Source organism: Vicugna pacos, chromosome 20, assembly GCF_048564905.1.
Source record: "Vicugna pacos chromosome 20, VicPac4, whole genome shotgun sequence".
NCBI lineage: Eukaryota > Metazoa > Chordata > Mammalia > Artiodactyla > Camelidae > Vicugna > Vicugna pacos.
The window spans coordinates 23,309,727-23,381,815 of record NC_133006.1 but is presented as its reverse complement, the minus strand read 5'-3'; the positions used below and the strand labels follow the sequence as shown (position 1 = coordinate 23,381,815).

Below are 72,089 nucleotides of genomic sequence, written 5' to 3'. Positions count from 1 at the left end.
AAGTAATAATAATGTTTTGTGGGGTGAAAAGGCAGAGGTAGAGTTTAAGTGTTCTAAATCTTTTAAATTATCTATGAAATGTTAAAAGTAGTAATTTATATTAAATAACATTAGTATGCATGCTTTCATCTTCATGAAAGCTACTAAAAGCATAGCAAAAGAATGTATAACTGACATGGAAAGGAAGGAGACAAGGAAATTATAAAAAACAAATTAATCTAAGAAATTGGAATAGAGAGAAAGGAATAGGATATAGGATCGGTGAGACAATTAGAAACATATAATAAGATATTTTAACCCCAATATATAAATAATTAATTACATTAAATTTAAATTGATAAATACTCCAACTAAAAAAGATTTCAGACTGGAGTAAAAAATTCATATCTATCTATATCTATATACGTATGTCTATCTTGCAAGAGACACATTAAACATAATAATGTAGAAAGAGTTTAAGTGGGGGGTGATATCAGCATCATGGTGATGTAAGACATTCCTCCTCTCCCCTCCTCTTTCAACAAAGAATTAGATATCCATTCATGAACAAAAGCACCTTTGTGGGAGCTGTGAAATCTAGCACCTTAGGCCAAGGGACCTGGGAGGAGTCTCGCCCATATGTGCATCTGTTAATAGAAAGACAGACCTCAGTTCAGACTGTGGAATCAGTGAAGCCTTGAAACTGCCCCAGCCCCTCTTGCTGCATTTGGAAAAAACCTGTAGAGTGCTGTCCTGGGAAGATACTCATAGAAAAGAGAGAAATTGCAGAAGTCCAGCCTTCCTTAGGGGAGATTTTAGCATGCTGTAGGGAACCCCCCCCCCCCCCACCGCCGCCCCAAGCTTAATTTGGTCACAATGGAGATGGTAAGAAGAATTTTACCAGTGTTGTCCCCAACCTGCCACCCCCGCAAATCCCCCAAAGCAACACTGCAAGGAACCATACTATCAGGCAGTGGCAGAACTCTCCTACAAGAGAAAGAGTGGTGAGGGAATGGGTGGCTACCCTTGTGGTGTGGAATGCAGCTGGGGAAACCCATTTCTCTCTAGCAGCACTGTGAGTACTGAGGTGGGAGAAGGAGGAAGATTGATAAAAGGGCAGATAAGTATATCAAAGAGCATTAAAGGGATGTGGTTTCTACTGACTGTGCTTAGCAAGAAGTCCATTCGCAAGCCTCTAGGAGGACCACATCTGGGGATCTTTCTACCCCAGTGCACTGAGTGCTAAACTCACACCTGTCTCTACCCTGTGGCTGGCTCCTTATACTTACTCCTGAGTACAGTGGCAAGAGCAAATTTCAGTAGTCAGGGAGTGTACTCAGAAAATAGGCCAGGGTCTGCAGACAAGGGAGAAATGAACTTGAGATATAATACTACCTTCTGGAAAACAAAAGAGTGATTTCCAGTGGTCATCCAAGTAGTTGTAAGAATTAAAAAAGATATTAAAGCTTAAGAATTTTGCCACATGAAGAAATGAGAAGAGTGAAAACAGGTGTACCTGTATAAGGCAAAGAAAACCCCAGTTAATAACACCACCAAGGAATAGAATACTCTATCTGAAAGTAAATAGCAAATATTTAGGTAGATGCCTGCCACTTCAAATGTGAAAGCAACATTGCAGAACTACAAGGAATATGAAAAATCAAGGAAACATCATCCCCAAAGGATAATAATTCTCCAATAACCAAATGCAAAGGCATGGAATTTTGCAATCTAGCTGATAAAGAATTCAAAATAGCTGTGTTGAAGAAATACAATAAGCTACAAGAAAACACAGAAAGATAATTCAATGAAATAATGAAAAAAAGTTTCAAAATGAGATATTTAACAAAGAGAAATCATGAAAAGAACCAATCAGAAAATCTGAAGCTAAAGAACTCAATGAATGAAATAAAAAAGCAATAGAGAGCATCTGAGGTCCAGCAGAACAAATGGAAGACATTACAAGCGGAAATGGGGAGGAATGGGCATTGTTGGTGGCTTTTTATCATAAGGCAAATTGGTGTCCAAGTTTTTTTGTTTTGCTTGAGGTCTCCATTTAAAATATTTAAAAAATAAAAAATGTTTAAAAATAAGACTATCTAAAGGTATATATATAGGCCTTTTCTTTGGGGAGTTTGTTTTTTCCCATAAAAAATTCTCTAAATTTTTTCCTGGTAAGCAAAGATATGCCTGGTTGCGGTTGTACCAAGAACTATGTAGAACCTCTTTAGCCATTAAACCATTAGGGTTCTTTTAAGGTGGGGTGTTTGCCTGGCTGTGAATGGTGGAGCAGGGTGTTCAAGGTTCTGATAAAGATTTTTAATTGGTCATCCTGATTTAAGTCCCACCCTGCACATCTGCCTTCTTCTTGAGCCTCTCTAGAATTCTCCATTTGAACTGATATTCTTGCCTTTCTCTGCTGTTTGGACTCAGGCTTCTTCTGCCTGCTAAGTTAGTTAGTCACCTGTTTTCAAAATTTTCTCAACACTTAAAAATTGCTCTCCTTTCCTTTCCTCCTGTTCTTTATCATCTGTGTGTATGCTTTTTCTGTCTCTTTATTTTCATTCCAGTGAGATTTTAGCAGGGAGTTGAGATAAATGCCTTGTAAACCGGAACTCACCCACTTCTGCCCACGCTGAACACATTTTGGGGCTCATATTTAAACATGATAGACATGGAACTGGTAACAATTAGTGAGGTAAAAAAACTTCCACACCATTAATACTAAATCAATCACAAATAAGAAACAAACAAGAAAGAAACTTACTGCTGGGGTCTGATATCTTTTCTGAAATATAAATGTAAACATGTAAGTATCATTTGCTTAAGGGAAGGAGACCCTAGTTTTCTTTAATATTACTTTATTGTATGCCATGTAGGACTGAAAATATTAGTAACTAGAAAGATCAAAAGCTTTTAAAGAATTAATAAACTGAAGTCAATTAGAGTTAAGGAACAGTTTGGGAACTTGCTGAAGATTCTGAGTCTTTCATAGAATACAAACTTCAATATACAACTGTGGTTTCCTTCATAGAAGGAGCCCAATGTCACGTTTTCCTCTAATACTTCTTTTGGGGGAATTAATTTTAAAGTTAGACAATTTTGGGGCCCTAAGTCATCTTTATTTTGTTCTTAGTCTTCATAGTAGAAATGTCATAGGTCTGGGAAATCTGTGCAGCCATTCTGTATTCCCTTTCATCTCTTTCACTTCAAGGACTGTTGAGATTTCCATAAATTTGCTGAGAAATAAGAAAGTAACTTCTAGTTTTGATCAGAAAGGTTTGCCACAAAAGTGCGAAAGTTTTTTTTATCTGCTTATGTTTTTAATTAAGAACAAGGCTTCTATTTACACTTTTTAATGTGGAACATCAGAAAAATGAACCTATAGTATTGTATCAGAAAAGTCAACTTCAGTGGAATTAACCAGTTTGTGCAACCCCTATTGTGATTTAAGAACAGTGCTAATCTGATGGTTTTAAGATTTCTTAAGTTTGTTAGATTGAAGACAATAACATCCATAAATATTTTTCTGTACCTTTGACTGAAACTTTTCATTATAGGTATAAGGCATTAGAACATGCAAATCCTGCTGTATTCACATTTTCATCGTATTCTTACCTGTCCTCTCTTTGTTAGGCAGCCCAAATCAGAACTTCTCAACCACATATGGATTGTAGAAAAACAGATTTTTAAACCATTGTACTTAAATACTCCTTCCCATTGTTAGTAAGTTAGTGCATGCTGACTACTGGACAAGGGAAAGAGGGAATGAATTATAGGAACATCAAGATTTTGGTAATATCCGTAGTTATTAGTACTACCTCTGTCCCTATGATGGATAAAGAAAACTAGAGATGTGAAGTAGATAAAGAATTGCTAATAGTTCATGCATGTTTCTTCCCCTCTCTCTAAAACACATACTGGAATAAATAAATACGGTTTGCCTTTGGTAAGGAGTTTTTTTTTTTTTCTCCTCACCTTTGCTTTTTTCAAGCCCATAATTCTCTTTAAGAGTGAACTGAGATTTGAATCCAGGCTCTGAGACATTCAGACACTACAGTTTATTGTATTTCCACTTCTGTCTTCTTCTCTCTGTTCTGTCTTATTTTGTCTCTCGTGTTCTCACTGCTTCCTCACACCATCCCCACCTTCACCCTACCCAGACTGAATATTTGTTGTTGAAAAGGCAGTATAAGTAATCCTGAGAGGTAGTCTTAGTATGGTCATTGTTTCCTAGGCATGATACCTGTTTAGTGCTAAGGGATTCCATGTGTTGGATTTTACTTAGTGGCCTCTTTTCTACTGCTCTTCAACAATGTTTAGCAAATGTTTATTGTTTTTAAGTATAAAAGATAGTGACATATAGTGATGTGAGTCCATTGTGACTCTCTGTCCTCATCTTTGAGGATGCTGGTTCTATAGAGATCTTTAGGGAGAAAGGGTAGGAACAGCATTTTCCTATGATACAGCCTGAGTTATTAGTTCTAGAGGTGAGGACTTTTCTCTCCTTGAGGCCTGGGGAAAATATCAGGAGTTTATGATTCTTTGAGGGAGCTTAACATGTGAAAACTTGTGAAGCCCATTGGAAAAGGCTGTTCTTTTATACTCTTTTGTGCTCTTAGGAGAGTATCCTTGATCCTGCCCATCTTGCTGGGCCAAATTGCTCCCAATTCTTGTAGTTAGGAAAGATCTGGTTAGGGAGAGACATGGAAGCAAGGATCCTTCCCTCCTGTGTCAAATATAAGAGCAAGGATTTTTCACTTTGTACACAGACATATGAGCAGACCCTGTCATGACTTCAATGGCATAATGATTGTCAATAATGAGAAATCCTGAGTCTGATAGTTAATCTGATGGCTTAGGGCAAATTATCCTGAATAAGCAAAGAGATATTTCACTCAAAACCAGAGGTAGGAAAACCAAATTAAATATCTAAAGCGTGTCTCCCAGCGAAGTAGAACTGATAAAAACTCAGATAAGAATATCAAGAAAAAAAATAGAGGAATCAAAATAAACCTAACAAAAAAAGATATCTGGATTTAACATGGGTTTGATGATGACTTTTTGGTTCAACATGCCAAAGGCACAACCTATGAAAAAATAATTGATAAGTTGGACTTCATTAAAATAAAAAACTCTGTTCCGTGAAAGACACTATCAAGAGTGTGAGAGACAATCCACCGACTCAGAGGAAACATTTGCAAAAACATATCTGATAAAGATGTGTTATCCAAAATATACAAAGAACTCTTGAAACTCAACAATAAACAACCCAATTAAAAAATGGGTAAAAGAACTGAAATGATGCCTCACCAAAGAAGATAACAAATGGCAAACAAGTATATGAATAGATGCTCCCACACCACATGTCATCAGGGAGATTCAAATAAAATTAACAATGAGCTACCACAACATACCTATTAGAGTGGTCCCAAATGCTGACATCATCCAGTACTGGCAAGGATGTTGAGCAAAAGGAACTCTCATTCATTGCTGATAGGAATGTAAACAGCCACTTTGGAAGACAGAACAGAGGTTTCTTACAAAGCTAAACATACCTTTACCATATGATCCAGCAGTCATGCTCCTTGGTATTTACCCAAAAGGGCTAAAAAACCTTGTGTCCACACAAGAATATGCACATGGATGTTTATCACAGCTTTATTCATAATTGCCAAAACTTTGAAGCAACCAAGATGTCCTTCAGTAGGTGAATGGATAAATAAACTGTGGTACATTCAGATAATGGAGTATTATTCAGCACTAAAAAGATATGTGCTATGACCTCAAACCTCTAATGGGTAAAAAGAAGAACAAACTGAGCCCAAAGTTAGCAGAAGAAAGGAAATAAAGATTAGAGCAGAAATAAGTGAAATATAGAACAAAAGATGATAGAAAAGATTAACAAAACTAAGAGCTGATTCTTTGAAAACATAAGCAAAATTGATAAACCTTTACCTAATCTAACTAAAATCTAACTAAAAAAGAGAGAGGATCCAAATCAACAAACTTATAAATGAAAGAGGAAACATTACATCTGATACCATAGAAACACAAAGGATCATAAGAAGCTACTATGAACAACTGTATACCAAGAAACTAGACAATCTAGAAAAAATGGGAAAATTTTTAGAAATATGTAATTTACTAAGACTGAATCAAGAAGAAATAGAAAATCTGAACAGACCAACTACTAGTAAGGTGGTTGAATCAGAAATCAGAGCTCTCCCAATGAAGAAAAATCCCAGGACAAGAAGGCTTCACTGGTGAATTTTACCAAACATTTAAAGACTTGAAGTCAAGGATGAATCATATATCTTTAATGTGATCATTAGAAGAATGGTAAAGTAATGTATAAATAACAATCTAATAGAGGAGAAAACAGAATAATTAAAATTGTCCATCCAAAGACGGTTGAAAAAGATATGTATGGCAGGAATAGAAAGCAAGTAGTAGGATATGTTTAAGTCCAAATATATCTGTGATGACACTGAATTTAAATATATGAACTATTTCATTACAAATATAAAGATTATTAAATTAAAGACACCTTTATCATAAGGGACACATCTAAAACAAAGATACAGAAAAGTTGAAAGTGAAAGAACCAAAAGGAAACATAATGCAAACATTATTCAAAAGTGAGCTAGAGTAACTACATTAATTTCATACAAAGTATACTTTCAGGCAAAAAGCATTACTAGATATAAAGAGGATCCTTTCATAATGATAATCAGTTCACAAAGATTATATAACAGTTCTAAGTTAATATGCATCAAGTTAAGTTGTCTAAAAATATGTAAAGCATAAATTGACTGACAATCAATGTACATACAGAATAGATGATTAAATCCCAGTAACAGAAGAAGCAGAAAAAAAATGAGTTTGATACAGATAACATGAATAATATAATTAAAAGTCTTGACTTATTTGATAAGCAAAAAGTATTACACCCAGCAAGAGGAGAATACATATTTTTACCAAATACACAAAATATAATGGGCTAGGAAGCAACTCACCATAAAATTCAAAGATTAAAATGAGTGTGTTTTGCCCACTATGGAATTAGATTGGAATTTAATAAAAAAAAAAGAAAGACAATTAGAAGATCTCTATACATCTGGAAATTAAGAGTTACATCTTAAAAATAAACCGTAGGTTAAATAAGAAACTAGAATAGAAATATATATGTTTTTAATAAAGGATAATGAAAATCTGTATTTCATACTTGTGGGATCTAGTTTAAGCCTTAATTAGAAGTAAATTTAGAACTTTAAATGCAAATATTAGAAAGGAAAATTGGTTGAAAATCAATAATATTGTTATTTAACTCAAGAAATTAGAAAAATAGCAAATTAAGCCAAAGAAAATAGCAGGAAAGTAGTAGCAAAGATAAGAGCAGAAATTAATTAAATAGAAAATAAATATACAATAAGGAAGATGAAAAGGAAGATACAAAACATAAGAAGAAATGCAAAATCTGAATAAACCTATAAGATTTAGAGCAATTGAATCTTAAATTCTTATCAAAATACTCCACACCCAGGTGGCCTCCTAGTGAATTTTAAAGCCAGAAGACAATGAAACAGCATCTTTAAAGTGCTGAGAAAAAAGTCAACCTAGAATTCTATACTCAGAAGCAATATCTTTCAACACTTAAAGTTAAATAGATTTTTTTTCTGACAGATAAAAGCTGAGAGAATTTATCTCCAGCAGATTTTCATATAGGAAATATTAAAGGAAGTTCTAAAGCCAGAAAAAAAATTACACCAGATGTAAATTGGATCCACACAGAAGAAAGAGAAGCTCCAGAAATAGTAAATATATGGGCATATATAAAATTATCTTGTTTTCTTATTAAAATTTTTTGGAAAGATAATTGACTAACACAAAACAGTAATGTATTGTGGGATTTAAAATGCATGTAGAAGTAAAATATATAATGAAAATGTCGCAAAGGACAGGAATGGGAAATGAAAATATATTTTAAGTTTCTTACATTATATATGAAGTGGTGTAAAATTGAAGTGTAGTTGATTTACAAAATTTTGTTAGTTTCATGTGTACGGCAAAGTGATTCAGTTATATATATATATTTTTTCAGGTTATTTTCCATTATAGGTTATACAGGATATTGAATATAGTCCCCTGTGCTATAAAGTGAATTCTTATTGCTTGTATATTTTGTATACAGTAGTTTGTATCTGTTAATCTCATAATCCTAATTTATCTCTCCCCTTCCCTTTCCTCTTTGGTAATCATAAATTTGTTTTCTATGTTTGTGAGTCTGCTTCTGTTTTTTATATAGATTCATTTGCATTATTTTTTAGATTCCACATATAAGTGATATCATGATATTTGTCTTTCTCAGTCTGATTTATATCACTTAGTATGATCATCTATAGCAAACACCAGGAGAAACAGAGATAACTAGTAAGCCAATATTCGAGGCAAATTGGAAACTTAAAAAGTATCCAATTAATCTGAAAGGAAGGAGGGAAAGAGAAGAAAAACCCTGCAGAGCAATTGGAGTAAATAGAAAGCAAATAGTAAAATGATAGGTGTAAACTCAACAATATCAGTAATTCATAGAAGATAAGAACAATACTATCAATCAACCTAGTTGACACTTGTAGAAAATCCACCTAACATAACAGAAAAATGTGTATTCTTTTCAAGTGCATTTCAAGTACCCTAGAATGCTCCCCATGAAACTGCTGCAACAATAAAATTGCTACTTCCTCTAGAGCATGGCATGGCAGTCTTTAATCCCTTTGCCTTTCTTTTACGTTTTCTACTTCACTCAGCATTTCAAGTATATTTGGAATATTCACTAAGATTGACTATATCCTTGGCCACAAGACAAGTAGCAGTAAATTAAAAAAGATTGAAATTATATGAATGTTCTGTAATAACAGAATTAAATTAGTAATCAATAACAGAAATCTATCTGAAAAAACCCCCAAATATTAGGAACCCATAAATTAAGGAAGAAATCCATAGGAACTTTAGATTTTTGCACTGAGGGCATTGGGAAGCCTTTGGAGGGTCTTGAACAGAGAAGTAACATGATCTAATTTATATTTTTAAAAATACATTTTTATTGAAGTATAGTCAGTTTACAATGTATCAATTTCTGATGTACATTTTAAAAGTATGAATCTCCATGTATGACTGAAGCATTGTGCTGTACACCAGAAAGTGACACAACATTGTAAACTGACTATACCTCAATTAAAAAAAAAAGTATATACCATATGACCCAGGAATCCCACTCCTGGGCTTGTACCCAGAAGGAAATCTACTTCAGGATGACACCTGCACCCCAATGTTCATAGCAGCACTATTTACAATAGCCAAAACATGGAAACAACCTAAATGTCCATCAACAGGTGACTGGATAAAGAAGATGTGGTATATTTATACAATGGAATACTACTCAGCCATAAAAACCGACAACATAATGCCATTTGCAGCAACATGGATGCTCCTAGAGAATGTCATTCTAAGTGAAGTAAGCCAGAAAGAGAAAGAAAAATACCATATGAGATCGCTCATATGTGGAATCTAAAAAACAAAAACAAACAAACAAACAAAAGCAAAGCATAAATACAGGACAGAAATGGACTCATGGACAGAGAATACAGACTTGTGGTTACCGGGGGGGGGGTGGGGTAGAGGGTGGGAAGGGATAGACTGGGATTTCAAAATTGTAGAACAGATAAACAAGATTACACTGTATAGCACAGGGAAATATACACAAAATGTTATGATAAATCACAGAGAAAAAAATGTGACAATGAGTGTGTATATGTCCATGTATGACTGAAAAATTGTACTGAACACTGGAATTTGACACAACACTGTAAAATGATTATGAATCAATAAAAATGTAAAAAAAAAAAAAGAAGAAGAAAGGGTAAGAAACAAAAAAAACAAAAAACAAAAAACAAAAACATGTATTTCAAAACTGATAACTCTATGTATCTATACTGATTAATATATATACTGATTAATTTATGTAAAAATATGTGTGTGTGTTATGTAACAACAGTAATGGCTATAAAGAACACATGCATTATACAAAAAATTACTCCTGGAATGGCAAAATTAAGCTTCTAAAAGAAGTTACCCATAGGCAGATTAGGATTTATGAAAGAACTGTTTGTGGTAGTCTCCCTTTTACATTGAAATTCTCATATTATTTGCAGTTTACCACAGAACATTGTAATTCCAGTCTATAACAATAAAGACAGTTAATTGTATCATTGATTTTGCCCTCATAGCAGTTGAACATTCATGAGATTTTCTTTTTATTATTTTGTTCTACTGTTTTTCATGTTGATATCTACTGACTCCAAGCTGACATTACATGTAACAAAGTGAAAAGGGGTTGAGGAAGATAAAAAAGATGGAGGAAAATAATTTATCAATAGGAAAATAATGCTAGCTATGTGCACATTTCAAAAACAAAGAAAAATGAGAAAGTAAAAAGCAATCACAGACATGTGTGAACTATTGGTTTTTAAGTAGATTTAAAATTAAATATATGTCAGTGCTAAGGCATATGCTTACTGAAGTCAATATAAGGCAAAGTTGAATTTTCCTCCTAGGAATATAGGTAAAAAAAAAAAAAAAGTATAAATCTGACCACAGTAAAGCAAATACGCTGGGAGTGGGGAGTGTGCTCAAGAAACTCAATTTGGAGGCTGTCACAGCAGTACAAGTGAGATATGGTGAAGGCTTGGATTACTTGTTGAAAGAAGTGAGAACTAGTCAGATTTGGGATACAATTTTAAGGGACAGTTTGAATGAATAGAGAAAGAACAAGTAGATTGGGAAAATATTTTTTCAACACAAATGGAAGATAAGACATTAACTGACAATAAATACCTATAAATTGAATAAGAAAAGAACAAACCACCAATTTGAAAAATGAGTAATTTGCAAAGGAGGAAGTACAAAAGATCACTAAGCCTGTGAAAAATGCTTAGTATCACTAGCGGTCTGGAAAATGCATTAAAGCAACAATTGGATACCACTTTTCTCATTAGATAGACAAAATTGAAAGATAGCTACTGTTTGCAGCACCAGCGAGAGAGTTTGGGGAAAACAGAACTCTTACACATTCCTGAATTATTACAAATTGTGGGGAAAATGGTCAGGTAATATCTATTAGCATAAAAAATACGTGTTTTCTTTGACCTGGCAACTCCACGTTTGGAAATCTAGCCTAGAGAAGTAAAATCCTCATCATGTCCAAAATGTTTATTACAGCACCATTTGTCAATTGCAGCACCATTTGGCCAATGGCAAAAAGCTAGAAACAAGTCAAATGTCCAGATTTAAGGAAATGAATAAGCAGTAATTCATCCACAGTGTTGGATGCTACACTATGACAATAATTGTTTAGAGTGATATATATTTACCTGGAGTGATGTACATGACAATTTTAGGTGAAGATTAATCAAGTTGCAGAAGAATGCATATAGTTTGACTTTATTTGCATATTTTATATGAGCATGAATTAAGATATGGAGAGATTCATAGGAAGTTAACACTGATAACATTATGAGTTTTTAATTTTTAAAGATAAATTTAATAAAAATTTAAATAAAATATTTTTGAGACTTGGATTACAATGTGTATAATCTGGAGTGTGGTTTGATTTCTCAGTCATGGCAGATGCTCAGGCTTCTGGATGATGATGGATAAGGGTATCTTTATTCCTTAAACACTAGAAAAATATGCTTCTATTTCTTTAAAATCTAATTGGAACCTCCCAGGTAGAGGAGGACAGTGGTTGTTTTTCCTGCTCTTAATTGCTTTAAAAGGGGAGAGTAACAGAATTTAATCAAATATAAAACAAAATATTCAGATCAATTTTTCAGTTTATCCTTTTATCTCTTCAATCCTGTTTTAAAATTCTATACTTTTCCCATTTCACTAGCTCCCTATATTTACTTCCTAGATATGTCAGTTATTATCTGGGGTGAGAGATATTTGGAAATAATGGGAAATTATATTTTTAATGCAGTTCCAACCCAGGAAATCTTTAATTGAGATAAGAATCACACTAATTTTACATAAATCATTTATTTCCAAGTATCTTTGCATTTCTTATTCAGCTTTGTTATTTCAAAAGTCACTTTCCTGCTTTTCTTTACTTATGCTTTCCTCCTAAACATAAAATGTCTAGTGGTAAGCCTTCCACTTATTTTTTTCTTCCCATCTTTACTGAGGTATAATTGACAGATAAAAATTATATATATTTAAGGTGTGATACTTGATTTCACTCCCAGTTTTACTGAGATATAATTGATGTATAACATTGTGTATGTTAAGATTTACTATATATGTGTGTGTATGTGTGTGTGTATATATATATATACACACACATAATGAATTGATTGCTATCACCTCACATAGTTTCAAATTTTCTTATTTCCTTTGATGAGAACTTTTAAGATCTACTGTTAGCAGCCAGCTTGAAGTTTGGATGTATGTTTCTGCTTGTTCTTGTGAACTGGGTACTTGACATTTGTGTTAGCTTATTTGTAAAATAAAATTTACCACTACTGATTTTCTGTTAAGCCCTACATTTCTACCTTTATATCTAAACTGTCTTGAGAGTACATATGTTCATTTTACTAATATTTGCATCATTTTGCTAAGCATGGTGGCATTTTGATAGCTCATCCTTTTCCCCTTCGTTTTTCTGAGGTCCTTTAAGATTTCCATTCCTGTATACTTAAGGGAGGATTAACAATTGTTTTTAACTGGCCTGCTTTTTGGTGGCCTTTAGAGAATAGTTTACAAAGTTTTCATAGTTAGAGTTTCCTATTTATTATATGACTTACTTGCTTCAAAGAAACCTAGTGGAGATGAAGATATTTTGACTGCAAGTTAGAAGTTATGGAGAAGATACAGGGAAGTTTTTATGGATCCATCCTTTCTGAATTCCTTGGTTTGGAGAGATATACTCTTAGATATGGAGCCAGTTCAATGGATTGCTAAAGTCTGTCTACTGTTTTTCCAGTAGTTTCCCTGGCAGGGTCCGTGTTTCTTAGCAGAAGTCCTAGAGAAGATGCATTAGTCAGAGCCTTCTAAGTCCTACCAGCTAGCTGCCAGATGGATGAGAGAGAACTATAGAAAAATGACATAAGGATCATGAAAACCTAAATATTTTAAACTATATGAAAAGCCTTCTGGTCATATTTTTCCCTGATAATAAGCATAATATATGCAAGTGATGTCAACTAAAACTGGTAAAAATCTCTAAATGTGTATATTCCAGAGACATATATTTAACTTACAATATAAAAATTTCATGTTCCATATTTGTCCTTCCACCTTCTCTCCTTCTGTTTTCAATTCAGGCTTGCTAATAAATCCATGTGGTTTATCAAAGATCTTAGAATTCTGTGATTTCTAAAAGTAATTTAGGTTTCTACAGCAGTTGCAGGGCTCTGAGCACACGATAGGGATCCACGCAGTGCTTTAAATTGTACTAGAAGCTATGGAGCTGCTGTCTTCAGCTTGTGGTTAATCACATCAATCATTTGTGAAACATTTTATACTTCGGGCAAGGACTAAAGTATAGTTTCTCTGTCTCTCTCTTTTCAGTCAAACCTCTTTAAAGAATCCTAGCATATTAGATTAGTTTGAAAAGGTTCCTTGGAAGACATCCAGTTAATCCAGAAGGATTTTACATTTAGAATTACAGACTCATATTTGGAAGAAGCCATAAAAAAAATCTATTCCAGCTACTCAGCTGGTTCCTTAGAATCTCCTCTGCAGCATTCCCACTGAATGATCATGCACGCTTCAACTCTTGCTCAAACTTTTTAAGGCATCCCACTTCCTTTTATAGCTGATATAAACATCTGTTACTTTGAACCTCTATTCACTGGTCTTATTTCCTTGGGGCTATACAAAATATTCTAATCCATGATGAACCTTCATATATTTGAAAATAATTCTCATTGTCTCCTTTGTGTCCCTCCCACCACCCCCAGGTGAAACTGCGGAATTTTCTGCTCACTTGAAATTGAGTCCCCTTACCATCATAGTCTTTCTCTTCTGAAGGCACTCTAGTTTATCCATATCCCGTAACAGAACTGAATGTAATATTCAAAGTATGAGCTAACTAGCACAGAATATAGCAGTATGAAAATAAAGTTCTTAAAAACTATGCTTTTAAATTAGACTAAAATTGACTTTATTATAAGCCATACATTGCAGCTACTTATTTGTGTCTCTATATTTTGCCTGCTTAAATTTCTTCTCCTAGCTGCCTCTTTTTGGAAAGGGCTTTTTTACAAGTGCATCAGCCGTCTCCAAAACAGCAACTACAATGGTTTCTTTCAGTTCTTATTCTCCTTGAAGTCTCAGCTATCCTTTAATCATTCTTTTTCTTAAGGTGCTTGAACCAAATGATTTACTGAACCAAAGGAAAACACACAGCAAGAAGAAAGGGGAAAGAGGTGGGGATAGGTTAACATACTTGGGATAGATTACAAGAGGTGTGAAAGGACCACCAGATCTGAATCCTGACATATAAATTGACCTGATAGCCTCTCTCTCTGCTACATCAGACTTTCTAATTAAAGATGTGGTTAAAAGTTACATTGAACAAAAGGGCTCAGGGAAGGTAGATACCTGGAGCCAACACATTTTTGTTCTGTTTAGGAACAGGACCTGGTCAGTTGCTGTCATTTTCACATGACCTGTTGAATAACCTTGCCTTTTCTCTGTACATGTAGTGCAGAACACATATGGGACCAAAATGTGTGTCACACCCATGATGCGTGTCACAAATGGGTGGCTGACTTAGCGATAATCATCCTTTCTTTTTGAAATTCTCATCTTCCTTAATTATCATAACATTATACAGATTCTCCTTATATCTTCCCACAGCTTTATTTTCTTCTTTAATCTGTTTCATGTAGCAGGCTCAGTTCTTAGGCCTCTGCTTTTGCTAGCTCTGTGCTTTCTCTTCTGGGGAGGTCATTTACTCTTACAGCTTCAGTTGTGACCTCTATTGGACTGACTCCAGACCCCTCAAATGACAAGTGTTATTGTTTGTCCCTTTAAACTCATTAGTTTGTTATTCTCTTTCTGTCCCACAGATTAGCTCCCAGTTTGTTATTGTCACCACGTTTCAATAGTTATGGAGTCAATTATTTTATTTTTCCTTTTCCTTTCTCATATGTAGTCGATCATTAGGAAATAATGATTCTTTTTTGAAAAAAAAATATTATCTGTCTCTTTTATTTATTCTCTTTCCATCACTTACTATCCCAAGTACCTCTTAACTAGATTTACGACTTATGATATTTCTCTTCTTCAGTTTATTTGGCACAACCACAAGATTAACTTAAAAAAAAAAGCAACCTTATTTACTTCATTCTCCTCAAACACCCAAGAAGTCTTCCAGTTGCCTGATGAGTAAAATATAAATTCCTGGTTTGTTTTTAACATCCCTTTAGCATCTCCTTCTCACGCTCCTTTTCAAAATTATATCACCAAATGCTTCTCACGAGTCTACTGCAACAATATTACCTACTTCTGCTAGAAAATGACATGGCAGTCTTTAATCCCTTTGTTTTTTCCCTACTCTTCCACTTCACTCAGAACATTGACATCTTATCTATCTTTTGAGACACATCGTATACCACCAGTCCCTTCCCCATGAACGTATCCTCTTTACCTTCTCATCCCAAGAGGTTGCTAACTTGTATTTTATTGTTCATCTAGACTACATCTTGATGCTTAGATTTTACTTAAAAAATTGTCATATATATACATATTATATCACTATATGTGTTGTAAGCTATTGATTATAGGGACTCATACTTCTCTGTGTACCCCTTATTGCTAGGACAGTGCCTTGCAAATATTAGGCCCATCAGGAGGAGTTATTGGTCGGTTGATTGGTTGGACTATTATAAAGATAAAATACTTCTCAAAGGAAATTATTAGAATTTTTTAATCAAAATGTTTTATTTCAGAAAGTATGCAGTCTTTCTTGACTAAATAATATAAGTATCAACTTATAAAACAATTGAAAGCTGAGGTTTGTGGTGGCTGAGAGGTCTAAAAATGGTGAAACTTCCAAAGAGTAGAAATCTCTGCAGATGCATAGATTAAAGGGATTCTACAATTATGGTCCAGTTAGGTGGTGACTAGGATATAACTTATATTTGGAAGATGGAAATCACAATAATCAGTTGTCTTATGCGCCTTCCTTTTATTTATCCTTACTCTTCCTTTTTGTTATACTTTACAAGGAAGGGAGGTTTTACTTGCCCTTGCACCTTAGTGAAACTTCTGCTTTTTTACCCTTTTTTGATTCACTCTTTCCTTTAACTTTGTTCTTTCCTCCATCATCTTTCTTGTTTTCAACATCATTTTCTTCTGTATCTTTATTCTTTCCTGCATCTCTCTTTTTATTGTCCTGCTCTTCTTTATCCTCAGAACTCTCCCTCTTTTCTTGGGTTTCCTGTCCTTTTGGTATTCCAGTCTCACTCTTCTTTACTTTGGATCCCTGTCCTTTTGGTATTCTAGTCTCACTCTTCTTTACTTTGGATCCCTGTCCTTTTGGTATTCCAGTCTCACTCTTCTCTACTTGGGCTTCCTGCCCTTGTGGTATTTCAGCCTCACTCTTCTCTACTTGGGCTTCCTGCCCTTGTGGTATTTCAGCCTCACTCTTCTCTGCTTGGGGTTCCTGCCCTTGTGGTATTTCAGCCTCACTCTTCTCTGCTTGGGCTTCCTGCCCTTGTGGTATTTCAGTCTCACTCTTCTCTGCTTGGGGTTCCTGCCCTTGTGGTATTTCAGCCTCACTTTTCTCTTCTTGGGCTTCCAGTTCTTTTGTCATTCTCATGTCACTCACTTTTACTTGGGATTCTTGTCTTTTCATTATTGTGGCATCACTGTCCTTTACCTTGACCTCCATTCCTATTTCACCTTTCTCCAACTCAATGTCTTTTGCTTTCCTTTTTGACTCTCTTTTGTGCATTGATGTCAAGCTTTTATCAGAATTTGTGAATAAAATTTCCTTCTTTAGTGCTCCCTTGTTTTCTTGGCTACTCTGAAACTTTGTAGTGCCTCTACTTTTTAGAATCTGGTCTTTGGAATCTGATTTTTTTGCAAGTTCTCCATCCATGTAACCTGGAAATATAACTGAGCACACAACAAAAGTGCACGATTCAGATATCAAGTATTTTCTCTTTATTCCTACTTTTTTCCTGATATTGGTTTCTCTCTTTCTTTTTGTCTTAAAACTGACAAATGGGAGATAACTTGAAATGTTCCTGAAAATACAAAGTGGTGGAACTATACACATAAAATTATATAAGTACTGATAACATTCCAGACTCTTTTCAATAAATTGGAAGATTAATAAAATAAAAGGTAAAATATGCTATAAATGAACTGATATTTGTTCAGTATATTATGGCTAGTGAATAATGCTTAATAGCTAAAGGAGGGTATACTCTGAAAGGAAACAGAATTTAATTTTAGAAAAATTATGGAAAGAAGCAGTAATTGTTTTTTAAAATAGAAAAAGAAAACTCAAAATGTGCTTTCCATATTGAATAAAAGCATATCTCATTATGCAAAAGTAGTACTAGTACTAGCTGGCAGTTACTAAATGCTTACCATACACCAGGCATTTAACTGTTCTGAGCACATTATATGTATTACCTCATATAATTCTCACAACAACCATAGGTAGGTACTATTATTATCCCCATTTTACAGATGAAAAAATTGAGACACAAAATGTTTAAATGAATGTTCATGAAGTTAGTGAAGTTAGTAGGTGGTGGGGCTGGGACTTGAACCTGAGTAGTCAGATTCCACATTTCAGTTTTAACCAATACCCTAGACTGCTTCTTGTGATACCTGTTAACACACTTTGCAAAAATTTCAGGTCCCTTTTGTCATGTATAGGTAAATTAACTCTGCTATGTCTCAATTTCTATGTGATCGAATAAACTTGAATTTGTTTGCTGCTGCTTCTTTTTTTTTTTTTTTTTTAGTGATTTAGTTCCCTGAATTAAGAAAAAACAGTATTTGTGTTGCCAAGGAGAATTGTGTGGATTCTTGCTACGAAGCAGTCATATCTTTCTTTGAGAAAACCTAACATTTAATGTAGTATAAAGAATACTGAATTTAAGAGCTAAATCAGAACACCTGGGTTTAGTATCCCTGTTAACTGGGTTTATTTGGGTAAATCAGTTAACCCCCAGAGACTTATTTTCTTCATATTTAGTATGCTCTGCCCACTTTGTAGGGTTATTTAAGGATTCTAGACAATGTTTAAGGAGCCTGGCCTTTAGAGACAGACTGGTTTAAATCCAGGTCCATACCTAGCTAGCTAGCTGGCTGATCTTGGGCAAACTTCACTTTCTTACCTGTAAAATGGGAGCAATAGTAGTAGCTACTTCATAGAGGTATAAGGAAGATTAAATAATATCTAAGTAAAGCACTCAGTACAGTGCATGGAATATAGTATGTAGTCAGTAAATATTGACTATTATTACTATCAAATGAGATAGTACAGATAAAAACTGTCTCTGATCTAACAAAGCATTTTTAGTTCCAACCAAATAATTTAGAAAAATGTTTAATTGTATCAGAGAAAGATACATTGCTTAAAATTTAACTTTTTTTTTTTTTTTAACAGAGAAAGATTTCTGGTACATTTTGAGTTTGATGTTTGAAAAATTGACATTTACTAATTGTTAAAGTGAAACACATTTGTATTAGGTAAGAAGGTAACTATAAATCAAAAGGGATGTTGTAGTTCAGTGTTTTCTGTTTGGTATTTTAAACTTTTGACACCAAAATAAAAATAACATTAGGAACCTTGCAGTAGTACTTTCTGAGCCCTTTTGTATATTTTCCTCCATAGTGCAGTTCGACAAGAAATGAGTACTTATATTTTATTTTAGATAAACTCATTTCCAATTTTTTAATTGGAAAAATCAATAGTAACATATCTCAAGCACTTCTATATTGAGAAAGACAGTCCAGAATATTTTGATGTTTGATAGCACTATCAGTGGACACTTATTTTGTTTGGGGGTGTGGTATGGTAAAGAGCATGTTTTTTCACAGAAGCTTCTAATCTAAAATACCACTAATCAGTCTAGTCACTTCTAATAGTATCTTCATACCATTGATTGGTTTAATCTTTGTTGTATATTTTATATTTTAAACTTAATTAACACAAATTTGATTTTCTAGGATTTATTTTTTAGAAAACTAGTTATCCCATAAAGTGAGATCCACTCTTATTTCAACTTTGCATTGTAGAAGTAAGCCACAAGTATTATTCCACCAAATTCTAAGCTCCTCTCTCCATTCTTCCATATTTCTAGATAATACATAAATCTTTTCTTTCCTTGAGCCTTATAATTTCCATAATATAAAAATTTTAAGCCCTGGTTGAAAGTTTGTTTATTACAGGCAGTAGCCTATACAACAAAATTATAATAGAGTCAAAAGTTTTAATAAAGACCTTGGTGATCATTGTAATGTATTAAATTAAAAATTTAAGGCTGATTAAAATTTTTAAATTGGATTAATTTTTACTAAAGTTGAAAGATATCATGAAATGACTATCACATTAATAATTCTAATCATGTGATACTTAAAATCATGTAGAATATAGACCATGTGCTTTATTAGGATATTAATCTTGTTAGATTCTTAATCTAGTGACTTGTCAGAGCACAATCAGATGTAGACTCTAAAAGATCTGTTAAGCATTAGAGGTGAATCCTTCTAGTTCTCAGGTTTTGAGTTAATTTAACAGATCATATACTTATTAGCTGAATGTGGAGGTAAGAAAATAAGAAACTCAACTCGAGAGGATGATGAAGTTTGATGGGCAGATCTGTCTTAAATCTTTCTTTGAACAATAAATTAAAACTAGATCTCCTTTTACTGAAAATACCAACACGAAACAATATGTTTGAAATATTGTCAATAAGAACATATCTTTCACAAGAAGAAAATTTAAAAGATTGAACTGTTTTTTTCTGGTAATTAAAAATATATTTATTAAAAACGATCCCTTTCCATCTCCCCCTTCCTTTTGGTTAGGAAACACACACAGTCTTATCACCTTCCCCATGTGAGGAGGGCATTTGAGGGACGCAGACACATCATGAATGCTCTGAATGCATATTGTTTCTTATTTTGTGAATCAAAAGAAAATAATTTTCGCTTTCAACTTTGTGTTTTCTCCCCACTCACAAACCCACACTCCTAAGTGTGAACTGAGAACAAACAGTGAGGCTTAAATACGATTATAAAGACATATTTCATGTTTGTCAGTGAATGTTTGAGATACTTGAAATGTATCTCACTACATATAAGTATTGCTTCTTATGATTAAATATTTACAGAGTTTTAAACATTATTATTCTATTTTTATATGATTTCCATGAAGAACTGAGCCATTAATTAAATAATCCTGATATAGAGAAGTCTGAACTTTAAAGTTAAAAGCCAAACTGATTTAAATGAGACATCTTCTATTTTAAAAGGATGATTTATGTGTATTTAATTTTACGGCTTTTCTAGTAGATGTATATTTGTATTTACAAACATTTGATTTATAGATAAGATTTCAGGTCTAAAAAAAAAATCATTTGTGATTCAGTATAGGAGGCAGTGTGTTGATTTGGAAAGAGTAGGTACTTCAGAGGCAGGAAGTCCTTGGTTTAAATCCTGACAGTTCTGTTTACTAATTCTTTAAACTTGGGCATGTCTGAACCAGTTTCCTGATCTGTAAAGAAGGGGATAATAATAGCTACCAGGCAGGGCTATAGTAAAGAATAAGAGATACTGTTTTTGAAAATGCCCAGCACAGTGCACAGTATATAGTAGGTGCTCAATACCTACTATCCCTCAAAGGTAAAGTTATTTACAAGGCAACAGGAAGCAGGTAAGATTTTGTTCTTAAATAGTTCTTTTTCCTATTAATATGATTTAGCAGGCCTTCACTTATAACTAAAAAAAGAGTTCTTAATTACCAGCAAAGAACTAACAGAATTCAGAAACCAATCTTTCTTTTATTACATTTTGCTGAGTCAGTAAGGAGATTCTTTTTCAGAGCCTAGGAGATGGCCAGAGACTATGGCACCCTTTTGCAATCTCTCCAAAAATAGTTATTTAAAATATTGGAAGATTCTGGAGAATAGGGACATTTAAAATGACCTTACAAGCACAAGACTATTTTGTGAGTAGAAACAACCAGTTGAGAAAATAACCATAAACCATGTAAAATATCAGAGTTGAGAATAGATAATGAACTTACCCATAGGAGATAGGGCTAAAAATAAAACACAAAAGAAAGATCAGTGGGAATTTTCTAACTCAAGGAGAACCCAATTCCCAATGATACCCTTTGTTGGTGAATGCAGGAGTAGGATCTCTAGCGAATATAAAACCCTGTTTCATCCTCCGGGAAGCTGCTGGCCAAACCCCCACATCCTACTCCACAGGGGAGGTTATCTCTCGGAAACCATTAGTGTATGGGATTGAATCCTTGGGTAAGTGATATTTATTCCACCAAAATTCAAACTATTGCATTTCCCACTTTTCATTGTTCTCTCACAAGTCAGTTTGTTACCCACTTTGCTTCATTTAAGTTTGAAAAATGTGTATTGTTGGTCAGTTATCAAAATCACCATCTAGTCCTATTCTTTGTCAGTCTTAGGGGATTTTCCTTTGTAGTGAAAATTATCTATTGCCAGATTATAGCACAAGGAAAATAGGCTCTTTTTTGATGGACTAGCTGGGAATATATGCTGCCGATAATGTTTGATAGAAAATAACCAGAACCAAATATAAGACCATTATATTTTGTTTCAAACAGAAATTAGAGAAAAGGAAATAAAAATATGAGAAAATCAGTTATTTAAGACATAGTGACTATTCTAAGGCAGAAGAACTTGGAATACAAAAATTTGGGGGAAAACTCAAAGGACCGAGATACAGAAATGGGTAAAGCAATGAAATGAAATGATCCAAACTTACTGATTTTTCCAGAACTGTCCACTGAAAGAGACAAAAAAAAACCAACAGTAGATATTGGGTTTTCCCTTCTTCCCCAACCCTCAAGCCTCTGTACTGGTTGGAATCTGTGTCAAGAACAATTAAGTTCCATTTATTTAAATATGGAGAACCTCCATTTCCCTTCCCTCTTATCTTGGTCTGTTGTGATTAGTTACTTTATTAAAAATTTTTTAAACTGAACTATAATTGACATATAACATAACATAAATTTAAGGTATAACAAATGTTAATTTTTTTATTTTCTTTTTTTATTGAAGTATAATTGATTTACAACACTGTGTTAGTTTTGGGTGTATAGCAAAGTGATTCAGTTATACATATACATGTATATATATTCTTTTTCAGATTCTTTTCCATTATAAGAAGGAATTCCTATAATGTAATTATTATCACAAGATAGTTAATATAGTTCCCTGTGCTATACAGTAGGTCCTTGTTGTTTATCTGTTTTATATATAGTAGTGTGTATATGTTAATCCCAAACTCCTCTAATTTATTCTCCACCCCACCTCTTTCCCCTTTGGTAACCATTTTTTTCTACATCTGTGATTCTATTTCTGGTTTGTAAATATGTTCATTTGGGTCATTTTTTTTTTAGATTCCACATACAGGAGATATCATATGATATTTGTCTTTTCTCTGAGTTACTTCACTTAACACAACATAATTTGATACATTTATGTATTATAATATGTCTGTCATTGTAGTGATAATTAGCACCTCTATCACATAATGATTCTTTTGTTTTAGTGGTTAGAATCCTTATATTTTAGTCTCTCAGCAAGTCTGACAATTATAATATTGTTATCTATATTTACTATATTGTCCATTAAATCTCAAAGGCTTATTGACTACTTGTTGCAAGCTTGTAATCTTAAACATGTCCTATACCTGCACTCCTCTAATTCTCTAGTAACCACCATTTTACTTCTGTTGTTACTAATTTGGCTTTTTCAGATTCCACATATGTATGATACCATGCAGTACTTCCTTTCTGTGTCTGACTTAACCACTTAGCGTAACATGTTCATGGTCCATCTGTGTTGTTGTGAATGGTGAGATGTCCTCCTTTCTTATGGCTGTGAATCATATTTCATTGTATACATAAGTCATCCCTCAGTATCTACGGGAATACTTTATCCTTCCCACCCAAATCCATGGAGCTCAACTTTCTTATATAAAATGGCATAGTATTTGCATATAAACTACAAACATCCTCCTGTATACTTTAAATCATCTCTAGATTGCTTAGAGTACTTAATACAATGTAAGTGCTATGTAAATATTTGCTAGCATGCAACAAATTCAAATTTTGCTTTTTGAAAGTTTCTGGAATTTTTTCCTGAATATTTTCTATCCATGGTTGGTTGAATTCATTGATGCTGAACCCATCGATACAGAGGGATGACTGTATGCCACATCTTCTTTATCCATTCATCTGCTCATGGGCACTTAGGTTGTTTCTGTATCTTGACTATTGTGAATAATGCTACAATAAACATGGGATTACATATATCTCTTTGATACCTTGTCTCATTGTCTTTGGGGTATATACCTGGAAGAGGAATTGCCAGATCATATGGTAGACCTATTTCTAATTTTTTGAGGAATCTCCTTATTGTTTTCCATAGTGGTTGGACCAATTTACACTCCCATCAACAGTCCACAAGGGTTCCCTCTTCTCCACATCCTTGCCAACACTTATTATCTCACATTCTTTATATATATATATATTTAGATATAGTCAGTTTACATCATTTTGTCAATTTCTGGTGTATAGCATAATGCTTCAGTCATACATGAACATATATATATTCATTTTCATGTTCTGTATGAAATATAATTCCTTGTGCTATACAGTATGAACTTGTTGTTTATCTATTTTATATATGTATATGTTACTATCTGCAAATCTTGAACTCCCAATTTATCCCTTCCCACCCTCTTCCCCACTAATAATCATGTTTGTTTTCTATGTCTGTGAGTCTTTTTTTTTTTTTAGATTCCATATATAAATGATATCATATAGTAGTTTTCTTTCTCTTTCTGGCTTATTTCACTTAGAATGACAATCTCCAGGTGTATCCATATTGCTGTAAATGGCATTATTTTATTCTTTTTTATGGCTGAGTAGTATTCCATTGTATGAATATACCACAACTTCTTTATCCAGTCATCTGTCAATGGACATTTAGGTTTTTTCCATGTCTTGGCTATTGTATATAGTGCTGCTATGAACACTGGGGTGCATGTATCTTTTTGAATTAAGGTTCCCTCTGGATATATGCCCAGGAATGAGATTGCTGGATCATATGGTAAGTCTATTTTCAGTCTTTTGAGGAATCTCCATACTGTTTTCCATAATGACTGCACCAAACTACATTCCTACCAGCAGTGTAGGAGGGTTCCCTTTTCTTCACACCCTCTTCAGCACCTATAGCTTCAGATTAAAATATAAATTTCTTAGTGTGTTATTTCCATAGCCTTTCCAGTGATCTGACCCCAAATATATTTTGCCAGCATTGTTTTCCTGTTTCTCTTCTGTAACTTAATTCTCTAACCAAATGAACAACTTTGTATTTTTTTGGTCCTTGACATGTGGTTTCCTGTTTCTGTGGGCCTTTAATTTACGGGAAAACCCCCCAAAACTCCAAATCCCAAGACTGTTTATAATTAAAGTAATACTTAAAAATGTGGAAGAAAAGAGGTGGAAAATAGTCTGATTTTCAGGGTTCAGACTGGTCAGATGTCAAAAGTATCAGTGCATTAAAGGACCCCAGATGTTACAGATGACCAGAGGAAAGAGAGAAAGACAATTGGAACTTACCAGCTGCTACTGGACCAATTACTAAAAAAGAAAATAAAACAAATTATTATTTAAAAAATTATGTATTCAATTCCCACCCTTGAAAATCCAGTTGGAACATCAGAAAAGGGACTTTTGGGAAACATTGCATCTTGTATGAATGTGCTATCTCTTATTAATTCAATATGAACTCCATTTAAATAACCTAAACATCCAGGCCATTTTGGAAGGCCTGTTTGATAGGTTATATGAGTGAGACTCACTTTTCTAATGAAATAATTTTTAAGATTGTTAACTAGGGCAAAGGTCACAACCTTTCAGGAGACTGGTTACCAGTTCAAGATTACTAATTTAAATTCCCTTTTCCTAATTCCTTTTTTTAAAAAAATTTTTATTTTAATGTCTTCTTTATTTTTATTTTTAATTTAATTTTATTTATTTATTTAAAATATTTTACTTATTTATTATTTTATTTTGGTGGGAGTGGGGGAGGTAATTAGGTTTATTCATTTTTAGAGAGGGTACTAGGGATTGAACCCAGGACCTCATGCATGCTAAGCATGCGCTCTACCACCTGAGCTATACCCTCCCCCTATTTTTTTTTTAATTGAAATATAGTCAGTTACAATGTTGTGTCAATTTTCAATACTTCAGTCATATAGGATCTTTTCAGTTTTTCTGTCTTTCAGCATTCTCTCTCCCTTTCAAAGCTCTACCACCATCTCAGCACTCATCATATTCCTTTTGTAGTACACAAAGTTTATTTATAATTATCACTTTTAAAGCTTTTGTAATGATAATTTTTCAATGTTTTTTTCTTTTTGATAATTTCTGGAGTTTAATCAGAATTTTAAATCTAGTTTAAGAAATAGCATGTAAAACTTATAACCATGTAAGACAAGCATTCTTTCTTGCACATCTTCAGAGGTATAGGATAGGGCAGAGCCAGGATCAGTTATAATGACAAGTGAGAAATTCCAAGAGCTTCAATTTCCTGATCTTTTATAGTCCTCAATCTTTCATATCTTCAGAGTGGGAAAAATGGAGTTTAGTCTTTCTTCCTTTTCTTCTCAATTTTTTTTGAAGATTTAAAACTCTTCAAGAGCTAGCTATGTTTATTTAAATTTTGCTCCTTTTATTTTTCTTTCTATTTCAGTCTCTAATCTCAGAATGTGTCTGTTTTATTCTTTACCTTCCCTTATGTAATTCTTCTAGGTCCATCACTTTACTGTTCTTTGTCTTACTTAAAAAATATCTGAGCTAAAGTCTTTATTACTTTAGGACATTTGTTCTATTAAAAATAAGGCCATATTATGTCTGTTCTTTTTATTCCTTGCATCAATAGATTTTTCACTTATCATCAATAATTTTGAGAAATGCAGAAAAATTTAACAGTAAAAGAGATGGGGAAACATGCCACTTAGATTTTGCATTAACAGGCATGATTATAGAGAATCAAAGCATGGGACTGGAACCCTGTGGAAGGCCAAAGGACACTAGGATTGACAACCAGACAGTATGTTGATGGGTTTGGAAAAGAACTGTACCTAACCTAACACAAAATTCAAGCTTCTTAAAATTAAGTTACTAATCATATTCTCTATGGTGGAAGAGGAAAAGAATTCCTAAAACCACTCTTCTCCTAAGAAGGAAGCTGCAATGAAACATCATTAATTAACCTCTCTGTTGTTTTTGTCCTGTAATCTAGGGCTGAAGGGCAAAAGTGGAGGCATTAATATACCCACAACTTCATATAAATTGCAGGTAATAGGAGTGCTGGGAGATGGCATGCAGTAATGATTACTGTTCTGGTATAGAAGTTATTGATAGTCAGATACTAGTTTCCAGTTAGTATAATGTATTGATTTCACACAATTATTATAGATAAGCATTATTTATGACTTAAAAACCAACAGTGACTGTAAAGACTATTATTATAATAAGTTAAAGATTTATTCTTTGCTCATAGGTCATTTAGAAAAGAGTTGAAATATGGTTGTTAGATAAAAATGGCTGGCTTTGTATGTGGAGGGAATACAATAAGCTGCTGAGAAATAGGCAGCTGGTGAAATTATACATAATATCTCATCCAAGTCAGTCATACCTCCACCTAGTGTCCTGAACAGAATATGTCTTAATGCTATTGCTTCTAAATATAGTAAAAAGGGACATTTTATCATCTGATTAAAATACGAAGCCTTTTCACAACACTTAGCACTTAGCTAATGTCAACCTGGAAGAAGCTCTTTATGACTGCCAAATAAAGAACTATACTACTACAGGTACTTTGGAATCTTGTGTCAAAACCATAAAAATAGATCTCTCTATGGGTGTTTATTTTGAAAGAATAACTAACATGGTTTCCCTGACTTACAGAGTTAGTAAGGTTATCATCCTATATAAATGGACATGAAAAATTTAAGTTTACTTTAGGAGACATAGGCAAGGATGGGAAAAGTATGTATATATACACATATTTCTTAGGAAATTAGGAAAAAAGAATTTCACATTCATGTGTAATTTTTGAAAAACCGTTTCTCTTGAAAGTCCTCCACTGAAAAGTATGACAAAGTAGACCCTTGAAACATAGTAGGAGAAAGGAATTAGATGTTGCTACATTTGAATTTAGCTCTCACAATTTTTCTGCCTTCTCTGTTTTGGCTGAAAGACCTGATTTCTCTGCTCTCCTTCTCTCTTCATCATCAGATTTCCCTCATGGCTTGATCTGTGTTGATAAAATGTTTAAACTGTCCCCAGCACTTATTTCCCCCTGTCTTTTTTTTCCCCTTCAGTAGGGATTTATGCTCTCCTCTAATTTATAAATAAATAAATCAGTTGTTTCAGTAATGTGGATTAAGGAAATGAGAACATCAGATTTGCAGTAAATAATTAAAGATAATACCAAATAAAGATAATACACATTAAATTTTAAGAGAAATTAAGTCATTTACCCACAGCCACATGTCTGGTAAGTGTTTTAGCTGAGATTTGAACTTAGGTCTGTATGATTCTTTTCTTAATCACTGCAATATATTACCTTTCCATTTTCTTTTACCACTTAAAATCATGCAAATGGTTTTATTCCATATTTAGAATCATTCTTGAGAATATATATATATATATATATATGTGGAATTATGAGTTTAAAGGGTACTATCATCTGTAGATCTTGCAACATACTGCACATTTGCTTTCTAAAATGGTTATATTAATTTAAATGGAATCAGTGATGTATCAATGTATAATTTTTATCAAAGCATTAGTGATATTTTTATTATATTTAAATTTTTCTCTTCATTGGGTAAAAAGTACTACCTCAGGGTCTTAATTTTCTATCCTTTTTTAAAATTTTACCAGTCATTGGGCACACTATCGACTCTAAATTCACCAGTAATTTAAGGGTACTAGATAATGGGACAGCAAAGGGGGTTGTAAAATGTGAATTCATTTCAGGGAAACTTTTCTAAAAGACATTGGAATTAAAAACAGATGAATAATAACTTACCAATAGATATTGGAGTAACTGGCAGAGCAACATGAAACAAAAATATATTAGCAGAATTTTTGGATCAAGAATATAATTTCCTTCTTTGCTCTTTCCAGGGCAACAGAGAGATATTTGTAAGACATCAAACCTCCCCCAGAAAGATGCCCATAATGGAATAAGAGGAATTAGCATTTCTCTTGTGGTAAAGGAATAGTCCTAGTCTGATACGACTGGTTTCAGTGTATTATGATGGAGTAAAAAGGCAGAGTGGGCTAGTACATATATGCTTACATCATTCTTTTTCTTCTCTAGTATGGAGGATTTAAATTGTGCAGGAACTTTCAAAAAATTTGAATGCTAATTGCAGTTATTCTCTTTCCTTTTCCCACACCTAACATAGTGATTTTTCTCCTCTGTTCCTTATTGGTAACTCCATATTGACTGTATCCCACCCTATGTGTCTTTCCTTTTTGCAGTATGAAAAGTTTTTTGCAGTATGAAAAGTTACTGAAAGCTATTTGAATTTTTTTAGAAAACAAAATGTTTCTTTTATATTTGGCCTCTTAGTCAAATACTCTTTTCACTGAGAAATTGATAACACAGCAGGTTGCCAAGTAAGAAGGAGAAGGAGATTATTTATAAATAGAAGCATTAAATGCAGCTATTCAGAATTGGAAGAAAGTTCTCATTTTGGGATCCCAATTTGTACCAGATTTATAAAAAGAAAAGGAACTTACTGATAGGTACTGCTACATGTGCTAAAATCCAAACAGAAATTATTAGTATGAGTTGACACTGATAACAGAATTGACACTGATAATAGAATTCTTACTGATACTGTTTCCATACAGGAATTTCTGGAATGGAAAGGATGAGCAAGCGCCAAGCCTTTTACACGAGTTACTTTAGTGTCCCTTTTACAGCTACACAGTAGTTTTGACAGGTGGAGAAGGGGTGAGTTATCTTCCTTTTATCAGCCAGTTTTGCTTGGAAATTGAAATACCACAGAGCCGGAAAAGCCTTATTTCCTTTCAATTTTGCTTCCATTTTCATTCTATTCCCTTCTCTCATTGCTCACTCTTTCATGAGTTTTCCCACTTTTCTCTGTCATTTCTCTCTTATAGTTAGTTGAAAATATATTTTCTTGAAAAGTCAGTAGTGCTAATCCCAAGATTTTCATCACATTCTCAATTATTCCTGTTTATCAGTTTCATTTTCCAGGTATTATTCAGTAATCCAGGTGGAAAGAAGTTGGTCTATGTGTATGCAAAGATAAATGACCATGAGCAGTTCTAGCTGTCAGAAATGAAGACAGAGTTCACTTTTTCTGACTCCCTCCTCAGGCAATAATATATGATCTTTATTATATCCATATCATAAGTCTTTTTAAGTATACAAAGATGGTTTGTTTTTAGTGGGACATTTTAACTTACTAGGAAAAAAATCAATCATGTTTATTTTTTTCATCTATCTTTGTAATCTATGCTTTGTATAAAGTCATAAATATTCTAGCAGGATTCTGAAGAGAGATATAAATGTCAATCTTTCCCTTGAAATGTAAACAACCATGTTTAGGAAAAAGCCCACAATGGGTACATAACAAATATCAAAAGGAAAGGGAATTTCTTAGAATTGCAGGTGTCATCAATCTAGATATAGAGACCATGGCTCTCTCACTGATACTGTTCAGTGAACGAAGACAGAAATATACTTTACTTCTTAATACTACTAAAACATATTGGTCAGATGCAATAACTCAATTTCTAGAAGAAGTGAGAGAAATAAATTACTTTTTCTTCCAATTTTCCTCAACTTCTGTGGATGAGAAACATGTCAAGAATGTTCAGATTTATATATAAACTCTGGAAGGATTGTATCTTCTATTTTGGTCCTTACTGTATTCCCAGAGCCTGGCACACGGTAGGCCTTCAATAATTATATATTTCTGAGTGAATAAGATCTCAGTGAATTTAACTTTGCCGGTTCAATTTTATTTCTGTCACCTACTTTTAAAATTTCCTACCAAAAGTATTTATAAACTCTAATAATAAAAATATTAGTAGCTAGCTTTTTTCCATAGGTGACAATTTGCAAAAAATGTTCATAAGCATTATTTCTTGTTTCAGGTCATCTTTAACCAGCTGAATATTTGATTTGCTATCTGTGGTTTTTTACTTTCAAAATATTCATCAGTAACTTTAAAGGAATTTATCCAATGTAAAAACAAGAGAAATTGGAAAAGTTGAATGTCAGGGCCTTACATGTTCAGAAAAGGGTGTAATCGATACAGGAACCAACCCTAGAATTAATGAATAGGTGTAGAACTTACCTGGTTCTTCTTGCCTTACTGTGAAAAGGAAATCAAATAATTAAATGAATGGGAGGTTTCTGGGTAAAGAACAGAGTTACTTCTCAAATATTTTATGCTGGAATTTTAGAAACAGGACTTTAAGAGACCACCAAACCCTCTTTTTAGAGTCAGTTAAATATAGTGGGAGGATAAGTATCTTCAGATTATTTTGCTCAGGTCCCTTTTAATTTGAGAGCCTTTTTGGAAAGAAAGGCAAGAGTGGAATCATTCAGAAAGGCTATTTTCTTCCTTCTGATTTCTCTCTGCTAATTCAAACTTTCAAAAATCATCAACTGGTAAGATTTTTATATAATTTACCCTTTATTGCCTCTTCTTCTTTTTATTCCTCTCTTTTCCATCACTTCTTTAGAATTATTCTATGGATTTATCATGGTTACCATGATTCTTCTGTGCTAATATTTTTTAGATTAATTTTAGAAAATTTTTATTTTCCCCATAAGCATAAATATTTTAGGGCCTGTGACCGTATTTCTCATTTGAATGAGATGGAGGCACTGCTTAACTGTATACAAACCTGAATTTGAATCCCAGGTTCTGCTGCTCATAATTATGGAATCATAGGCAAGTTACCTAATCTATTTCCTTCTTTTTTTATAATAGGAATAGCAATACTTATCTGATATAATGTATATGTATATATAAAGCTCTAAGTACAGTGCCTGGCATATTATAAGTACTTAATACATATTATTTATTATTGTAGTACCACATTAAGTACCAATTAGTTCCAATTATAGCCTCCAAATGGAAATTGATAGTTGAAAATGGAGCAAGATACTGAAAATAGAAATAGGGAAACAGGAAGATAGAAGGTGAGAAGTGCTGAAAAAATTAAGTAAAGCATAGTCAGAAATATAAATCTTAAACCTTGGCACATTCATGCTAAAAACGGGCACAAAAGGGCTTCTAGATACTCTAAAAAACCAATGATAACAACTGAATTGAGAGAAACATGGGACTTACTTTTAGGTTTCTCAGGTCTTGCTTTAATAAAAAAGGCAAATGAACAAATTAGTGTAGTTGTCTGATGAAACAAAAACACATTATCACTGATGTCATTATTAAGATGAGTATCACAGACTGAATAGTAGTGAAAAGAAGAGAGATTAAGAAAGGACCACCTTGCCTTGAGAATGTTATGGAAGGAATGGCCACAGCTAGAGATGGAGCTCACTCTTTCCTTTCCCATCTAGGTCTCTGATTGTGTGAAATCAGGAAATGTGTCACATCCCCACCTGTTTCAGTTGAGCTGCTTTCTTGGTCTTTGCCATTTTTCTCTCCCAATCTCCACCCACATTCTTAATCTCTGTAGTCCTCACCACTGTTCCCCACTGGATTTGCCCAGGTTGTCGCTCCCTTCTCTGAGAGCAAGTTCTATGTTCTCTTCACTATTAAGGGCAGCTTCTTCAAATAGCCTCATGGGCAGTCGATAACATAAAGGAAACCAGAAGAGGTTTATTCTGATAGAAGATTTCAGTGAAAATGTGTAGTTATTTCTTTAGAGATTCCAAGAACTTGAAGGGATAGGTTGCACTGCAAAAAGGGCTGAATCTTTTGCAGGTGGACACACTGGTAATCTACAGATATATTTGTCATGATTACCTGCTTCCTGATGACTTTATAGTATATTTGTTTTATATGCTTTCTTTTCATTTTCAGTTATTTTAAAAATGCTAAAAATCACAGTATCTCAGGAATCAATAGTCACACTACCTGTAATGTAACATTTGTCACATTTGTTCCCAATTTTTCTTCTTAGAAAAAATAGTACTGACATGGCTAAAATTCCTTCGAATCACCAATCCCAGGTTTATTTTCTTCCCTCTGCTCTTTGAAGGCAATCACTATTATGAATTCATAAATTTTATTATTTATTTCTACGTAATTCTAAAATAAACATGGGGTGCAGATAGTAATTTTAAGATAGTGATTTTGTTTCTTTTGGATATATACTCTGAAGTGGGATTGTTGGATCATATATTAGTTCTGTTTTTAATTTTTTGAAGAACCTCAATTCTGTTTTCTATAATGGCTGTATTAATTTACATTCCCACCAACAGTGCACAAGGATTCTCTTTTCTCCACAGCCTCACCAACACTTGCTGTCTTTTTGATAATAATCATTCTAACAGGTGTGAGATTATGTCTTATTGTAGTTTTGATTTACATTTCCCTAATGGTTAGTGAGTTGAGAGACTTCACGTACCTATTGGCCATTTGTATATCTTATTTGGAAAAATGTGTATTCAGTTCTGCTGCTCATTTTTAAATACGATTTTTTTTTTGCTATTGAGATGAGTTCCATATATATAGTTTGGATATTAACTCCTTAGCAGATAGACAGTTTACAAGTATTTTTTCCTATTCCATAGGCTCCCTTTTCATTTTGCTGATGTTTTCTTTTGCTGCAAAAGTTTTTAGTTTGACTCTCTAGTTGAGTGAATTGGTAGTCAAATTCAATTTTTCGACTGTGCTGGTTGGATGGAAGGTTCTATGTACATCTCTTTCATCAAACTTTTAAAAATTGTGTCAGCCAAAGCTTCTCTAGCCTTAATCATTTTTGCTTTTCTACCTATTTTCTGAGGGGTATTATAAAAATATCCTCATATTTTTTACATTTTTTTTGAGTAATAGTTATTTTACAGTGTTGTGTCAAATTCTAGTGTAGAGCACACTTTTTCAGTCATACATGAATATGGATATATTCATTGTCACATTTTTTTTCGCTATGAGCTACCACAAGATCTTGTATATATTTCCCTGTGCTATACAGTATAATCTTGTTTATCTATTCTGCATTTTAAAATCCCAGTCTGTCCCTTCCCACCCCTCACTCCCTTGGCAACCACAGGTTTGTATTCTGTGAATCTGTTTCTGTTTCGTATTTATGTTTTGTTTGTTTGTTTGTTTGTTTTTTAGATTCCTCATATAAGCGATCTCATATGGTATTTTTCTTCCTCTTTCTGGCTTACTTCACTTTGAATGACATTCTCCAGGAACATCCATGTTGCTGCAAATGGCGTTATGTTGTCGGTTTTTGTGGCTGAATAGTATTCCATCATATAAACATACCACATCTTCTTTATTCAGTCATCTGTTGATGGACATCTAGGCTGCTTCCATGTCTTGGCTATTGTAAATAGTGCTGCTATGAACATTGGGCTGCAGGTGTCATCCTGAAGTAAGGTTCCTTCTGGATATATGCCCAGGAGTGGGTCATATGGTAAGTCTATTTGTAGTCTTTTGAGGAATCTCCGTACTGTTTCCACAGTGGCTTTACTTGCTTCCCTCTCCCACTCTTAATGATTTAGATGTCTTCTTTTAGAATTTTGTGTTTATTCTTTTTATAATTCATGGCAGTTATCTCCTTTCCAGTTATAAGTTTCTCATTTTTGTAGCATACTGCTTCTTTTCCATTTAGAGTAGGCCTGTGAATATTTCTTTTAGCATGGGTTTATTGTTGCTAAACTCTTTTGGTTTTTGCTTGTCTGTGAAGTTCTTTATCTCTCCTTCGATCCTAAAGGATAGCCTTGCTGGATAGAGTATCCTAGGCTGCTTTTTTTTTTTTTCATTTAGGATTTTGAATATATCTTGCCACTCCCTTCTGGCCTGTAGTGTTTGTGTAGAGAAATCAGCTGAGCGCCTTATGGGGGTTCTCTTGTAACTCACTCTGTTTTTCTCTTGCTGCCTTTAGGATCCTTTCTTTATCCTTGACTCTGGCCATCTTGATTATGATATGTCTTGGTGTGGGTCTGTTTGAGTTCTTCCTGTTTGGGACCCTCTGAGCCTCCTGTACTTGGTTATCTGATTCTTTCTTTAGGTTTGGGAAGTTTTCACTCATGATTTCTTCAAATACCTTTTCAATCCCCTTTGTTCTTTCTTCCCCTTCTGGAACCCCTATTCTGCATAGATTGGCACACTTTGTATTATCCCATAGGTTCCTTATATTGTTTCCATTGTTTTTTATTTGTTTTTCTCTCAGCTGTTCTGATTGGGTGCTTTCTGTTGTCCTGTCTTCTAGGTCACTTATTTGTTCCTCTGCATTATCTAGCCTGATTTGTACAGCCTTTAAGTCAGCTCTCATCTCAGCAATTGAGTTTACTAATTCTAGTTGGTTCTTTATAGCTTCTATTTCATTTTTGACATATTTTATATCTCTAAACACTATTTCTTTTAGTTCCTTCAGTACTTTGATCACTCCTTTTTTGAAATCTTGATCTAGTAGGCCATCAATGTCTATTGCCTTGATTGTGCTTTCAGGGGATTTCTCTTGATCTTTTAATTGGGAGTGGTTCCTCTGCTTCTTCATATTGCTCATATCTCTCTGGCACTGTGGCTTAAGGAGTATCAGTTATCTAGTTCTCCTGGAGATGGTGTGCTCTTAATGAATTTATCGAGAGGTTATTGTGTCTTTGCCCTGTTTTGCGAACTCAGCTTGTTGTTTCCAGAGGCCCTCTGTTGGCACCCTTGTCTGTGCTGCTCCCCGTGGCTGTTGGCTAGCAGATTGCGCCCCCTCCTAACACTGGGTCAGGAGCTGAGCTCTTACTCGGTGGGCAGGCAGGTCACTCCCCCTCCTGATGCCGCAGTCAGATGCTGCACCTGGGGGGAGGTAGGTGGGTGGATTGCGCCCCCTCCCAGCACCATAGTCAGGTGCTGCATTCCTGTCAGAAAGGAGGGTGGCCCCCCACCCTCTCCTGGTGCCGGTCGCTCCGCTGCTCTGTGCAGCTGCCTGCTCTGCCTCGGGTTGACGCTCTGGGCTCGGGGAAGACCATGGAATGGCCCTGCCCCTGCTCCTTGCCAAATCTCAGCTCCTTGTTTGTCTTGGTGGTGCAAATTCTCTGAAGTGCCAGGGTAGAACGATCCTATCTGCCTTGGGCCGTAGACAAGTCTCAGCCCTGCCTAGGAGGTTGCAGAGCCCCCGGGTGCAGCTTCAGGTCTTGGCCCCTCCCCCTCCCAGGCGCTGCGCACAGGAGGAGATGGTGGCTGTGGCTGTGCCCTGCCTCTCTTCTCGCGAGATGCGCCAGTAATGGCGGTGCAGGTCTGAGGAGACAAAGGCTACAGCGCCCCTCCCCCCAGGGCACACCAGCTGTGTTGCTTTGCTTTTTTCGCAATTTATGGGGGAGTGAGGTTGTTCTGCTCCATATCCCCTCCCAGCCATGGCATGCAGCACCCTGCAGTCCCCTGGGGCTGCCTCAGTGCAGCCGCCCAGTCCTCCGCCTGGCTCAGGTGGCCTGTCCCGGCCCCAGCTGCCAGCTCGCATCTCAGGCTGGATGTGGCAGGGACCCTTTGTGCCTGTTTAACTTAGTTCTGTTGGCCAAGGGGTGCTCGGGGCAGATCTGAGCCTTGGACGCTCCCCTTCCATCCCACTGGCCTCTCCGTTGGGGGGGGTACCCAGCAAATGAGCGCCAGTCCTCCTTTGCTGCTCCCTCCCTGCGGGATCGGTCCTGCACTGTTTTGCTTTTTCTTCTTTTTTTTTTTTCCTTTTCTCCTACCAGATTTTTGGCATCTTTGTCTTTCAAAGAGGGCAATGTTCTGTCGGAGTTCAGCAGGTGCTCTAGTTGGCTGAGTAGGTCTGTAGATGTGAGTTTTGGTGTATTTGTGGGAGAGGGTGAGCTACAAGCGTCCTTCTACTCTGCCATCTTGCTTCTCTCTCAAAAATATCCTCATTTAATTATAAATATATTGATTTCTTCTTTGGTATTTTTCAGTTTTGTTTTATATATTTTGAAAGTTATGCTAATAAGCACCTTTGAGGTCGTGACTGTTACACAGTCTGTTAAATGAGGTATACTGTGGGGAGGGAGCTACAGGGCTCTGGAATGGTCCAGACTGGAGTCAGTACTTCCACATTAGAGACTGTACAATGGAGCTCTCAGAACTGAGCAAGCGCTTGGAGATTCCTTCAAAGAACTAAAACGTGTGTTCTATAATACTTTTGGGTGCCTGCCCTAGATGACATTGAAAGGCAGTCAATCTTATGTCCTCAGAAAAAATGACCTACAACTAACAGAGTAGGGAAATTACATGCCTAATTAAGTAAAATCCATCTTCTCAGCCTCAGCTCAGGGGGAAATGGAACCTCAAGAGAGTGGACAGAAAGAAGAAGCAGGCTGGGCTACAATATGTACCCCACAACAGGCCCTTTGTACTTGCCCCTTGTGTCTGGAGCGCTCTTTCTTCCTTCTCCATACCATCTTTCTCTAGTCTAATTGTTTACCCTGCTTATATTTCTTCATGGCATTTATCTACCTGACATCTATTATATGTTTATTTGCTACTATTTTCCTGGTTTAATCTAAAATGTAAGTTCCTGGAGTGCAGGGCCTTTGTCTTTTTCACTGCTATATTCTCAGTGCCTAGGATAATTCCTGGCCTGGATTCTTCATACATATCACAGTTTTGGGGTGGGTAGTCTCTTATTCTTTGGGAGTTATCTTTTTGGATGTTTTATCCTGTGAATACTCTGTGTTGTGGATTCCTTCTTGTGGGGAATTTTGTGGTTGCTGTTTTGCCTGTTACCTGGGTACACCATCACCCAACAAGATATCAACTGTTTTGGCTTGGGATTCCCACACTGCTTGGATAGCACACTTCCAGTTGAGTTTTGCACCCTGGGTAGATTTAGGTCCAGACCTGTGCCGGTGGCTCTGTTTTCATGGCTGGGGCAGATGGGTGAAATTATTTTGGTTCTTCTCCTTGGACAGGAAGTGTATTTTCTGCCTCCATCTTCATTCAAGGAGGCCCAATTCCAGTTCTTACCTGTTGAGTCTTGGGGCTTTGGCTGCCATCTCATAGCAGGTGTTGAAACTCTAGCTCTGTTTCGGAGGTGAAGCTGCTATCTATATTCCTCTGTCCATTCACCTTTCCTGCTGAGGTCCTAACTTTGCCTTTTCCTCACAATGTATTCCTATTTGGTTTCTACTCACTGGAAATCATTCTAACACTCTCCTCCCATTTTTATGCTTAAGTTTGGCTGTGTATTTTTAATTAAAAAAATTAGCAACCAAGGCCAAGCCAGCCCAAAAGAAGGTGGCATATTCCTGAGTTCCTTTGGTATAACTTTTTTCTTCCTCCCAGTCCTTTAGATCTTGAATTTTGACATCTCTTTCCTGCCCATCCCTAATGCCTCCACTGAAAAGTACATTATTCATTCAATTCAGAGTATGGATTATAATTTCTAGCTGCGCGACCACTAATCCCTTCTGCTGACCACAGGTGAGCCTTTGTCTCTGTTCCCAATTAAAGGGTCTGTGCCCAAACATGGATAGCTGAGGTTTCCAACCTCATCCTTGGGTCTGCACCATTGACTCTGTAAAGTAAGGATTATCATCTGTGCAGTAAGAATCTTTACTAGTCAGCCTCCTTGCTCAAGATTCTAAAAGAATGTATAGATGGGAACTTCAGAAGGATGCTAGCTCATTCTGTGTTAGCAGTTCCAATATTTCCTCCTTACTTACCAATCCTTGTGTCCTAACATTATTGAAATTGTTATAATAAAAATTGTTATTATATAAAAAATATTAAAAATAAAAAATATACATTCAGAATGTTTTTGCAACTATGGGCGGTGTATAAGCATGATTACAATCTGTCAGAATGATGTATATATCTATCATGTTTTAAAAACTTGAGAGATTTTACCTAAAATCTGGATTAAGTGAGATGCTTTGGCAGCTATAGATCTTTTTTTTTTTTTTTTGGTGGAAAAATTGGCTGGAGCTGAGCAGCAGTTATCTTCTTTAGACAGTATGTGACCTTCCCATTCTCCACAATTCCTAGGGGATGTACCTCACCTCAGTCATTTACATTACCTGCCTGGGTTCTGTCAGCATCTGAATTTTTAGCCTCGATAGGAACTTTGACTTTTAATATTAATGTCATTTAATTTCAACCGGAGGAACCCCAGAGAATATTGGGATTGCATAAAAATAGCTTGTAGTATAGGTGTGAGATCCAAATTTGAATTATGGAATATTAGAACATAGTGTGAAATGTGGGTTCATGAATTCTATATTAATTATTTCCATTATCAGTGCTTGATCTGGTTTAAATATTGAGTTACTGTATGTGTCTATTACCCGGAAAATTGAGTTAAGAACTGAAATAATGGGAGTTCCTATAGTTATGAATCAAAAATGTTGTTTTGCAGTCCTAATCTGGAGGCCTTTGGATAGTGTGGAAGCAAACAAATATGAGAAACATCAGTCTCAATCTTTTGTGCTGTTAGAACAGAAACATCTAAGCTCAGAAGTCTCACATATGACAGGTTAAGAAGTAAAAAAACTTACTCGAGGTTCTCTGTGAAATCACTAAAAAATAAGCAAAAAGAAATTCATGTAACTTTTCTTAAATAGGAAAAAACCATTATATTACCTAATATATTCTGCCTTTGTCTGTGAGGGGAAGACTTGGGTGAGAATATGAAGAAAGCACCCCAAATAGCCCTAGAGCATAGTTGTAATGCAAAACTTAGATGTAAGATTAAGCAGTGATGGTGTAATGATGAAGTCAAAGTTGGTTTTCCTTAAAAGCCTTCTTCATTACTGGACTTGAACAACTTTGGATATAGCACCAGGTAGAGACCACGGGATCTTTCTGTTTCCTTTGAATAACAGTGTATTCTTTTAGGAAACACTCCAAACTCTATCTCCATTTAAACATCATTTTTGACTTCCTTTCTCTCAAAAATTCTGCCTACCTCTGTTATTTCATATTATTCTTCAGTTTTTTTTTGTTGACAAATGCTAATTTATTCTTTCTTCTAATCAGTATTTTCTTAAATTGTCTATAAAGTAGGGGAAAGTGGGTAATAAGGAAGCAAGAGAGCAGTGAGAAAGTCAAATCACTTTAACAGAACAAAGTCCCTCAGGCTTTGAAGACCAGAGAGAACCAAAGTAGAGAAACAGGTGTAATACTTACTTATGGGTGCCATGGGCAGACCTAAAAAACAAATTAGTTGTTAGTGGATATTTGTTTGAAAAGAACAAGTTTCCTTCTAAGGAGGAATATTTGTGTAGGGGAGAGGCTTATGTGTCATACAGCTCTTTGTTTAAATGATTGTTCTATGACTGTGTATTCTTGGGCAAGGATGTGACCTCAGTTTCTTAGTCCTTAGTCGCAGGTTGCTACACAACAGTTAGTAATGAGTAGGGCAGGGACAGTTCCCAATAACAACAGAAAACAGTAGAAAAACAGACTAAACTTACCTCCGGGTGCTGAAGATGGACCAGCTAAAAGACAGAAAAATATCTTCACAACTCTTTTCTTTCCAACTGTAGTTTCCCCTGCTACTTAAGAGTTCCTTCTTGGTAGGTCATTTTAACAACAGGGAAAAAAGTTACCTTTGGTCTTTATGTACGTTTAATGTAAGTCAGCAGGATTTGAACTTTCTAAAGAATCATTAATGACAATAGAATTTTGATCATGGGAAGGTAAGAGGTTATGGAAGCTTGTACCCCATACCCAGAAATCCTAGTATAGCTGGGGAAAGGAGAGGTTTCCACAGTGAAGGAAACATGGAATGACTTACTGAGGGCTTGTGGAACTGATCCAGCTGGAAAACAGAACAGAAAAAACCATCTTTTCCCCCTTTCTTCCCCATTCAATTTGTTTTTCATTTTGTGAAGCCCTCTGTAACATGTCATTTTTAACTGCTGGGAAACTCTCCTCTCTGCTCTTTATTTTTTATGTAGATCAGTGGAGTTTGTCTTTTTCTGCAAAATTATTAAAAAGCTGAGAAAATTATTGGTAATGAGAATGCAAGATGTCAAAGAAATAGGAACTTCTAGTCCCTAAAACCCTATAGGATCAGGAAAATTTTCCTCAGATATCTTGAAGTTCAAATGTGGAAAACAGATTGAGTAGGGCAGGAGGTCCAAATGAAAACTGTCTTAGAAAATTCTTATCCCCTCCTTTCTCTCCCATCATTTTTCTCTTTGCTGTAGACAGTCTTGTGTTGGTTTCTATAACTAAGGAAAATTTATTCTCCCCTCTTCATATTTATGTAAATTAGTAGTGTTAGAACTTTCCAGTACATCGTTAGTAACCCAGAGGGATTTTGATAATGAGGTAGCAAGAGGTCAAGATGCACCTCAAGCCCTTTGTATCCCAATATGGCCAGATACAGAATTTTGGATCCCACTAGAAACCAGTAGAACCCTGTGGAAGAGAACAGAATGAACACACAGACTTACTGATTGCATGAGGAGTTGATCCCGCTGAAAAGCAATAAGAGAGATTTTGTATTTCCCCCTTCTTGTTTACTCTTCTATTCATTTTTTCCTATTGATAAATTTCCTAGTGATATAATTGCATGAAAAGTGTTTAAAATCAGTTTATTTGAATTTTCCAGCAAACATAATCAGCTGATGGAATTCTGGTTAATGGAGAAGCAAAAGGGGGAAAAAATAGGAGTTTAAAATTTCTGTACTGGAACTCAAATTTCAATAGACATTGCTGGACTTTGATAAGTGCACAGCAGAGACAAATAAACAACTTACCATTTGCTTGTATAGATGACCCAGCTGTAAAACAGAAATATTATCTATGTCTTTTTCTCCCATTCATTTTTCTCTTTTGTATGGAAAGTCCCTAGCTGACAATCCTTAGAACCACTGAGAATTTTTTTTCTCTGCTCTTTAATTTTTATGTAACTCAGTGAACATTCTAGAAACTTATTGATAACCTAGTGAAATTCTGAGTATTAGAAAAATAAGGAGTCAGAGAAATAGGAGCTTTAAGCTACTGCAGTCTCAATATGGATGGATAAATTTTGATTCAAGTAGATCTGTGTAGATACCGCTGGAGACAATTGAGTTCCATCACAAAGGGAGATATTCAAACTTACAAGAGGATCCTGAAGCTGGAAAACAAAGAGAGAAATCAGTGTCAAAATGCCGGTGAAAGATGGATTAGTTTTCCTGCTGCTGTTCTGAGAGAGATTATTAGAAATATCTGTGGAGAGAGAACCCTTGTAGGTGTTGTAATGCAGTGCACTGTGGTGAGGAATACAGTTGCCTTCATGCCTTGGGGGATTCTGCAGCCACCTTAGTCTGGGAGGCTGCAGGAGGGGGAGATGATTGATCTCTTCCCTTTTTGCATTGGCTGGTCAACCGCTTAAAACCACAAGGGGTTGGTAATTTATGCTGTGCTGCCTTCACATTTTTTCTTCCTATTTCTGCTATCTGGCACAAGGTCTCATTCACTCATACAAATATGCTCCCTCCCTTGCTGATAAGTCACAATAAACTTGAGATAGTTTCCTCTATTTAAAAATATAATGTAATACATATATCTGTATGTACATGTATGTATATAATATATATTTTGAGTTATTAAATGGGGTTTGTATTCTCCTTAATTCATTCATTCTTGGGGTGGGGTGCAGCTAGATAGTAGAATAAGCAAAAGACAGGGACACAAATTTCTATTATCTAGAACCTATAGGAAGCTGAAGATGACCATCATATAAGAAGAGGCATGGAACTTACTGGACATTTCTGAAGTTTCAGCTGATGGAAAAATGGAAAGTGTGTGTAGAACCAAGAGAACTCAGTTCTCCTATGATGGGCTTAAAAAGAGTAATGGCAGAGATGATGCAGGGAGCGCTGAAACCTGCTTGTTAGCTCAGAGCATTGTCTGGGCTTAAGCACCCATCCCTGTGCTTTGCATCCTCAGGCCTGCTGCAGGAGAGAGGCCATCCGTTCTATTCCTTTTGGGTATGGTAAATGTTTGAAACACTTACGGAGGTTCATGTGGTCTTGAACTTGTACTTCTATGTACTTCTGCCATTATTGTTTTCACTATTCTTTCTCCTACCTGATCTTTTAATTGGTTTGAAAAGTTTTCTTCCCACTCCTCCTCTTACTAATTCCACTTGGACCACTCATTTTTGTTAATTAAAAAAATTAATCAATGCCTTTTGCAATTTCTCCAAATCACCTGTAATTTAAGGGAAAGCTAGGAAGGAATAAATGTAGCAGTATAATTCATTTATACATTACTATATATTTGAAAGCATTTACACATAGGGGAGAGGGAATTACATAGGGAAGAAAAGAAGGGAAAGGGAGAGAAATCTGTGACTATTAGGGGACTTTGGGCCAGATAGGACCCTTCCTTTAGCCACAGTGTGAAATGATTTGTGATTTTTCCCTTACAAGAATTGTGAGAACTTTCAAGTCTGTAAGTCTTGATGATAATCGTAAGTACTGAGAAGGGCAGCCTTGATTTAGGGGAATAGTTAATAAATTATGGCTCATACTCATCTACAACATGAAGCTTATTTAGAACGAGCATCTAGGGCTGGCAACATCCAGTTTTAGTGGTCATAGTATGACTGTGTGGGAGACTGCCTGCCATCTCTACATTTTGAATTCCTTTTTCCAAGATATCTTGTAGGACTGTAAACTCCACAGAGCACCAGAGATCAACCACATCTTTCTCTCTTATTCATAACTTTATCCCCAGTGCTTGGCTCAGTTTCTGATACGTAGTAGGAGCTCAGCTAGTTGAAGGAGTGTCTCTGTACACCTGACTTGCCTTCTGATAATTTCCTCCAATTTGACTTAAACTTTGGGATGCTTTTACTTAATTTTCAGACACAGAATTTTCTGTGACATGGGGTTGGTTTCAACACTCTAGATTTTGACCTTGGCTTTTCCCTTGTTGATCACAATACAAACTTGTCTTCCACTTTCTTCTACCTGATGAGTCTGTCAGATCCTGTAGTTGTAGCCCAACTACTGTCATACCCTGTTTCTTGAAGCTCTGTTGGGTATGTGTGGGGGTAGGGGTGTGTGGAGAGGTGTTTGGGGTGAGGAGGCAGGATGGGACATGAGGAAAAGGAAAGGCCTCAGGAGAAAAGACAGAGAACTCAAGGTAGACTAGATCCTGAGCAGCACTCCCTGGTAGACTTACCCCAGGAAACCAGGGAGGAATCTGGTAAGACCTCAGTCTATTTAAGTTTGCTTTTCTTTTTCTTCTTTTACATTTATTTTGAAATTTTGCCTTCCTTTTCTCATTTTCTCTACATTGTCTCCATTATCTTTGAGTAGGCCCTTTATCGGCTATAAAGCACATCAGAACTGGAAAGCTACCCTTATTATTCTTTCTTTGTTACATTAGAAAATTCTATATTGTTACAGAAGCCATTATGACCATTACTGGAGGAATTTTCTTACTCTTCTTCTATAAAAAATAATTTTCCTGTAAACTAGGAAGCATGAAAACATGTCTAAAACCACTATTTTTATGGCAATAGATACATTTAGGACAGAGAACAGGCCCTCTAGACATTGTTGATGTTCAGAGAACACCAGAGGAAAGAAATAGATAAGGGACTTACCACTAGGTCCAGTATATTGTACTAAAAATAGGAAAAAACAAATTATTGTGATTAATAAACATGAAAAATACATGTACCACTGATGTTTTCTGAAAGAGAACAGTGAAAATGGTTTCCTAGGAATTACTAAATCCCAGTTTTAGGATTAAATATTTTTTACTGCACTGCTGCTGGACTATAGCCTTTCTGTAAGAATCAGATCTTCCTTGAGGAGACTTTTAACCTTGTTTTAGTTTGAAAGATAACCACTTCATTGTTGCCTTTCTCTTATAGGTGTTTAAGGTAAAATTTTAATTGTATTCCTTTCCCTTCATTTTCCCTCATCTTTTTTCCTTCACACCATTTTTGTTTCACTCTCTCAGCCATCTTTCTCTTGTCTTCTTGCTCATTTCTTATGTCCTCCCCCAGAACGTTCTTCTAATGATTATTGACAAACCACTATTATTACTATTAGAAAAATGTTATTCTACCTATTATGAACTTGAGTGATATATGAGTTTATATATATATGTGTGTGTGTGTGTGTGTGTGTGTATAATACAGATAGGCAACTTACCAATAGGTCCTGGAGTTTGCACTAAAAAAGAATCCAAATTGGCATATTAGTATGGGTGTTTGGTTGAAGAATACATTTTTTATTAATTTTATTCTAGGGGTGGACTTTAGAAGATAGAGGAGGGGAGAAAAAGTGATTATCAGTAATAAGGACATCAGGGAGCTATGTTAACTACAGAGGAAAGGGAGTATTAAAATATACTGCAGTATTTCAGCCTGAGGTGAGGGTTTCTCTAGGATCCTTGTCAACCTGGCAGACATAAGAAAAAAGTGAAACTATACTTTTCTTACCTGTCAGTAGCAGTAGAAGATACTACTGTTTCAAGGGACCATCCTGTACAAAAATATTTCTGACCAACTAATATGTTCTAGGGGTAAGCATTAAGGTAGAGAGGGAAGGATCTAAGCTGCTAACAGCTTCCAGCTTATTGGGGACTGACAGTTAAATACTGCTTTGATTAGCTTTAGTGGCTGTGGGCAAAGGATCAACATAGTCTTCAGTTTTTAATGAAAATTTGGCCCTGAGTTGATTTTCTAGCTCTGATCCTTTGGTGACCTGATAAAGATTGTTAATCTGTTACGTTACTTGGCAACATTGTTTGTTTGTTTGTTTTTGAACATAAGAATGATCCGTGAACAGTAAGCTGCATATGAACTGGGAGAACTATAAATATCTATTAGAAAGCCATAGCTTTGGGGTTCCTTGAGTGCGGTGACCATGTATCTGGGCATGTTCCTTACGAGATCCCCATAGGTTATGTGTATGGAGTTCTTAGAGATGTTGGCTCCTGGAGTTTCTAAGTCAGGGTAGCTCTCGTACTCAGCCTATGGGAGACCAAAGGGAATGGTTCCTGGGTGGGTCTGTAGAGACCTGTGAGGACTGCTCCCACAGAAGAGGGATGGCTGATGCTGCCCTGCTGGCAGGCTGTGCTTCCTGCCTTAGGTCCTACTGGTGCCAGGTGAGGGGTATGATAATCTTGTGAGTCTGCATGGTTAATTGAATCTAAAAGACCACCCTTTCTCCCAGTGGGCATCACAGTATCTCTCTTCTCCACAGCCCCTCCCTTCATGGCACTCTTGATAGGAAATATCCCCATTCTGACCCATAAGAACCAAACTTATAACTCTCATTTTGTTTTCTGTGTAAAAAAGCTAGGAAGTGGCTTACCAGTTCTGGGTATCCTGGGTTATGAGCTGTAGACAAGCTAGAAAGTTAGGTATTTTGAAAAAATAATTTAATACTTGCTTTGATCCTGGAGTAGGACTCCTAGGACAGCTGCCCTCTTGGTAAAAGCCACTAAACCCTTGGACAGATGATCATTTCAAATTTTATTTTGTTTCTTTAGTTTTCCTATATTTTCTCTGCTCTTTTTCACTTTTAATTTGTAACCCCTTGTACCCTTCTTTTCCTTCTCTTTATCAGTTTTATTTATATTCATTTACACTTCTTTCTTTATATATGTATATATTTTCAGATTTTTTTCCATTACAGCTCATTATAAGAAATTGAATATAGTTCCCTGTGCTATACAGTAGGTCCTTGTTACTTGTCTATTTTATATACAGTAATTACACTTCTTTCTTTTCTAGTCTGTCAATTCACTTAATCTTTCTTCTTTCAATTTTCTTCCTTTTTATTTCCTCTCGATTTTTCTCTTTTTAACTTATATCTTCATTCTCTATCTTTTACTGTTTTATTGTACTTTTGCTCACTTGCTCTCCCCATAGGCCTTTTTGACCCCTGAGTTCTAAAATCAGAAGTTCATTTTATTCATTGCTAATAACCCATTATAACACCCAGTATGGTAGTGGAAAGAGGTCAACTAAAAGTCAGCAAAACTTCAGTCCTAACTTCGTTATTAACTAATTACTTCTCCTCTTATCTTTTTGAGGGCCTCAGTTTCCTCATCTTTAAAGATGGGTATAATACCTGCTTTACCTACCACTATTGGAATGTTGTACAGATCCAACAAAATAATGTATGTGAAAGTTAGAGAAAAACTATGAAGCATTATAGGAATCATTCAAAGAATATGGCTAGGTACAAATACAGGACTCATATTCATCCTGTTGATGACTATAGAGGAACCTCAAATCATATTTCTTTAGTTTTATAATTTAAAAAATTCTTAATTTTTGCTAGTACTATAATCCAGTGTGTAAAGTTATGTTTCTGCTCTTAGTTTATAAACATGTAAATTATGGACGATTGTGTCTTTGAACCTAATCATTATTTATAATGTTTCTACGGAAAAATGCAATAGGGCAAGTTGCTAAAAGTTGGTGAAAATAGAACCTGACTGTCCTGTAGAGAACTTTTCAGAGCAATCAGAAATGAAAAAAAACTTAGAATTTACATATTTTACAAAATGAAGACGACCTAATAATGAGAAATCATTTGCACAGAAAAGAAGAAGTTCAGGTGCTGTGTTCTACATTTTTGATTATATATTGGTTCTAAAGAACTAGATTATATACTGAAGTGGGAACAGCTCAGAAAAGACCATCCCAGGGGAGTATTTTTTTCGCTGTGTATTTCAACTTCATAGTTAATATCTTTTTATTGCAGAACCTCAGTGAATCCAACCTCTAGGAATTCTGGGTGGGATAATGTGGCAACGGAAACACTTGATCCTGGAGTCTGTGGGCATGAATTGTTAAAATAGACTAATGTTTTGAGCATTGTAAAAGACCAAAAGGCATTATAATTTGAGGCTTAGGTGACTTACCGATGGTTTTTTGAGAGAGCTCTAAAAAATAAATAAAAAAGAAAAGAAGTGAAAGAAATCAGTAGGTGCTTTCAGATTCTAGAGACCATAGTTCTCATTTATTTGTTTTCCCTAGTAAGAATCTCTCCCACTAACCTTGGGGTCAGCTGTAGTTGGGTAGTGGGGATGCTGACTTTCTTGCGGGGATGTTAAGACAATATAATACATATCAGGGCCTCCCATCTAAAGAATACATTGAGAGGTAAGTAGCAAAGGTACTAGTAGATATTACCCTGTTAAAACCCATGTAGAAGATTAGAAAAATCCTTTTCCATTTAAACTTAATTTTCTTTCTTTCTTCTATTTCATTTCTCTCCATCTCATTCTGGTCTTAAAAGTCCTTTGTGGGCTGTTGACAGGCCACTGGAAACCTGCAAGTATTTGTCCTCTACTTTATAGTTTTTATTTAGCAGTGGAATGTACATTCACAGGATCATTAATGATTTGCTAGGTAGAAGAAAACTGAAAGGTCAAGAAAATGTGGACCCCAAAGCCCTGTAATCCCAACATGGCATCCAAGGAAGGATCCTTAATATACTGCATGAAATTAAAATGCTTTACAGTGGAGAATTAGACAGCAAACTTACTGATAGGTCCCGTAGCTCCAGCTGAGAAATGGGGGTAGGGGGAGTGGGGAGAGAGAGAGGTCATTATGCTTCACCACTGTGAAGGAAATACCCATTCTGCAGCACTTACTCTAGAGGGAGTGTCATAAATGAAAACCCTAGGAAGAGCAAGGATTGCTTGTATGGCAATTCTTGGACAGGTTTCCTGTTGCATAATATAGGAGATCTACAGGAATGGAGGCCTCCCCTTGTTTTCAGTGACGATTGAAACTCTTTAGAGAGGATTGAGAAAGACTCATTTCATACTAATTTGTAATGCCTCTATTTTTTCTTACATTTTTCTTCTCTTTTTTCTTTTTTCTCATTCCATTAGGAACTTATTGTTACTTGAACAGTGAATCTTCCCTTGCTGATTGCTTTATGACTGCTTATAAGAGGCTTCCCTCTCTTTTTTCTATTTTCTTACATTAGCCTATGGGGTTTATAGTCTCTCTGCTTCATGCAGAGCTTCTTTGGAAACTCTGTAATAGAAATGTTAGGGGAGTTGAGAAACATGGTATCAGGAAAAATGGGCAGATTAGTTCTTAAGACCTGTAGGTCAGAAATCAAAGGAACTTGAGTAGATAAACAAATTCAATACTTACGAATAGGTGCTGTGAATTGCACTGAAATACAAAGAGGAGGAAAATCAGTGTAGTTTGATATTAACAGAATTCTCATTCTACCAATATTCTATTTAAAGAATTCGTGAAGCAACTCAGCTAGAGGCCGAACTATTATTGTAGGTCTGTAGATAATTTTAACATGGAAGACTCCTAACCCTCTCACAAAATCAAGTCATTCAGCATTCATCTTAGATGAAGAGTCTATGGCAGAGGGGAACATATAGAACAAAGGCTGAAGGTTGTTGGCTCTTCTCCTTCACTTCCATTCCTCTGTCTCTTCTTTCCTCTTTCCACCCCTCAGCTGTCTCAAAGGATTGAAACTCTTTAAGGGTAGGTAGATGTCAGTTTCTTTATCTTTTTTTCATCACCTCCTCCTCCTTTGTCTTTATCATGCTTATTCTTTTGCCTTCTCCTAGAACTTCTCCTAAAACTGTTTTTCTTGTAGCTCTTCCCTCAATTTAGGAAAAGCCCATAAATAGATGTTTTGATTCTTTTTATCATAGCTCAGAGAACTTTTTCCTGGTCATTATTTAAAATATGAATTATTTGGCTTTCCTTTGTCTTAAACTCAGTGACAAGTCATGGCATTTATTTCTGATGGCTTGGACATCAGGAGGTGCCAGGAGATTCAAATTCAATCAATAAACATGATTGGGAAAGGCTAGGGTATAGAAATGGAAATCGCCATGGTGAGGAGAGGGCCCTATATCCCACAGAAGACCAAAGAATGTCAGAATTAGGAAACAGAAAAGGAACTCACTTATTGGTCCAATAGCTCCAGCTAAAATATGGGAAAAACAAGACAGAACGAATTAGAATGGTTCTAATTAGCACAGGAAAATACAGTTTGCATTGAAATTATTTCTTGGAAAATATCAGAAATAGGGACATGAGAGCTAAAATTTCCTCTTCATTGGAAGAGCAAATGAAGTTCATTCTTCATTCTCCATCTTGGAGGACCCTTGTACTACTGGGATCTGACAGCTGAAGCTGCAAGTATGCAATAGTCAGTGTTCCCTCCCAGATGGGTGTTCTGTTTGTAACTCAGTGGATTACACAGGCCATTGCCTTTCTTCCAGTTGGGTTAATTTGAACTTGTTAAGCTAGAATCCATAGCCTCATCTTCTGAAGGAGGCAGTGGGAATTTCTGTCTCTTGTGGATGATCTTGGCTCTCTTATTCAACAGAATAACTTGGCCTGCAATATTTTAGTATCTAAGAGGGAATAGAAAACTTTTAGATAGACTCAGGACATTCATAGGTATGGTTAGTGGGTAAAAGGATTTGGACACTAGATGCACAAGCTTATAAATTACAGCATTCTGTTTTTAAAACACACACACCCCTCTGTACCTCTTAGGCTTAGGCTACATGTGCTTTTATGACACATCCCCAGTTTGAAGTTTGACTTTTGATTATTTTAATCATGTTTCATGTGTATACATGCTCCAGGAGGGATAGACATAGGGTGTGATTTGCCATGAGCCCTAACTTTCAAATTGTTCTTCTTCCTCTTCCCTTCAGGGTTGGCCCTGCCCTAGGTGCTCAAGTTCCGAACATCCTCAGGAATGATAGATAGAAATGTGTTAAGAAATGAATTAAACCTCAGTGGGTTTCATCTTTCTTGCCATTGGCTTTAAGGCTACTCTGTGTGGAGAATCTTTAGGGATAGAGGAGCTGGTTAAACTTAGATCAAGTGCACTCAACTCATTTCCTTTCTAAGTGCAAAGGGATTGAAACTCCATAAAGTAATGGTTCTAAACTTTAATGTTCACAGAGACCAGTTGGTGATCTTATTAAAATTCAGATTCTGATTTAGTAGCTCTGGGAATGAGTGTTAGACTGAGATTCTGCATCTCTTACAAACTCCAAGGTGATGCTGATGCAGCTCCTTGGACTCACTTTAAGCAGTAAGGCCATAAAGGACTGGTAAAATCTCAGAGCATTTATATATCATGGTTTCCATTTACCTTTTCTTTTTTTCCTGTTTCTAAATCAACTGCCTCCCACTCATCCTTCACTATTCCTTTCCAGTGCTTCTGCCAGAAATGTTTGTGGTAATGTCTTTTAAAATGCTATCCGGACACTTCTTCCAGACATAGTCTTTGTTAATAACAGGACGTTTAATTCCACACAACCATTAACGATAGCCTGGGGATCCTAGGTCAGCCACCTGGGACTCACTACCCTCTTCCTCTGAGTGTCACTGGAATTGCTAGAAAGGAACCTTCCTACCTTTCTAACTGCCAATGAATCTCAAGATTTTGATAAAATTAAAAATGATAGTACTTCCTCACAGAGTCACCTAGTTTATTAAGATCATATTAGAGAATAAGAAGGAGAAAAGAACTGAGAATTTGTTCAGGAGGAATTAAAAAACAATTCCTGCAGGGATAGGAGTGTCTTACATATTCTAACAGTGTAGTGATGCAAAGCACAGAAGAATTAAAGTACTGAAAAAGGACTCACTTATAGCTCCAGCAGTGCCGGCTGAAATACAAACACAAACAAGTAAGTTTGAAGAGACTATCGCTGAAGAATGTACATTTCATGAAGTTTCAGATCAAGTGTTTTCTATATGTTAGATTTACATGGAAGGCAGTAAGAAGGTAGTCTGCATTTCCACTTTTTTCCTTAGGAGACCAATAAAATCGTACTCCTTGCAATTATTTTTCTTGTTCTCAATTTTTACAGTCTTCTTGTTGTCAAATCTGTCTAAAAGTTTATTTTTCATAAATGACTCCATCCAACCCTAGGATGTTTCTTTTATTTTTTAATTAATTGCTTTATTTTTTATTAGCAGACTTTCCACTTTGCTAAATAAGAAAATCATTAGCTACTTAGGGGGATCCTGAAAACAGCCTCAAGTTCCTCACACTGGTAAAGCAAAGGAGAGCAGTACAATAATGAGTAGCTGTTCTCCTTTCCTCCACCTTTGTGTCTCCTTACCCCTCACCCAGTAGTAGGCTCTTTGTAAAAGACAGAAATGAACTGAGTTGTGAAACAGGGAGAACTTACATAAAGGTTCTGGAGTGGCTTTTAAGCCTTTTGTATCACCTATAAACGAAAATCGAGAATTTTGAGAAATAAATGTTTTTTTGTTTAAGCCAAAAGAAAAAAAAAGGAAAATTGACAAATATAATCTCACTTAACTTAAATTTTCAAAGAACATGGAGTGTAGGCAATCCCATCCCCTCCTCCCCAGGTTTGAGGTACAAATACTCTTGAGGTTAAAGACCAGAGACTAGAGAGCCCTAGATTTGCTACTCTAGCTCTATGACTGGTTATGTCACTAAACCTTTGAAACATTAATTTTCTAATATTTAAAATGGAAATTGTCTTTCCTGTGTTACTTACACTACAAGGCTGCAGTGAAAATTCAAGAGTAACAATGTATAAGGAGCTGAAAAATTCTATTAAAAATGTTATGGAAAGATATTGCACGCTCCTGGATTGGAAGAATCAATATTGTTAAAATGGTCACACTGCCCAAGGCAATCTACAGATTTAATGTAATCCGTATCAAATTACCGAGGACATATTTCACAGAACTAGAACAAATCATAATAAAATTTATATGGAACCACAAAAGATATCCCATTTATTTATTCTTGTTTTTATTTCTATTGCTTGGGTAGACTGCCCTAGGAGAACATTTTTGAGATGTATGTCAGATAATGTTTTGCCGATATTTTCTTCTAAGAGGTTTATTGTATCTTGTCTTATTGTTTAAGTCTTTGATCCATTTTTGAGTTTATTTTTGTGTAGGGTGTAAGGGAGTGTTCTAGCTTCATTAATTTACATGCTGCTGTCCAGTTTTCCCAACATCATTTGCTGAAGAGACTGTCTTTCTTCCATTGTATATTCTTGCCTCCTTTGTCGAAGATTAGTTGACCAGAAGTTTGTGGGTTCATTTCTGGGCTCTCTATTCTGTTTCATTGGTCCATATGTCTGTTTTTGTACCAATATCATGCTGTTTTGATTACTGTAGCTCTGTAATATTGTCTGAAGTCTGGGAGAGTTATTCCTCCAACCTCTTTCTTTTTCTTCAGTAATGCTTTGGCAATTCTAGGTCTTTTGTGGTTCCATATAAATTTTATTATGATTTGTTCTAGTTCTGTGAAATATGTCCTGGGTAATTTGATAGGGATTGCATTAAATTTGTAGATTGCCTTGGACAGTGTGACCATTTTAACAATATTGATTCTTCCAATCCAAGATCATGGGATATCTTTCCATTTTTTAAAGTCTTCTTTAATTTCCCTCATCAATGGTTTATAGTTTTCCGTGTATAATTCTTTCACCTCCTTGATTAGATTTATTCCTAGGTATTTTATTACTTTGGGTGCTATTTTAAAGGGGATTGTTTCTTTACTTTCTTTTTCTGTTGATTCATCATTAGTGTAAAGAAATGCAACTGATTTTTGAGCGTTAATCCTGTAACCTGCTACCTTGCTGAATTCTTCGATCAGCTCCAGTAGTTTTTGTGTGGACCTTTTAGGGTTTTCTATATACAGTATCATGTCATTGGCATATAGTGACACTTTTACGTCTTCTTTTCCAATTTGGATCCCTTTTATTTCTCTCTCCTGCCTGGTTGCTGTGGCTAGGACTTCCAAGACCATGTTGAATAGGAGTGGTGAGAGTAAGCAGCCTTATGTTGTCCCAGATTTTAGTGGGAAGCTTTTGAGTTTTTCACCGTTGAGAACTATGCTGGCTGTAGGTTTGTCATATATAGCTTTTATTATGGTGAGTTATGTTCCCTCTATATCTGCTTTGGTGAGAGTTTTTATCATAAATGGGTGTTGAATTTTATCAAATACTTTTTCTGCATCTATTGAGATGATCATGTGGTTTTTGTCCTTTCTCTTGTTGATGGGCTGTATTACATTGATTCATTTGCGTATGTTGAACCAGCCTTGTGTCCCTGGGATGAACCCCACTTGATCATGATGTATAATCTTTTTTATGTGTTGTTGGATTCTATTTGCTAATATTTTGTTAAGGATTTTTGCATCTATGTTCAAAAACAAGCAACCCAATCCAAAAATGGGCAAAAGACCTAAACAAGCAATTCTCCAAGGAAGAAATACAAATGATCAATAGGCACATGAAAAATGCTCAATATCACTAATTATCAGAGAAATGCAAATCAAAACTACAATGAGGTATCACCTCACACCAGTCAGAATCGCCATCATTCAGAAGTCCACAAATGACAAATGCTGAAGAGGCTGTGGAGAAAGGGGAACCCTCCTACACTGCTGGTGGGAATGCAGTTTGGTGCAACCACTGTGGAAAACAGTATGGAGATTCCTCAAAAGACTAGGAATAGACTTACCATATGACTCAGTGATCCCACTCCTGGGCATATATCCAGAAGGGATCCTACTTCAAAAAGACAGCTGAACCCCAATGTTCATAGCAGTACTATTTCCAATAGCCAAGACATGGAAACAGCCTAAATGTCCATCAACAGATGAGTGGATAAAGAAGCGGTGGTATATTTATACAATGGAATACTATTCAGCCATAAAAACTGACAACATAACACCATTTGCAGCAACATGGATGTCCCTGGAGAATGTCATTGTAAGTGAAGTAAGCCAGAAAGAGAAAGAAAAATACCGTATGAGATTGCTCATATGTGAAATCTTAAAGACAAAACAAAACATAAATATAAAACAGAAACAGACTCAGACATAGAATACAAACTTGTGGTTGCCAAGGGGGAGGAAGATAGGAAAGGATAGATTGGGAGTTCAAAATTTCTAGATATTGTCAGGCATATGTAGAATAGATAAACAAGATTATACTGTGTAGCACAGAGAAATATATACAAGATCTTGTGGTAGCTCACAGCAAAAAAAAAAATGTGACAACAAATATATGTATGTTCATGTATAACTGAAAAAATTGTGCTCTATGCTGGAATTTGACACAACATTGTAAAATGACTGTAACTCAATTAAAAAAGTTAAAACAAAAAGAGTGCAGTTTCTGTGGTTATTCTTCCTAATGAAAATATCAGAATTAGTTCTCCTGAAAGTAAATTTTCCATACTGGACAGAAACAGAAATACTGGTTGTCTTTGTAGGGGTCACAAACTCCGGTGCTGTTAGCGACGCAGCAATTCTCATGAATCACTGTGAATCTGTTTGTCATAGGAGGTAGTGCGAATGTTGGCCATTTGAAAAATGCACACCTATCTTAAAGCATTCAGATCCAAAATTTAAAATAATTTTATTCTGGTCAAACAAAACACATCTACAGGTGGCATTAGAAATGACAGGTAGATAATTAATAAATGAGAAGGTGGAGAATCATGAGCCTTAAGCCCTATCACTCTGACTAAGAAGGGAGCAGATAAGACAGGGAGACTACCTCTGCCAAGTGTAGAAGCCCTACAATACCAGATTCTGAAACAAGAAAAACTTACTTACAGATCCTTGCAGTAGAGCTAAAGAACAATAGAAAATATTCAAATCAGTCTAGAATTAGTGATTTAAATAACCTACCCATTTCTCAAGTCTTTCTAGAAATTGAGCCCTCAGGATACATTCGGCTCTCCATTCCTTAGTAGGCACATAGTTACCACACCTGTAAGTTCCAATCTTCTTCCCCCTTGAACACTATCCAGGAGTGGAAGTTTTGGGGGAGTATTGAGATTTACTGTATTTCCAATATTCTGATTTCATTCAGCACCTTTCTTTTTCCCTGTTTTCCATTCCTGCCTCTTACTTCTCTCTTTTCAATTTGGAGAGTCTCCTCTCCATAATGTAATAGCTTCAAGAATCAAAGAAAGACAATGTTAGGAAGATTCTACTTTTATAATAAACGAAAACCGAGGCTGAGAGGGGCAAAGGTCTGTGCCTGGGTACCTGAAAAATTATAGGCAGTTTTAGCCTCCAGTTTTTCAGTTCAGTGCACTTTCCTCTATACCTCACATAATTTCCTTCTCTTTCTGTTCTTTCTGGATTGGTCTTTTAAAAAGTAATTTAACTTCTTTCCTATGTATCAACTCTTTCAGTTTTTTTTTTCTGGTCTTTTTCATTAATCTCTGGAGTTTTCCAGAAGCACCCTTTAAAATATCACTCTATCTATCTATCTATCTATCTATCTATCTATCTATCTATCTATCTGCTTATCTATCTATCTATCTATCTATCTATCTATCTATCTATCTATCAAGATATACCTAGAGCTATACCTTTATCTATATAGTTATCTATAAAACAATCTTATTCATGGGATAGGGTTATGTCACAGTATTGAATTAGCAAAATAATTTTGAGATTTAGATTAGTTCACACCTTTTGAATTTCAAATTACATTTTAAAAATTGAAGTGATATTTTTAACATATGCATAATTTCCTAAATTCTTTGAAAACTTTTACTTCAAAAAGATTCTTTGAATTGAAAAATTAAATATATTTAATGGTGTCCTAGGTAATTGGACAAGCACAGGCATTTGGAGTTGAAAGAACTCTAGTGTTTAAAGCCTCAGTGTTACCTTTTACTATAATTATGTGCCCTTGGGCTAGTTAAATATTGTCCCTCAGCTTCAATTTTCTCAACTATAATACCTGTAAATATGGATTCAAAAAACAAGATTTTCTTTAATTTCATCTCTCCCCTTGTCCTTTACTCCCATTCCCTGCCCTCTTCACAACGTTCTTTCTCCTTCCCTCCTAAGTTACAGAAGATATAATTATTTTACTGAAACCATCGTAGCCAGCTAAAACCATTTAAGTCCTATCTTTATTATTTTTTTTAATCAGTGAACTTTTCATTTTCCAAAGTTAGTTAGTTTCAGATAAAATGCTCGATTATGGGGAAGGAAGAGAAGACAAGGGACAAAACCTAGGCAGAGTTAGGGAATGATCCTCAGTTCTGTGATATACCAAGGAGAATTAGAATTGGGAAACAGAAAAGGAACTTACCCCTTGTTCTCCTAAAGAGAAACATGAAAAGATCATATGGTTGTCTGGGTCAAAAACTATACATATTGTTGTTGTTGCTTGTTTTGGGAGTATCAGAACAGGGAATCCCTGGGAGCACCAAACCCTGAATGTCAGTTGCAGCTCAAGGAAGTAGGAGATTAGACACCTCCTCCATTGCTGCCAGCGAGACCTGGGGACATCTTTAGGAAGGCTTCCCTTTCCCCTCAGCCATACAAAGCTTTGAAATTCTCAGGAGACAGCTAACACCATTTGTCTCACACACTGTATTATCTCCATTACATTCTCATCTTTCTTACTAACTTTTTGCTCTCTTCCTTCTTTATTTACTCTTGTTATCCCAGCAACACAAGTTTGGAAATGTTTTCTGTTTCCTGGTGACATGTCATTTTGGTAAGCCACTAGAAACTTTCATTTACTTCCTATACTTCTGGTTGATTATTGAGGTATCTGAGTTATGTAGCAAAAAGAAATTGGAGAATTGTGAAGCTCAAGTGTCTAGGCAGTTTAGGGAACTGTACCCTTGATTAAATGCAGCTAAATGTCAGCAGAATTAAAGAAAAGTGAAGGAACTTACCAATACTTGATCGAGATGGTGCTAAAAGAAAACAAAACAAGAATGGGATCTGTGTGTCTCAGGGAGAACTGAGATCCCATAGCTATGATGTTAGGAAGAGATTATGGGAGAGAGGGCAGCAATGGGTCACATTCCATTTTCTGTTGTCAGTTACAATGTAATGTGGTGGGAAGATGGATATCCACCTATGGATTGCTTTTTGGGTATGAACTTCAGACTTTGTTTATTCCGTCGGTAATACTCTTACCGTAGGGCAGGATGGCAAGATCTTTGCAGCCCATCCTTTAATCTCTTTTAGTAAAAGAATAACACTATTTTGGTGATTGCCAGTTTCTCAGTCCATGGAAATTTTCCTGCCTCCAAATCTTCTTTCATTTCTGATCCTACTGCTTTTATTCTTTCCTTTTTTCTTTGTTTCTCCTCTTCCTCCTCTCCCCTCTCCTCAATTTTCTTTCTTTTTTTCCTTCTTGTCTGAAAGAGCCTTTGTTGCACCAAATTATTACTACATAACTGCTTCAAAAAAGAGTTTCTAAATTTCTAAAATCATATGTGTCATCTGGGGATGCTGAATAACAAGAAAAATTAGGATGTACCTGAGTATTAGAAAATAAAGAGTCAAGGCAGGGAACGGGGCTCACTGTCAAGATGGATATTTTACCCTCTTCTGTAATCACTGGGAAAAGTTGGGCATAATATTCTTTAAACATTTAAAATGTAGAGCTGAGCTTGAAAACTAGAAAGAAAAGTGTCCCAGAGCCATGTATCAAGAGGGAGCCCATACTTTTGATAGTGAATGATAGGTTTCATCACCCACATATCCTACATATCTGGAGGCTGGATTGTCAACACCAGATCAGGAGCAAACATCAAGGTCACAGGCCTCATGCATTGTAACAACCTGGCATGAATCTTCCTGTATATCTAAGGCTCGCAAAAGAATTATCTGTGAAAAGGGCACCATTAATCCCTACCTGTTGTTCAGGCAGAGTATGCCAGGAAATGACTTGCTTGCATCAGGCCATGGTTGAAAACTAAGTTTTCAGCAATGGTAGAACCCTCAAGGTAAGCTGAGTTCAGGTATAGAACCCACATTTGAACACCTCATGTAGGGAAGAAGCTATGCATGCAGAAACTATTATGAAAATTGGCCTATAAAATCTATGTAGTAATGGGATTATTGCACAACAGAGTTTATGAGAAACTCTAACAAATGATAACCAATGAGCTCACAGACTAAAGTCAAAATACATTTGAGGAAACCTACTGATGTGATAGACAGTGGCCACAACAAATGGGACAACACATGTAAGAAGAGCAATTCAAAAGGAATTTTCAAACAAGTATGTTTCAAATATTCAAAGATACTAATGAAAGAACAGAATCCATAAAGCAGCAATAACATTAATCAGAAGCAGCTGTATTTGACTAAGAACAAAATGGAAATAGCAAATGTAGAAAATACAGTCATTAAATTATAATGTTGTTTAGATGGGTAAACAAAGAAAACAGGCTTGGCTGAAGAATTAATGAATGATAAATCTGAGGGAAGTCATCCAGGACCCAGTAGAGAGAAATAAGGAGACAATATAGAGTCTGTCCTCTCTCTGCCCCTCTGTGGTCACTTCCTAATCCCTGGAACCTGGGAATATGTTAGGTTACATGGTTCAGGGGAATTAAGGATGCAAATGGAGTTAATGTTGTTAATCAGTTGACCCTGAAATAGGGAGATTGTTTTAGATGATCTGTGTGGGCCCAATGTAATCTTAAGAGTCCTGAAAAGAGGAAGTGGGAAGTTGAAAGGAGTCTTGTGAGTCATATGGAACTAGAGAAATTGATTCTAAACATTCTAGTGTAAGAGTAAAAGTACAAGAATAGTCATAGCATTTTTGAAAAAAAAGAACAGAGAGAATGTGCCATTCCTCATGGTAAATGTTATCATAAAGCTTTAGTAATGGAAGCAGTTTAGTATCTGTCAGCAAGACAAAAGATCATTGAAACAGAGGAGAAAATCCAAGGAAAAACTAAGCATATCATGAAGGAAGTATTACAAATCAGTAGGGAAAGAATGCATGATTCAATAAGTTCAGTTGGAGCAATTGGTTTTTCAGAGTTAGACTCTATAATGTTTGAACAAACGAAAAACAACCCCCAAAGTATAAACAAATCAGTTTGGATTAAAGTTCTATATATGGAAAGAGAAACTGTATTATGAGAAAGTGTAGGATAACATCTTTGTGATAAGAAAGGCCAAAAAAAATCAAAAATCAAAAAACAACCCCCCCCACAAACTCTAAAAGAAAACAAAGATTTACAAATATTTCAATAAATTATATGTAAGGACAGGGAGGGAGAATGGGGACCTTCTAAGTGTCCAGAAACATGATAAAAATTTAAAACTAAGAGACAGAATTGGAGGAGATATTTGCAATATTGAACACAAAACAAATAATTAGCCTTCATAATCATAAAAAGTTCCTACATATCAATAACCTAATAGATATATAAGTAAAGTAAATAATTTGTGTAAGGTGAAGCCTAACTAGTCAACAGACATATGAGAAGATACTCAATTTCAGAAGTGAGTAGGAAAATGCAAATTAAAAAATTTTACACTTATTCAAGTGGCAATAATGTGAAAGTAAGACAAAATCTAAGGTTGTTATTGATGCAGGGAAATGGGAAACTTTTACACATGTTGGTGGGCCTCCTATGTAACTACCATGTAACTCGAAACATTTTTTAGAAAATTAAAATGTGCCTAGAGGGGAAGGTATAGCTCAAGTGGTAGAGTGCATGCTTAGCACGCATGAGGTTGTGGGTTCAATCCTCAGTCCCTCCTCTAAAATAAGCCTAAATAAATAAACCTAATTACCTTCCCCACTCCAAAAAAGAAAAAAAGAAATAAAATGTGTCTAACTTACATAAATGTTCATACACTGTGTAATTCATTAATTCCGCTTCAGGGTCAGTACCTTGGATAAACTATTTTCCACTTCCTTAAGAACATTTTTCAGCATTACTTGTGATAGCAGAAATTGGAAACATTAAGAACACATTAGTAGGAAAAAGAATAAATAATGTGTATTTGTAAACTTGACATTCAGCAATTAAAATGCATAACCAGAGTTTCTGTATATCTCAATATTACCATGATTTGGGGAAAAAAGCAAGTTGCAATGATACTTTCAGAATGATGCTATTTAGTAAAATTAAAAAAAAATACATACAAAACAATACTATTTATTTTTCAGTGTTACATAGAGATTATATAAATACATGAAAATAAACTTAAAGGATTTATAACTCTTTGGGAAGAAAGAAGAGTAGAATGGATCTAGGAATGGAGACAAAAAATTTCTAATTATCTGTCAGTTGAGAATTATGACAAAATATCAGTTATCAAATCTGGGGTGTAGATTTACTAGTGTTAACTATTTTTGAATTTTATTTTAAAAACTTCTTTAGGAGAAAGAAAAAACAAATACAAGAACTACAGGGCTTGCAAACCAGATGATAATAGAAAGGAAACCACAAAGAACTTACCGAGGGAGTTGGCTGATGGTGCTAAAACACACACACAGACACATGAGGCAAATCATCAGAATTTGAATTCTTAACCTTTGCATATTAGCTTCAATCATTGTGACTTTCTCTCAGGAGATGAAGCCCAGGCCCAGGGAGATCCACTGACCTGGTGGTGGGTACTGGAGACCACGCCTACCAGATCTCTCACCCTTTCAATCTCTACAGAGTTTCATCTTTTAGTAGATGGTTGCTATTCCTATGAAACTTTTTCGCTTACATTTTTTTCTGTCCTTATCCCTCTCTCCCTCCTTTCTGTCTCTTTTTTTCTTCTAGCCTTTTATCTCTATCACTTCCCTTTTCTCACACTCACCATCTTCTCTATTTTTTTCTTCCATCTCAGTCAATTACTGATAGACCATCCTAAATCACCACTAGGAGACTTTACTTACTGCTTAGTATTTATATAAACTGATAGAATTTTTCTTTCCTCAAAGCGTTTACAATCTAGGGAAATGTTACTAACGGGAAACAAACTTTTTTGAGAAACAAGAGGATACTTACTGTAATTTCCTTTGTATCCCTCTAAAAATACAAAATGAAGAAAAGTTAGTTTGGATTTTCTGTCTGTAGTTTTGACATTATTATAGAGGATTATCCAATCAACACCCTCAAACATCCAAGTAGGCAAGAAACTGGAGGCAAAATCTCCTTATGCCCTTAGTTTATGAGTCAAATGACATAAAAAAGCAGTCAACAGGCACATGAAAAAATGCTTAATATCACTAATTATCAGAGAAATGCAAATCAAAACTACAATGAGGTATCACCTCACACCAGTCAGAATCGCCATCATTCAGAAGTCCACAAATGACAAATGCTGAAGAGGCTGTGGAGAAAGGGGAACCCTCCTACACTGCTGGTGGGAATGCAGTTTGGTGCAACCACTGTGGAAAACAGTATGGAGATTCCTCAAAAGACTAGGAATAGATTTACCCTATGACCCAGGAATCCTGCTCCTGGGCATATATCCAGAAGGAACCCTACTTCAGAGTGACACCTGCACCCCAATGTTCGTGGCAGCACTATTTCCAATAGCCAAGACATGGAAACAGCCTAAATGTCCATCAACAGAATACTGGATAAAGAAGCGGTGGTATATTTATACAATGGAATACTATTCAGCCATAAAAACTGACAACATAACACCATTTGCAGCAACATGGATGTCCCTGGAGAATGTCATTGTAAGTGAAGTAAGCCAGAAAGAGAAAGAAAAATACCGTATGAGATTGCTCATATGTGAAATCTTAAAAACAAAACAAAACATAAATATAAAACAGAAACAGACTCAGACATAGAATACAAACTTATGGTTGCCAAGGGCGGGGGAAGGTAGGAAGGGGCAGACTGGGAGTTCGAAATTTGTAGATACTGACAGGCATATGTAGAATAGATAAACAAGATTATACTGTATAGCACAGGGAAATATATACAAGATCTTGTGGTAGCTCACAGTGAAAAAAAATGTGACAATGAATATATGTATGTTCATGTATAACTGAAAAAATTGTGCTCTACACTGGAATTGACACAACATTGTAAAATGACTATTACTCAATGGAAAAATGTTAAAAAAAAAAGCAGTCAAAGGTTAACTCAGGTAAATGTGCAGTGAGAAGAAATAATAAACTATACATGGAAACACTAAAACAAAGCAATATATTAGTTATAAGATAAGATGAGGCCAAATAAGAAATGAAAAATTATTTACTCAGCTGATTGAAAATTCAAGTTCAATGAAGATATGGCAAATTATAATGAATACATATGCATATACTTATTGTGATTGGATGTATATCCTATGACCTGAAACTTGTTTCTTAATGATGTCATGGAAATAGACTTTCTTTTTTTTTTTTTTACATTTTTTATTGATTCATAATCATTTTACAATGTTGTGTCAAATTCCAGTGTTCAGCACAATTTTTCAGTCATTCATGGACATATACACACTCATTGTCACATTTTTTTCTCTGTGATTTATCATAACATTTTGTGTATATTTCCCTGTGCTATACAGTGTAATCTTGTTTATCTAGGAAATAGACTTTCTAAAAGCTCTGGAGACAAAGCAAGTTACACAAAAAGTTGTCATGTTATCACTATTATTTTCATGAAAGTGTAAAAATAAATAATACTGACGCTCTGGAAATGACTTAAATTATGTTGCACAGTACTATCATTTGATATTTTACTAAAGTATAGGTAGTGAAAGATCTACCCAGAACTGTAAAGATAACATGTATATTTTTTCTCAGTTCCTTTTCTGAAAATGAATGCTTTCCTTCTGTACTTGATTGTCATTATGATGGGAATTAAGCCCCAAACACACAAAATCTTCCCTGTTTTACACTAATGTTACTTGCTTCTCATGGTTCTGTGGCTATTTTAAAGATAGAAAATATTAAGAGATGCTGAACACGTTCATGTGCTACACTTACATTTGCTATAAACAATAACATTAAAGATAGATTCAGTTAATTCAAAATTTTTGAATTATCACTGCAACTTTAATATATAGTATGAATGTATTTAAATCCAACTAAGATTTAAGTACTAAATTTCATGTACCTAGACTAATATAATAACCTTACTTAATATTTTCCTGTCAGAAGATTTCCATAGTCTCAAATTGACCAGCAAATTTAAATTTCTATGTCCAGAAATGACAGAGGGAAGACTAGTAGAACTTGGGAAGTTAGAAACTTAGGATGATTGAGATTTATAGGGCTACCTTAGAGGAGATTTGAAAGTCAGAGAAATTGTCATTTGCCTCTATTTTTAAATTATGGTTTATTCAGACAACAGTAAAATGTTTACTGATGCAAGTTTCCCCTAAGAATGCACGGGTAGCCTGGAAGCTAAGATTGCAGACTATACACTAATGATCCATAACCAGAAAATTAATAATTAAGATAGAACTAAATATGAAATTTGCAGTCAGTCAACTCTAAGTTCATATCCAAGTTCAGTTGCCTGCAAGCCCTGTGGCCTTGGGCAAATCATTTAACATTTTTTATACAAATGTTTCTCTTCTATAAATTAGGGATATTCATGTATAGTAAATTAACTGATTTATTTTAGAACTACTTTTTTTTTTTTTAATGGTTGTGGGACCCAACAGAAAACACATACTTCCTTGGTGTCTTTTTTTTTTTTTCCAGAAAGAGCATGTCTATGTGCTGGATTAATAATTTCATTTAAGGGTGTGTTTTATGGAACCTTTTGAATAGGCTGTAGAGTTGAAAGTAAAATCATTTGGGTGGCCTGAGTTGCCACTCAAACCTCTTTACCTTAGAACTACTTACTAAAGATCACCCTGATTGGTGAGGGGGACAGACTGTAAGTGGGCAAAGGTAGAAGCAAGGAAACCAGTTAGAAGACAGCTGAAGTAGTTCAGGCAAGAGATGTTGGTTGCTTGGGTTAAGACTGTCATCATGGTGAAAAGTGGTCTGATTTGGAATATAATTTGGAAGTATCACATATGTGATTTTCTGGTGGATTAGTTGAGGATAGTGAGAAAAAGGAGTTAAAGATGACTTCAAGATATTTGGCCTGAGCACTGGGTGACTACAAGTGCCAGTACCTGTCTGTAGAAGGAATCAGGAATCAGGATATGTTAAGAGTGAGATGCCTTTTGTATATCTTCATGACCACTGCATTATAGTTATATAGGTTGTTCACTGCACAAAGAGATATGGGGACTAAAATCCCTAACAGTGTCCCTGCTGTAGGGCTGCCTCTTCCTGGAAGAAGGAGCACTCTCTAATTCGCAGCAAAGCAACCTAAAGGGTAGTAGAGGACTTGGACAGCCAGGGGGTTGGGGGTACTATATGGGTGGTTTGTCCTTGTGTGGTTGACAAGGTCGTTTGTAGATATTAAATAAATCAAAATGAAAAATGCTCACCAGAGTGACTAGCATGTAGTAGGTGCTGAGTACATGTTAATTCTCTTCCTTTCCTATTGTGTATGGTTTTGTTTTGCTTATCTATGTACCCTTAAATTCTTCAAATTATGTAGCTTCTTGCACTGGTTAAATGTGTTTCGCTGATTAACTGTTGCTGAGGAGGTTTGTTTCCTAAGAAACATGAGATATAAATGACAACTGTAGATAATACCTGTACAACATCAAGAGTGAACCCTAATGTAAACTATGGACTTTGGTTGATAATAATGTGTCCGTGTTGGTTCATAGATTTTACCAAATATGCCACACCGATGAGAGATGTTGAGGGTAGGGGAGTATATATGTGTGAGTGGGGAAGGTTATGTGTGTACTCTCTGTATTTTCTGCTCAATTTTGCTGTGAACCTGAAACTGCTCTAAAAAATAAAGTCTATTAATTAAAAAAAGAAAAAAAAAAAAAGAAAAAACCCTCCAGAAAGCAGTAGACAATAGCAGCATTTTTTTGTGACCTTGGAATTTCAGTACACACAGGTCCTACCCTAATGTGATGAGTTGTCAGGGACTTTTTCTTCCATTTATATTAAGAAAGGCTCACTGAGTGGTTAGCATTTCTGAGCTCTGGGATACAAAATTTCTCTTGAGTACTCAGATTACTTTTGTTAAATGATTAGGAGGCGACTAAGAAAGGAATTGAATAGCACTGGGAAAAATGTCCCTCACAGTGTGAAGGTGAACATTTCTGAACATATCTCAGAATCTTCTATGTGCTACTTTGGTTACTTGACTTTTTAGCTGGTAGGTTTTATAGCCCCTTATGTTATAACAGGAAACAAACATGGATTTTCCTTTAACTTTACCATAATCTCTAAATACACTTACCTCGATCATCATATGAAGTACCTAGAGGATTAAGGAAAAAAGTATGAGAGTCTTAATTTCTCATAAACAATTTCTGCATTAATTTCTTAGCAATTCAGGATCTAATTTATTTACCACTTTCTGTTGAATATGAATGCTGGAATCCTAAAAGATAAGATAAAAGCATGAGACTCTACCTTGACAACTATGTCTATATTATTTTTTTATTAGGTGAAAATCTATTTACCTCTTCCTCTTTTAGATCTTTGAGAGGAAAAATCTTTTGGGGAAAAAGTCAAGACATCTTAAGTTAACTAACAATTCATCAAGAAATGTTTTATTATTAGTCTAAATCCAACTACTAAGATATTTTTCTACTTTCACAGTGGTGTTCCCATTTTCTTTGGATTTCATTTCAGGAAAGAAAGAGGGATGCCATGGCCCTGCTAACTAAAAATTTACACTTGCCACCTGTCGCTACACAATGATTAAATCACAAGCTGCTGCAGCCACTGACCTTTTAACACACCCTGAGAGAATTTGAGGATGGAGATCAGGAATGAGGCACCCTGTACTCTGGGAAAAACTGGCATAACAGGCCTTCAGATAGTTAAATATTTTCAGGAGATTTTATGAGCCCAAATTCTTGCATCTCCTCATATCTAGAAAAGCACTAAAATCATTAACAGTGGCATCTGCTCTTCGTGACTAGCAGCAAACTTCTACTAAAATGTGTTCTTGATTGCACATCTGCCCTTCGTATATAATACTGACTGACGTTCCCCCTACCTCTTTGGAGCAGTTCTTTATAGCTATCTGAAATGCTATGTCCTGGGCTATAGTCCTCATTTTGCCCCAGATAAAACTTAACTCACAGCTCTCATGTTGTGCATTTTTTTCAGTTGACAGTGCTTTGCATGTCAGTCATGACAGATAAATCACAAAGGTAAGAAGAGAGGAAATGGGCCAAGAGTTCAAGTGTGGGGCATGGCAGCAAGCAGAGTGATCAAGCTACCTCCTCTTTTCTTTCCTCTTAGAGATATGAATCTATGTGCTTGCAGTGTGCGTGTGTGTGTGTGTGTGTGTGTGTGTGTGTGTGTGGTGTGTCTCTATAAAAAAGTAGACAGTGCTTTGCAATCACCTTAGGACCATCAGATTTTTAGATGTTTTATTTTAAATGATCTTTATTATTATTCCTCACTCATGTCAGACCACATGTTCTGATTTGAGGGACAGAGTGTAACTCTATAATAATAAATACTGAGGCTCAGTATAAAATGAGCCTTTGTCTTAAACTAAGTGGGGATAGTATGACATAAGAATATGGGTATTGAATTCAGGGCCACAAACCTGGGTTCACTAGCCAACTCCTCCCTTTGCTAGGTGAATTTGGGTAAGTCTCTTAACTTTTGAGCATCAATTTCATCTTCTAAAATGGAGATAATAATATAAGTTGTGCTCACCTATTATCCTTTACAGCTTACAAAGTGTCTTTTCACATATAGCATTCAATCTTCATGACTGCCCATAAATTATGTATTTTATCCCCATTTTATGCATCAGAAAATTGTTTCATGGAGGTTCCTTAATCTTTCCAAGATCTTGGGATAAACAGAAGCTGGAAAGAATTCTTTTAGTGTTCTTAGGAAGGAAACATATTTGCCTTCTCTCAGAAAAAAAAATGCTCAGTCTTTCTTGTGTTTATCTATGTAGAGAGATGATTGGCAGTTGGATATTATAACAACAGAAGATGTGCTGACCTGACAGATCATGCTTAAAGGAAGATAAGTCCATTTTGTTCTCTAAAGAGCACTTTTTCTCCGTTAATTCTCTAGTAGTTCCTAATCTATTTACCTCTACCATCCTCACAGTCCAGAAGACTGGCACCTGGAGAAAAAAGGAGAGAGGGCTCCATGATTTTGCTTCTTGAAAATTAGCGAGACTTTAAGACTCTGAGAGCTAATGTAGACATGATCTCCTGATAGTGAGTAATGGTGGGAATTAATTTACTTTGTTAGGAACTAGGGACTGTGCATGAATAGCTAAGTGACCATGCTATTCACCATTTCCTTAATATTATCCAGGCTAGATAATAATCAGAAGGGACCTCAAAGATGCTTTTCCCTCTTGGTACTCCAGCATCTAGCTCATGTTTTTCTTTTCTTAGTAATCCTGGGCTATCTTTCAGTAACTTTGGCATCTCACTGTATATTGCTGTGGAAAATCTGCTTCACCTCTTCACATCTTTAATGTGGTGCTCTCCTTCTCAATCATAATTATCTTATGTTCACTGTCATTATTCCTAGCTATGCTAGATTTTTCTCCATGGCTCCCTTGCTGAGGTCTTCTTCCCTACCAGGTTTAGACTTTCTGCTTCATTGCCTGAGGAGTCTGCTATTTCAATAGTTTGGTATCTCTTTGGCTGTTCTTGGACCACAGGAGACATCAGAAGAGAGCTTCATAATCATGCAGATCTATCCATTACTATTTCATCCTGCCAAATTCCAGTTTGGCACTCATTGTTGCATAGAAATCTCTGGTAGATTTCTCCCAGGAACTTAGTAGTTCAGTTCAGGGAGTGATGCACTATGCAAGGTGCTGGAAATGGTAACAAGACTGATTTGGTCCCTGATTTATTCCATAAATGCTTATTTACTATCTTTCTGTTTCTCGTGGGTATAAGTACTTACTTTGTTCAGAACTGTATCTTGAGACATCAATTTCTGTGGAAGAATTAAGCAAAAGTATTTCTATTAGCTGCTTATGAGAGATGTTCTTCTTCCTGTTCTACTGTCCTCACTCTAAACTTTTCTTCTTTGCTCCCCAAATGGTCTTCTTGACATGATGCATTACTGGTTCCCACCTCTTCTCAGTGCTTCCAGCCAGCCCTGTTTTATCTATCCTGCCATGCCACTTACTATTTTCTGAGAGCTCACAGGCACAGAAGATGAGAAATAAAGAGGGGATGCAGCTGATTTGAAAGGAGTGGGAAAGATGCTAAGAAAAATCCTGGAGACATCTCTTGGCATAGAAATAGGTCATTGTTTTTGTAAGCCCCATTCTGTTTCTGACAAGTACTACTCTATATTTGTTTCTTCTTATCACCTCCCCAAAATTAAGTCATTAAAATTATTGAATTCTTCCTATATTATGTTAGCTAGTGATACCTACTACCACAATGTCTTCACTCTTCTGTTTTCTTTTCCGCACTAATTTCCCTTGGAGTTCAGATAGCTTTCTTTTAGAGTATTCTTATTATTACTATTGTTAAACTCAATGTGGGTTTTTTTTTTTTTTTTGGTTGGCATTATAGGTAACATGAGCTTTGGGAGTTTAAAACTGCAGAGGAATCACTAATAGGTCAGAGATTCTTTGATTCATATGCTGAAACAGATTCCAGAATATTGGCAAGGTCTCTAGATATCTGATAAATAGAAATGAACTCAAACTGAATCTTGGCATCCCTTCCTCTGTGACTTTTATAGGGAATCTCCCTTTTGACTCATTGTTACTCACCCTTTTGCTTGCGTTGTGTCCATCTTGTTAACAAAATAGCCAGAATGGCAAATCCCAGTAGAGTCAAGATGACGGCCAAAGTTATTTCTGAAACAAAAACTCACCTGTAGGCCTATTTATTTAAAACTTGTTATTATCAGAGACAACGTCTGGTCACTTCTTACATACTTCTTACATTTCCCTTCACTTCTTACATTTTCCCTTCATCCACTTTTCTGCCACCTCAACCCCTTTCTTCCTTTCTCTTCATCATCTTATTGTCCTCACATTTCTTTTCCTGCCCATTTCTTGGCTTTTCTGCTCCTCCTTTTGGTCAGATACTAAGACCCTCAGATGCTATGCCCCCATGGTTTAGAGTGGGGAATCTGACAGATTTCCTCCTCATTGAACCCCTTATTCTGTGGGCAAGAGAAGATTAGAGGCAATCAGTGGTATGCCAAGCAATCCATTGGGATATGAGAAAAATATTGTTCTATTTTTATGTTATATTTTTGTCTATATATATATATGTATATTTTTATCTTATAGCTTTAAAATTAATAGGTTTTCTGTTTTAAAACATATATATCAGTAGAATAGTATGTTCCTAAAAATTTAACATAGACATATATAAGGAATGCATACTTAAAATTTTTGCATGGATTAGTGATACAAAAATTTTGGAAGCCCCTGACTGAAGGTCATTTATTTCATATTAATGAAAGCCACAGTAGAGGACAGAAATTTCTTATCATTGGAAAAGACTTTTCAGTTATCACCTACTAAGCTCCTCATATAAGATAGATATTTATGAGGGTTGTTACTGTGGTGAATAGGAGAAAGCACAGTGGGACTTCCTAACCTGTGTTTGTTTCTGTGTCATAGGAGAGAATATCTTAGATATCTTGCTATGGTTATGAAGAGCAGAGACTATGGAAGCTTCAGAAGAAAAAGAAAGGAAGAAAAAAAGGCAGAAAGGAAACAAGAAGTAAGGAGGGAAGAAGAAAAGAAAGAAAGGAGGCAGGAAGAGAGGAAGGATGGGAGAAAGAATGAGAGGAAGGAGTGAATGAAAGAACCAACCATAAATCTGCCTATGACAATTTCAAAATGTAGAATAGGTAAATAAAAAAATAAGATTGTACTGTGTAGCACAGGGAAATATACACAGGATCTTGTGGTGGCTCACAGTGAAAGAGAATGTGACAATGAATGTATGTATGTTCATGTATAACTGAAAAATTGTGCTCTACACTGGAATTTGACACAACATTGTAAAATGACTATAACTCAATAAAAAAAGAAAAATTCAGAAGAAAAATTAACTCTGAAGGGCTAAGAAAATTAATTACAACAATATTAAGGCTACTGCAAAAAAGCAGTATATGAATTCACCTCAAAATGTAATGATACACCTCCAACTGGAGCAAATTAGGCCAATGTCTACTGAGTCTTTTAGGTGTTAGATCATGTGAGAAAATTCCTTACCAAATTAACCTTAAGAGATTTGCTCCTAATGGACTCCTAAAATGAATAGTAAGTAGTTTGGCCCCTATCATGAAAGTAAAAATTTCATATCTGACGTGAAATAATCCTTAGGGGAGGAAGGGATAAGCAGGTGGTGTACTTGGATCAAGCCTCAGGAAAATAGTACTCCCTTTGAATGGTGTCTGAAATGTTCTTGCTTTAGGCCATTTAGAAAATGATCCTTTCCATTTATGAGGAAAATAAGAGGAAGAGCTGAGAAAGATTATAAAGTGAGCAATATTATAGGAAGTGAGATAACAGGCTAAGGAATTTTCCTATTGCTCTGGAAGGTAGCTGGTTTCTTTGACCAATTCAAAACTGATCAGACTGAAGGAGAAATAGGCACTCTCACTCTAGAGCTGAGTTGAATGTGTTGTTTTCCCCACATTTCTAGAGAAGTCGAAGAGAGTGAAAGAAAGGGTATTGAATTTGAAAGAAAGTAGGCAAGGAAGATAAAGTTCCCAAAGAGAAGACTCCTGAGCGAACAAAGTCAAGGAGGCCTCAGAGAAGGAGTCACCATACCCAGGACTGCCATTTTCCAGATACTGTCTTCAGTGGGTTCTGCGTCATCTGGATTTCTTTGTCAGAGGGAGATCAAGATAAAATGAACACCCCAAGCTCACTGTTTTGAGCAGTATGAACTTGGATGTGAGGAATGCCCTTGTAGGTAAGGGTGCAGAGGGTCGCAGAGGAATTATGTGGCTCAGGTTGATCAGACCTAAGCAGACTACAGGAGTATGGCCTATGAAAGTTCTGGAATCTGTGTCATAACAAAGAACTAGAACTTAGAAAGGCAAGAGGAGGATCAAGAGGCTGGGAAGATTTCAGAATACTTTGGAGGACATTAAATTTAAGATACTGGAAGGGCGCTTACTCTATCTGGGCTCTGGAATAATTTCTAATTTTCCAGAGATTTTGAGGCCAGAGATTGGATTTCATTCATCTTTGTAACTCTTAAGGCAAAGAACCTCCTATAGATTAGACACTAAATAAATGTTTGATGATTAAAAATGAAAAACATTTTGTTTAAATAGAGGGACCTTTAATTTATATTTATAAAATATATTTTTATAAATATTTAAAAAGAGGAACCTTGAAACAAATGAAGGGTGAACCATGAAGCTGAGGTGATGGAGTTAGACAGTAAGGGAAAGTTAAAAGGTCTGTGGTGCTAGGAAGAATGAGCCAGTGAATGGGATTCCATAAGCCATTGTGGAGAACAAGAAGAGCAGTAAGACTCCCTTTTATTGAGTGTCTAGGAACTATAAGGCTCTGTAGTAGATACTTTCCAAGTACAAACTCATTTAATCCTCAATAACCTTCACCATGAAACCCTTTAAGATGGAAACATCTGAAGTTGCCCAGCCAACAAATGGCAGAGTTTCTGACTCCAAAGACCATACTCTCTTTGCAAAGCCATTTTTCATTTCAATCTTGGAGGCCTACTGTCCATGGAGATATTTTTTTAGGCTAAGCAGCGAGCTGCAGGAGGAGGGGAGTAATGCTGTCCAGTTTTAGGATTCTCTACCTGCCAACTTTAAAA

The 72,089-nt window shown here is 35.6% G+C and overlaps 1 protein-coding gene across 22 annotated transcripts; it reads right to left on the bottom strand.

Moving 5' to 3' along the window:
- Positions 1-15,956: 15,956 nt before the first annotated feature.
- TSBP1 (testis expressed basic protein 1) lies at positions 15,957-71,289 on the bottom strand. 22 transcript variants are annotated; one of them, XM_072945270.1, is made up of 33 exons: positions 71,069-71,289; positions 69,044-69,130; positions 68,218-68,250; positions 67,382-67,414; positions 65,663-65,692; positions 65,549-65,569; positions 61,265-61,285; positions 60,722-60,742; positions 57,179-57,199; positions 55,079-55,099; positions 51,658-51,696; positions 51,109-51,129; positions 49,401-49,421; positions 48,620-48,640; positions 47,997-48,017; positions 47,371-47,391; positions 44,643-44,663; positions 44,087-44,107; positions 41,588-41,602; positions 41,241-41,264; positions 40,935-40,958; positions 40,271-40,294; positions 39,948-39,971; positions 39,661-39,681; positions 39,030-39,050; positions 31,705-31,725; positions 30,700-30,717; positions 29,108-29,128; positions 28,389-28,406; positions 24,905-24,925; positions 22,039-22,059; positions 21,317-21,331; positions 15,957-17,163 (listed from the first exon to the last, which is right to left on the bottom strand). In XM_072945270.1, exons 1-33 carry the CDS (start codon positions 71,079-71,081, stop codon positions 16,283-16,285), a joined length of 1,656 nt encoding a protein of 551 aa, XP_072801371.1. In that variant the 5' UTR covers positions 71,082-71,289; the 3' UTR covers positions 15,957-16,282. The 22 variants fall into 22 exon arrangements, with proteins under 22 accessions (XP_072801371.1, XP_072801372.1, XP_072801375.1 ...); XM_072945271.1 differs by lacking the exon at positions 28,389-28,406; XM_072945274.1 differs by lacking the exon at positions 39,030-39,050.
- Between the last annotated feature and the right edge of the window lie 800 nt (positions 71,290-72,089).

Bases quoted from the DNA above. Each gene is read 5' to 3' on its own strand.
- TSBP1 (XM_072945270.1), bottom strand. The intron at 40,959-41,240 runs GTAAGTTGTTTA...ATTGCTTTTCAG, and splicing joins GTCATCTATACAAGCAAATG to CGGGATCAACTCCTCATGCA. The intron at 39,682-39,947 runs GTAAGTTTAGTC...TTTGTTTTTTAG, and splicing joins TCCATCTTCAGCACCCGGAG to GTCTGCCCATGGCACCCATA.